This window comes from Trichosurus vulpecula, chromosome 3 (assembly GCF_011100635.1).
Source record: "Trichosurus vulpecula isolate mTriVul1 chromosome 3, mTriVul1.pri, whole genome shotgun sequence".
Classification (NCBI taxonomy): Eukaryota; Metazoa; Chordata; class Mammalia; order Diprotodontia; family Phalangeridae; genus Trichosurus; species Trichosurus vulpecula.
Genome location: NC_050575.1, coordinates 101,837,566 through 101,898,513, shown reverse-complemented (window position 1 = coordinate 101,898,513; position 60,948 = coordinate 101,837,566). Strand labels below are relative to the sequence as shown.

Genomic DNA, 60,948 nt, shown 5'->3' with positions numbered 1-60,948 from the left:
TAGAATCAGGTAGAGGCAAAAGGTCTAAGATTAGATAGTAATTAGTTACCTGGAATGAAGAATGAGGAGCGAGGAAAAGGTTGACGTTATGGGACACTGGAATATCTGGGATTAAGGGAAAGATAGTTTTGTTGGGGAAATATTGAGTTTGAGATATCTCTGTGACATCCAGTTTGCAATATCTAATTAGCAAAAGCTATTTTCCTTTCTTTTACACTGCAGAAACCTGAGTAACATTTCCAATATGGAGCTGGATTCCTTAGAACTGGAATAACGGAACGGGGTTGTTTACGATAAAAATGAGTACAAAACACTTTACCTTTACAAAAAGTCACCAGTCTTCCCCCAACACTGAATTTACATAAAATATTAACTTCGGTTAAACTCTTCTTACTGGGAGGCGGCGTTCTATTTTGAAGAGGGAAGCCAAATTTACTTTGCAACTAAAAATATAGAAAGTGCTCTTTTTTACATTTTCGCAGAGAGACTCAGAATTTAATTTAAGGCCAGCGGAAAAAATCTCTTGATGGGGGGGGGGCGGGGGAGGAGAAGGCGGGGCACAGGTGTAATACAACCGGCAAGGCCTTTCTTCCGGCAGAGTAATGTTTAAAGAGCTTAGGGGAGCTTCCTTCCTGGGCAGCAGCAAGGTTATGGCTGCACTGTGCGCCGCCGCCCGGCCCTAGGGGGCCCCTCGAAAGGAACCATAGCAACCACAATCTTCGCCAGCCCCAAGGAGCCGACTTGGACCGACGCCAGATGCCACAAACTAGTGACAAAGCTAAGCAGGGCAGAGGCTGCTCGTGCCACTCTTGGCTCTCGCGCGCCCCCTTCCCCCAGCCCCAGTTCTCGCGTGTGCTTCCTGAACCCACCCCCACCCCCCGACAGTTCTTCTTTCCAAGTAGTCTTTCTTCCTTGCTTTTCATCCTCCCGGGGATTTCACAGGCTAACGGGAACAAATGGTCATTTTAGCTTATGACCACACGGAGCTCTGGCCATTTAGCAAACTCACAGTTCATCTGGACCTGGATACTCCCCCCAACCCCCCTCCACTCCTCAAGCAGGGCGGAGCCCAGCGGCGGTAAAACGCCGTTCGCCGCGGGGGGGGGGGGGAGGGTCTCAAAAAAAGACTTGACTGCAGCCTAGCCAACAGACTTTCTACTAGTCGCGCCTTTCCGTTCTCGCGAGATTTTCACCCTTCCTAGGACCGGGTGGGTGGGAGGGAAGGTTTAGAGTCTGTCTTTCCTGGGGGAGGGGAAGAGGGAGGGGGAGTGGGCACGTCTCTGGCGCAACTCTTGCGCGAGACTGTGCAGCAGCTCCTTAGCCGCTGTAGATTCTCGCGATATTTCATTGGGTCAGCGCTGTGGCCGGAGAAGTTTCTCGCGAGAGCCCGTGCTGGGGGCGCTGTGTGGCCCCGTCTGTGTGTGTGTTTGCGTGTGTGTATATGTGTGTTCGTGAGTGTGTGTGACTGGGAAAGCAGCGGCCGCCATTTCAGGGAGTTGCAGTCACTGTCGCACGGTTGGATACCGATTTGCCGCAAGCCGCCGCCCTGCTTCACCCGCGCGGGCTCTTCTAATCCCATTATTCTCTTTTAGATCCGCTCCGGCCCTGCCGCCCTCGGCGCCCGAAACTCGGGCTGGGCGGGCGGGACGGACCGCGGCCTGGGCCCAGGCCGCAGCGGCTTAACAGTAGCCCCGGCGGCAGCCACAGCGGCAGCGCCTCTCCGAGACGCGAGCACCACACTTGCTCGAGAGCCCGCACAGGTAAGACGTCTCCACGATAGCCCTCTTAACTCTACGTTTCGCTACCCTTTTTTTCTCCCGTGCACTGGTCAGGCCCCGCCCGGAGCCCAAGGGGACTCGGATTCCCTCCGGCCGCGCCGAGCCGCACGGGTGGCCACGAAGGGGAAGAGGGAGGGGGAGGGGTGGTTCCGAAGGGGCTAGCCGAGCAGAAGGGAAGGCCTGGGTGCCTAAGGGGAAGTTGCCGCGCCCCTGGCCGCGGTCGGGCAGGTTGGCGAGTTTTAGGGTCTGCACGGTACCCTTGTGGCCGGGAAACCCCAGCACGGACGTCGACAAGTCGCCTCCGGGAACCCTAGGCCTCGGCTCTGTCGCCTGGGTGGCCGTGACCTCTCAACATGGCGCGGGGCGAGCGCGGCCCTGGAAGAGCCCCCCGCCCTCCCTGGGGGAGTTTTTCCTCAGTCCCTAATATGGCAAGCGGCAAGGGCTGGCCCCGGGTGCCCCACTTAAAACTGGTGAACCACTTGTGGGTGCCCACAGTTCCCCCTTCGGCCCTCGGCCTGTGTGAGGTAGGCCGGCTGGTGTGAGGTAGGCCACCCACCCAACCCCACCCCCACCCCAAGCATCTATGACATGCGAGGCAGTCAGTCCTCTCTGTGTTCTCGTCCCAGTCAGTTTGCTTCACCGAGGCACCCCAGTTGCCCGGCATTTAAAGTGCGTTATTAAGTAACTAGGTTACTAAACAACTTGAGGATACTTGTGTGTTGGGAAAGAACTGTTTCCAGAGTTTAAAAAACGAAACGAACTCAATCAAGTGAAATGCAGGCTTAATGAAATCGCCCTTGCTTTTTTTATAGGTGTTCTGAAAGAATGGCAGACGATATTGATATAGAAGCAATGCTTGAGGCTCCTTATAAGAAGGTGAGAAAAACATGTCGGTGAGGTTTTACATGTTCCTTAATTTAGCATTATTCATGAAACTACTGCTGAAATGTAAACTAACATCCCCGGAGCCCTCATGATTTATCTTATCAGAGATGCATTACATGTAACTTACAAAGTAAATATATGCTATTGATGTAATAATATTGTGCAGTAGTTTCACTTCAGCGTGATGAATAAATGCCCATCTATCTCTCTTTGTAGACTTGCCTAACGATATCTCACCTCTACTCCCATGAATTCACCTTTGATTCCAGTGTGAACTGTCAATCATAAGGTAGTAATTGAGTGACTTATCGCTGTACCGTGGTCCCCTAGGTAAAATGACTCGACTAAGAATTACCAGCTCCAGTTTGGTATAGCAAGAAGGTGAATGCAGTGGTTTGGGAAAATAGCAGGGGTCCAAGAATAATCTGATTACCAGTCTGTGGCAAGTAAATCTTTTAACAAGGAAAGTTTTCTCAACTCAAGTAATGAGTGAGATTTGTGTTTTTATCTTATTTTTTTGGTGTAGATGACTGGTGATAGTAAAATCTTAAAAACAGGTCAGGTTACAATCAGCTACTAAGTTAAAAGCACGTGATAAATTCTTGGATCCCTGAATAGAAATTTCTTAGCAAATTAAAGAGGCAGTATCACAGTGCAGTGTTATTTTAAAACTTGTACTGTCCTCACTTTTGTCATAACTTTTAATTAGGACCTGCTATAATATTTCACACAAAATCTTTTTTTAAAAAAACTGTTTTGGATGATGTAGAGTAGTTAATTGACCCATTTCTCTATGGCAGCAAAACTATACTGTCTTTTTCATTCTTTCACCAGATGGTGGTGAAAGTGTTAACTATATGCATGCATTGTCACTGGTTTCACAAACTGTAGACTTTATAAGTTAAAAGTTATACTCTTAGTACAACTGGTGTAAATAAAATTAAAATAAATCTGGTGTGATTTTTAAAAATAAAACCGCTGTTTGTTTTGGAGTGTGTAGCTCGACCATGTGGTACCAGTTGTGGATGAGTATTTATTAGCTGTAAACACTGTATACTTAGTTTTAAGTAATAACATAGAATCTTGAAAGAGCTACTTTCTTAATGTGTAATGTTAAGATTTTTGTGCTACTGGTAGTTTGACATGGATATTTTTCCATGTAAAACAGGTATGGAAATAGGGAATGTTTAGGCTGGACTGGTGGATTATTAATGACTTTCTTGGGTTCTTGGGAGTCAACATTACTAAAGCAGTGTGAATCCCTGTTTGCTTCAGGGCGAGATGTGTGACAGAGGTGGCATCAAGCTCTTACAGTCCCAACCCTCCAACGAAAATGGGCGAAGATCTCAGGAATGGCATCGGTCACAGGAAATCGATAGTGGCTGGCTGCTAGCATGGCCACTTGGGGCTTAGGCAGAAATGTAGCCGTGGTACTCATGAAAGGGACATAGTACATGGAATAAAACTTTAAACATGAGTCTTTATGTTTTATAGAAATTACATTTAACCACTTCAACACTATAAATCCATAGGATAACTTAAAATCTAAACTATGTAAAAGATACCTAAAGCTTAAATTGTTGTATATGGACAGCATAATTCTTGCATTTTATTGTATGCTTAAAATGTAAACAGCAAAGTGGTTAAACATACCCATCTAAATTTTTTTTATAGCTTTCCAAATTAAACTATAAATAAGTAATTAGTTTTTAAATTGTTTTGTATTTTTTTATTCCTGTTCCCTTTACCCTTTGACAACTTGAAATGTTTCCACTTCGTCCTCATGATGTTCTTCTATCAACCCTGCTTAGGATGAGAACAAGTTGAGCAGTGCTAACGGCCATGAAGAGCGTAGCAAGAAGTAAGTTTTTGGAAGGGATTCAGGGGGGATAAACTATGTTATTTAAAGCATGGAACCTAAAGATAAGTCAAGAACTTACTGATAGTGTGTCTTTTATCTGCTCGGAGCCTTAGCAAATTTTTCCTTCTGGAGCTTTTTTTTGGCCTATTTTAGAACTTGACCTACTTTGTGTTTTGTTGTTAGCCAAAATTTTTGAGATTTCACTACTTAGTGGTCTTTATAATTACTTTAAAAAATTTACTTCTCTTGTGTTATCTATCTTCACAACATCATCTTTTTGAGCCTTACGGGAACAGCAAAATGTGCTTTAAGAACTTAAAGGGGAGAAACTAGGGCACTGAAAGAACTTACTTTCCCCAAATCATACATATAATATTACTGTCAAAGCCAGAAATAGTTTAAAGCTGCTCAGCTCCCTTTTGTAATCACAACACAAGGTTTAATGTATTTTCTCCTTTCTTCAAGTTATGTCTCTTGGTCTGAGGCATCTTGTTTTCTGTGGGTATATGAAGAACCCAAAATAATACGTGTGCTTTGGACATACACTCTTCCATTTAGAAACTAGGTAGCCTGACCTGTTTAAAGGAGGTTGTAGCAAATAATTTCTTGAAGTTCCCTCAAGCTTTAATACCTGTAATCTTATTTAGGAGTCTTTTATCAGCATTAAATGTATGTTTCAGGTAGTGTTTGAAATGTGTCATATTGAAACATTTTTGTTGTATTCGTGACGCATATAGTACATATTGCAAAAATGATTATAAATACTTATTTGGTTCTTTTTTTTGGCTCTTTTCCTCCTAAGAGCTCAAAGTTCTTCACTATACACTACCTCATGCATCCTTACAACAACTCTGTTAGGTAGGTAGATATAATTTCCATAAAATAGATAAGCTGTATTAATTGGTTAATGAAATAGATTATTATTATCTGGATATACTACACCAGAAAATTTTATTTTTGTATAATGCTCAAAGATACCTATTACAGCCCTGTTGAATTGGAGAGATGAGTGTAATTTACAGAAAATATCCTGCCTTTACATAATTTCAGTTGGAGACTCTAGGAGGCAGTTGTCAAAAAGAGGCATTAGGAACAGACTTTCTTATTTGTGGGGTTTTATTACCTTTTGATTTATTGAATTGTGTACCCAGAAGCAAAAAGGTATTTCAGAGAGGGTTCCAATGTGCTTTGAAGGGTTTTATGCAGGGCCTTGTGATAATGGCAATTTCTGTAATAGCAAAAACATTTAGGAGTGTAATTGAATGGGAATAATTTATGTCCAAATATGTTTCAGTTAGAGAGGAAAAGCAGCCTACATCCTAAATGGGTATGAAGAAATAACTCTTTGGTTGTGGGCAGTAATTATTTAAAGGAGTAAATGTTTTTATATGTTCCCAGTGTCACCAAGTATTCCTTGTTACTGGCATTTCTTTGGATTTATATGTAAACTTTGTTTCATCTACCTTAGTCAAGCATTATGATATCCTGTTTTACACCCTGAGTTGAGTGAATAAATAAAAATGATAGAACTATTATTATTAAAGTGACTCCCCATATCTCAGAGAACAGAAAAGAGCCTTGCAGGCTTGTATAAAAGACAAGTAGACAATTTCCTTTATAGGGGTGGTTTTAAATGAGAAAGTGGGGTGGGATTATTTCTTTAAAGTTTATAAAATGTTTCTCTACTAAAATTATATGGTATCAAAGGTTTCTGATGCAGATAATCATTATGGATGACTAATCACGGGGATCCATTATTCTGACATTGCTACCCCTACTATAAAAGCTTGTAAATAAGAAACCAAGGAAGCTCACTTAAATTCTAGCTGAAAGACAACAGAAAGAAGATATTACTCTATTATTTGCTACTTGGGGTACATTTTGTTTAAAAGCAACTTGCCCATTATTCCAGATACTCTGTATATTCCAGTCATGTTCATATAATAATGAACACTAGGCCTTTTGAACAAATACATACTTGTTTCATTTCTCTCTCTCTGGGAAAGCAATTTGAACCACAAAAAGATATTTGGGATAATCAAGGCATTGAATTATTGATCGTAAGGCAATTAAATCTAACCTTTCTGACCAAGGTTGATGCCAGTAATGTCACTGGGAATAAAAACACATGCAAGTTTGGGGTTTTAAGTGAATATGATTTAAATTCACTCAGAAGAATAACTCTAAATTTAGCAAAATCAGTTTAGCAAAAATAAAACACCTAATATGTTCTATGCAAATAAAAAGATAAAAACCAACCAAGTCTCTACCCTCAAGGAGCTTACGTTCAAACAGATGCATCATTTAAAAAATATTAAAAGAGAAAAGGTTTTTAACTCTTAAAATGTTTAAGGTCATGTGAAGTGTAGAGTCAGAAACATAATATGTCAGTATATTCAGTTGATCTTAAGGAAAGCATGGTTAATGCATTTATAGCCAGTGGAGCCAACTTCATATAATATGCATATACAAATTTTTGATTAGATATTAAGGGGGGGGTACAAAGATGAAGATAACAAACATGGAATATTTTGGCTGACTTGGTATGGTTATTTTACAAAATTTAAACAAAACAAATGATTCTTCTTCCTTAGAATTGCTTCAAATACCAATGTGCTGTTACATTTAAAATTGAGATTTTCCGTATGTGGAGTAAGGCAAACTCAACAAGTACTAGTTTTAATACATTATGACATATTATTCAACAAAAACCTAATCCAGTAAGTGTCCCACTTGAAAAGACTGTACAGAATTAAAGTAAGAATTTAAGCATTGTCTTGGAATTACACTTATCAAGATCTGTCCTGTTAGATTTTCATTTCAATCTTTTATTTGATGTAGTTTTCTAAAGAAACACTTAAATACCTAAGTTTTTATTCAAATAATTCAGTTGACTAATTGGTATAGCATATTACTATTGTAATCATACATTCTTTTACCTGACTGGAGCTGCCATGAGGACAAGAACCTTTTGAAGCAGCTGTTGAAGGTGTAGCAACCCTTTGTTTGAATTGGTCTTGGAGCCAATGACAAGTAAATAAAGAGGGTGTCCACAGTTATGCTATTTAATGGCCTGATATCAATGAGCATATGCCTTCATCTAAACCTAAATAGTATTTTTGGGGCATGCCTATATTTACTTATTTTTACTTGACCGCCCTACCTGTTGAATAAAAATGAAGTTTTTGACTCCCGACTTTCAAAATCCTTCAGCAGCCTGTATGGTAACAGTGTCAGGTTTTCCAGACAGCAAAGTTGGAATGTTATCTGTTGCCATTTTGGGCATTACTATGATGACGTCTATATAAATAATGAGTGTAGCCTAATTTTCTGACATGTGCTACTAGCATATAAATTTCTGACAGTCAGGTGGATTATCTTGAAATTTTAGACAAAGTTTCTGCCTCCTTGGAAAGCTCTACATCTCCTTGTGATTGGAGTGTGGGTTTCAAGATTCCAGAAGGTGGGTGTCTTCGTTTTCTATTTTCAATGCATTGCCAGATGACCTGCTTCCAGGATCTCTGAGGCAGATTGTAATTGCTCCTATGCTATTTTTTGCATTTAAAATTCTTCATTTGGACTAAAATTGTTTACATTTCAAATAACACAAAGGCCTAGAATATATCAATAGTGGTGAATGCCTCAACTTTCAGCCACTGCAAATTGCCTTTCTTTGTAGAGGGAAAAATTTTTTTTTTCTTAATAAAATGAGGTTGAAAGGATATCTTATCTTTAGGCATTTAACTTGGGTGGGTTAGGGAGGAATATAAATGCTTAATTCTGTAAATTAATTGGGTTGTGCATATGGAGAGTTTATTGTAGGAAAGGGCAGTGTATGATAGGTTTGCAATTTTTAGTGATGTTAAAAGTATTACTGTATTTCACTGAGAATATACTTAAATTGGATCCTAAATTGCCTATCAGGCCGATTATTCAGTACACATTCTCTCATGTAACAACTAAGTCTAGAATATTGGGGATATCAGTTAAAATAATTTGATCGTGCGTTAGGATATTGGTGGAGTGCTTTGTAAGTTGCTTGTTATCCTCAAAGCAAAATAAAAATCAGTTTAATTATGGACCTTTTTTTTTTTTTTCATATCTTGAAGAGACATTTAAGTCCTAATATTGAGTGAGGGTAAATGTAGGGCAATATTTAGTTGGAGGTTTTGGGATATTATCTATTTAATGATGGTTAAACTGCATTCTCAACTCTTAATATTAGTTACTAATTTTGATAATGTATTTCTTGGTATACAGTAAGTCAAGCTGACTAGTTATATGTAAGTTGGTCTAAATTTGATGAGATAAATTCACTTTTGAACCTATTCGAGAATATGAGTTGACCATACCAACTAGATAGAGACTTGAATCAAAAACTTGATTTTCCCTGCTACTTAAAGTATTAGCCAGTGGAGGACCTCCATTCTTCTGCCATTGATCTAAGAAGTCTTGAAGTTCTTCTATCAACAGCTACTTTGAGTAGGAGTAAATGAGGTCATTTAATGGCAACTATTGATGCCACTGTTTTGTAGCAGCAGGTAGAAGTAGGGTTTGGAAAGAATGTTGATTCCATTTTGTAAGATTTTTTTTTAAGGTTTATACTTAAGTGTCTTGGTATGTAATAGTGATTTATTGCAAAGAAATTTTACAAAATGAAAGTGAAATAAGTGACACCAAAGAAAGGGAAATAAAGAGTTATTTTAAATTTGCAAAATAAATTAATCTTTTCGTTGCAGGAGAAAAAAAAGCAAGAGTAGAAGTCGAAGTCATGACCGAAAGAGGAGCAAAAGTAAGGAACGGAAACGAAGCAGAGACCGGGAAAGGAAAAAGAGCAAAAGCCGTGAACGGAAACGTAGCCGAAGCAAAGAACGAAGACGAAGTCGTTCTAGAAGTAGAGAACGCCGATTCAGAGGCCGCTATCGAAGTCCCTAGTATGTAATGCATGTCAATTTTATATTGGAATAATGGGCATGTTGCTTTTATACAAAATATACCCCAAGAAGCATGTGGCATCATGTTCTCGAATCATTCTTTTACTTGGTGTAATTCTTTGAAAATCAGATTATAAATAATCTGATAAATGACAGATATAGCTTTGAATTTGAGGGATCCTAACAAATATTTAAGGAAAAATAGGGTTAATGACATTCAAATGCCAAAAGTAATGAAATGAAAACCTAGAAACTTAGCCAGGTGCGGTAATTCACTTCATTTAGTCTGGGTGAGATTGGTGGATCATATGAACTTGAGAGTTCTGATTCACAGCAGAACTAAACTATGTGTCTGCACTAAGTCCAGCACCAATATTATGCACCTCCAGGGGTAGGAGAGCTCACTACCTAGGCTGCCTAAAAAGGGATGAACCAGCCCAAGTCAGAAATAAAGCAAATAGGTCAAAGGTCCTGTAAGATCCAGTAGTAAAAAAAGGGCCTATACCTGAGCAAGGTCAAATAGATCCAGTCTTTCCTATCCCCTTTAAAAAAAAAAAAACTCAAGCTTAGTAAAGGTAGTATTATTTAAACTATATTCTAGTTTACATAATGGACTACTAAGCTATTGACAGTGGACTCAAAGTGGTATTTATGATGTACCAAGTTAATAAATAGATGACATTATGGTCCAAACCAAGAAAGAAGAAATTGCAGGAATAGATGTAGCACATAACAAAGGACTTTTTCTAAGCAGTATTTACATTTTTTACATCTTTGAGAAGACTGAATATTAACTATTACAAATCTTTGACTTAGCAAAAACTCGCATTGCTTGATATTTCTTATATTCAAATATCAAGTCACACAAGAGAACATACAATGGAAATTACTTTTACTGTAAAGTTTTTTATTTAATCTGAAAGGATTTTAGGGTACCCTTTTTCTACACATAGCTTGAATAATGTGTTTTCCTACTGCATGGGTTACCTGATAATGATATAGCAATTTGAATATAGTGCCACATTTGGTGTTACAATGAGGATATGAATCAAAATTTTAAAGCCAAAGCATTTTTCTGGGAACAGAATGGTCAATGTAAAAACTGATTTGCTGATTAATTTTCAATGTTTACTGGAATAGAAATGTTCTGATCACATTGGGAAAATAAAAAGATATATTAAGGCAGTTAAAGTGTAGGTAAAAGCCAAATGGATACCTCTTAAGGAATTCCCTCCGTAATAACAACGTATATAACTCTTAAAACTAAAAATCAAGAACCCATAACATCTAGACCTGGCTCTATATTAATTAGCTCTGTGAATCTCCCTTATGAGACATATTACTTCTCTGGACTTACATTTTGGTCCTTGTAGAATTTAAGGATTGGTGTCTGTGGGCCCCAATAAATTCTATAAAAATAATAGATTTAAGCTAAAAAGTAATGATTTACTATGTAAACCACTCATGAAAGAGCAGTATCATTGCTATGAAAAAAACAAGGTTCTGCCAGTATATGCTTTTTTTAAACTTCATTTTATTTGGTGAATTTCCAAAGAGCATAAAACAGTTATAGTGATTAAATAAACTTTTGTGCAATGTGGTATTATTGCTGATATTTAATGGTATGTTTTAACAGATATTTTTACTTTGAATATATTGGTTTTTTATGTTCAAAAAATTATTTCTACCGTTTTTCTCATATAAGAAATCCATGTAAAATAGGATTTACTTAGAAGCTCACGTTAAAATAATTGGGCAGAGCCATTAAAATGAAAAATACCACTAATTTGCTTCATTTCGCTTTACATTTTAATGATTGAACATTGTAGAGGAATTGAAAATCTACAAAACAAGTCTATCTTCTGAGATTTGGCCATCTTGAATTGTATAACTTATTTTTCATAGATGGTATGTTATTAAAGTATAAAGGACAAATAATAGAACTTTATGGGTTTGATTCCACCATCACCAACTAGCTCTGAAAAACAGGTGGCTATTATCCCTTGACTAAAGGATATTTATAATCTCTTAAACATACAGCATTTATACCTGAGACATAGTGAATTAGGTGCTAAGATTTAAAAGATATTATAACTAAGCCATAGTAAATTCTGACACAGACCAGACTTTCTCATTTGTGTTTTTATTTTTATTTTTTTATTGGGGGAGGGGGGGCACAGGGCAATTGGGATTAAGTGACTTGCCCAAGGTCACACAGCTAGTACATGTGTCAAGTGTCTGAGGCCATATTTGAACTCAGGTCCTCCTAACTCCAGGGCTGATGCTCTACTCACTGTGCCACCTAGCTGCCCCTATTTATATATTTTTAAAGGAAAAGTAAATTACTTTAAGCTAGCAGCAGCTCAAACATACCACTTCATTTTTCTCTCAAGATAAAGGACTTTTTAAAAAAAAAATTTTTTTTCAATCCAAACTGCTGTTCTGAAAATAAAAGTGCGAAGTAGTTTCTATGAAAGTACCTCTTCTGGCTGTTGATGAAAATTTTCTCGAATAAACCTGGCATTAGGGGAGCAATACAAAACATTTTCTTCTTAAAAATTAGTGATCATTGTACAGTTCTGTAGCACAGAATACTAAAAGTTATCTCCTAAGAGCAAGGGTTCTTAACCTGGATCTGTGAAATTGTTTTTAATAACTATTTCAAGATAATTGGGTTCCTTTGTAATCTACTCTATTTTATGTACTTAAAAACATTCTGAAGAAGGGTCCACAGGTTTCATAACTGCCAAAGGGATCCTTTACACAAAAAAGATTAAGAACGCTGCCCTAGAGGTTGCAAAGATTTCTGGGCTGCTTATAGCTATGAATAGAGGGCAGCCTTCCTGGAAGAAAATTTCTATTTTTCCAAATAGAAAATTTTGTTTTTTCCAAAACTATTTTCATATTCCTTTTTCCCCTTTAGAATGGAGAGGGTGGAGGTGCATAAATTTGTGACTAAATGTTGTAATGTGTTATTAAATCTTTTCAGTAGTTCATGAAAACAAAGCAAGGCCATCAACCTCCAACTAGTGTAACTTTGTGTTTTTCTTTATAGCTCCGGACCAAAATTTAACAGTGCCATCCGTGGAAAGATTGGGTTACCTCATAGCATCAAATTAAGGTTTTTAAACATACTTACGAATTGTTAAAAAAAATTGTTTATCAAGTAACTAGTGTGGTGTTCTTGTTTGGGTAACTTCTGAAACTTTTAACTTTACAGCAGACGCCGCTCAAGAAGCAAAAGTCCATTCAGAAAAGACAAGAGCCCTGTGAGGTAGCTGTTGTCCCTATTTCTTATCTTCTCACAAGCTTTCAGCTTTACTAAAACTTAGGCAATTTATGCTACTGAAAAACTTAACTATGTTTAGTAATTTGGTATACACATAATACCTTGCTGTTTTTGCAAGTTTGCTCTTAGAGCCCCTATTTACTAAAGTCCCAACAAGTTGACAGCTTTCATTTTTCACTTTGTAAAAATAATTATGCAACTAAAAAGGGCCAAAATTATACTGTGCTAATGGTGTATTTTAAAAAGAACTTGTCCTTTTAATGAACTAAAAGTCCCCATAAACAATAGCACTGCTATTGGTATATGTTAATTCATTGTGAAAATTATTTAGGTTCAAATTATTATTGCATCTAGCTTAATGTGACACAGGAGATAGTCATACCACTCATTTGTTTTCCTAAACTTGATATTTTCCTAATTGATCCTTTGCTGCTGTAAAATAAGAAGTATCAGACTTCATCAGACCAACTGTCCATCCAACCTAGTGTTCTGTCCGTCCATGACATCCTCAGTAGGTTAAGGTTATATTCTCTTTCCCCATACCTTTCCACCCTGAAAAAAATAATCTACACAATTTTCTTTGCTTCACTGAGAAATCTGTTAGGCATTTATCATCCATGACTTTATCCATGCCCTTATTGAGATTTATATACACTATGACTTGTAATAACAAGTTGTAGAAGTTTTATTCATTATGTTAAGTAGTACTTTATTTTGAACTACTTCGTATAATTTGATTCAAATTTAAATGTATACGATATAATTCTGGATTTGCCAGAAAAGTTTTCATCTTATTATGTCCTTCATGGTCATATTTACTTTAGTTTTATTTACATAAAGAAATTACTCTAATCCCTGTATCCTATCCTGTTAGTTATTCTCTGTATCTTCTCCTGCTCTGCCAGTTCTTTGTCTTGGTTGAAGTGCAATCATCAGAATTATATTTATGCACTTAAAAATAGCATTTCAGGGGTAGATACTGGATATGGACTGATTTTATAAAAGGTCTGGCATTCATGTTTTCTGCTTTGTTTCCAGTATGATTCTTGATGCCTGGCACTTCGTTGGCCCTTTTAGTCGCCAGCGTACATTTAGTGGCTAACTTCAAGGAAACACATCACAAAGACTCTTGAGCCTTTTCATCCCTCTTCCATACTTTGAGTATATCACTTTTCTTCCTATTTGAGCAGCTTATGTGCTCTTTTCAGTTTAAGCTTTACGCTATGGTTTTTACAACCATCTGAAAAAAGAGTTCAGTGTAATTCTCAAACTTGGTATGATGACCTCTTAATGCTATAGTGTCCCTGAAAAGAGGTCTTCCTATCAGTATAGAAAAATGCCCAGTTATTCCTAAACATCACTTCCTTGTGTAAATGGCAATTGTTTAATCCATGACAGAATGTTCCTCTTAATTCTAGAGAGATACATTATTTTATTTTGCTTTGGATCTTTGGGGGCAGGAAGCAGGCTTTGAAATAGGACCTTGACAAGGTTTCTTTAAAGCCTAAATATACTACAGTGCTCTCCTGCCCCATCCTGTGTTTATTCTTCAAAGAACTTTAGTTATGAAAATGAAGAGCTTTCCCATTTTCAAAGGATGGCTATAATGTCAATTGAGTGAAGCGTATAGTAGAAGAAACCTTGAGCTTCTAATTACATAGGGTGAAACCTAAAGGTTTTCACTGGACACCTCAACCCCCAAATGTACTTGAATTGAATTGACAAGCTTGCCTCCCATATTGATAGTGTTTGGGACGGTGCACTGGGATGACTCTCCCCTAGGTGGTATTATAGGAATAAAAGCTGTGCTCCCTAAATGATAACAAAAAATTATCTAAGAAGGTCTTATTGTCATGGAATTTGATTTATGCAACTGGTATCTTTGTGGAGATACTTGCAGGCATAAAGAAATTTTAATTCCCACTTTATTCTGAAATAGGCATTGTGGTATAGTGGAAAGAGCCCTGGATTAGGGGCTTGAATTATAGTCCTGGCTTTGCTTCTAATTTGGATAGATTATTTCATCACTTTGGCCTCTTGTAAAGTGAATTAGGCTATTAAGAATTATCTTGAAGGTCCTTTCCTTCACATTCTAAAATTCTGTAAACTTTGTGATTAGAACTTAAGCGAGTATTAACTTAGTTTCTCTCTTCAGGGAACCTATTGACAACCTTACTCCAGAGGAGAGAGATGCTAGGACTGTGTTCTGCATGCAACTAGCAGCAAGAATTAGACCAAGAGATTTGGAGGAGTTTTTTTCTACTGTAGGAAAGGTAATTATCTTGTTTATTACAAATAGGTAATAGCAATAATAATAAAATAATAATTTTTTGATAAATTTCAGGTAAGCTTAGCAACATAATGTTCAGAATGTTGAAGTTATTTCATTGTAGTTAAAAATTGTATTTCCCTATCATAATCTATAGTAAAAGGAACACATGATTTGAAGTCAGAGCTTAGGTTCAGATCCTAACTGCCATTTTATTATTCCTTTATGATTTTTGGCAAGTAGCCTTACATTGCTGAGCTTGAGTTTTCTCCTATGTCAAATGTGAGGGGTTAGATCTATAACATGACCTCAGGATTAATGGCACCAAACTGACACACCAAAAATGTTCAGTTACTGAAAAATGGAAAGGGTTGGACACATGAGGCTTTTGTTGGAAATTTTTGAGATTATAAATGAATTTTGTGTTTGTGACTAAGAAGTTGGAGATTGGAAACAAGAATTGGGCATACACTTGATTCTTAAGATCCAAACTTTCTTTCCATATAAACAGTGCTTTAAAACTGGGGGTTCTCAACATTTTATTTGAAAATGTGTGAGAAGTGTTTCATAGGCTTTCCCAGCCTGCTGTGACACAAAAAAAATAGACCAAAAACCCCTACTTAAAAGGAAACTATTCTAGAATTATTTGTTGAAACCAAATTATCAAGGCATTGTTCATATGACCTCACAGTGAGGGCATGAAAATAGCCCTTTGTGATAAATCAAAAAGCATTTGGCTGGCACTGTGCACTGTATAATAGTATTAAGTGAGTAAGAACTGATAATCAGAGTTCAGTGAATGCAGAACGGCTTCTGTCCTAGGTCCCATTGCTACTGTCACCTTTATTCTCCCTCACCAGTTAACTACTGTTTTTTCATTCTAGCTAAAATAAACTGGGGATATTTGCATGTTAAACATAGTATTTCTTCTAAGATAGAAAATGGGATATGTTTCTTTTTTCAAATGCAAAGGTACGGAATTAATACTAACTCCATTGTTCTAGTTTAATAAAACTTATTTTTCCACCTGTTTGTTTTATAGGTCCGTGATGTAAGAATGATTTCTGATAGAAATTCCAGAAGATCCAAAGGAATTGCTTATGTAGAGTTTGTTGATGTTAGCTCAGTGCCTCTAGCAATAGGATTAACTGGCCAGCGTGTCTTAGGAGTGCCTATCATTGTACAGGCCTCACAGGTAATTTCATTTTCTCCTAGTTAGGGAATTTTTATTAGAGTTAATTCCATTTTTATCTTGATATGGTCCATTTACAGTTTTTCTCTGCCACACTACCCTTATTTACTGTGATTGTAAATTTAATGTCAGCGTTAGCTTAACTAATTAAAAAGTCATCCCAAAAAAAGGCATCCATCACCAAAACACAATATATAGTATTTTTTAAATCATCACATGCTTATGGGGTGGGCAATTTGTAGAAATTTTATTACTATTATATTTAACCTTTTGTGGGCAACTTATTTGACAGATAAGAACACTGGCATGTTCTATTGTCCATCTTGTATTTAGAAAGAATAATGTCAGTGAAATCAGGTCAAGTTGCTAATTTCTATTTTGCCTAAAAATCTGTTTTAATACAGTGAACTTAACCTATTCATTAAAACATGAATGTACTTTATAAATTTTACTGTCTGCTATTTCGGATTATATATGACAAAATAACTGGAAGTTGAAGGTTTTGTCTTAGAAGTTCCTTTTTCTATGATTTAGGGAAGAGACAGGGAAAGTAATAAACATTTATATAGTATCTCCTATGGATGAAGCACTGTGCTAAGTGCTTTACAAGTATTTCATTTGATTTAGATATATTTAACTCTTGGGGGTGTGTGTGTGTGTGTGTGTGTGTTCAACATTTTCTGCTTAGTAGTAGAAACTTGGTTATCAATGAGCAAATCAGGTCACATAAACTTGAAAAAATAATGTAGTTAACTTTGACACCCTTGCACATATAGTAGTTTCTTAACCAAATAAAATTTAGATAAATAGGGATTAATGTGATTGAGAAAATAACACTTTGAACATTTTTAGACTCTTCTGAACTTGAAATACATCAGAAAATGTTTGGTTTTGTTGTGTTCTGCCTATAATCTTTGTTAATGGTCAGTTTTCCTTTGTATGTTAGGCAGAAAAGAATAGAGCAGCAGCAATGGCAAATAACCTGCAGAAAGGAAGTGCGGGACCCATGAGGCTTTATGTAGGATCATTACACTTTAACATAACTGAAGATATGCTTCGTGGAATTTTTGAGCCTTTTGGCAGGGTGAGTTCTTTTTCAGATTCTCAGTCCTAATGTAAAGTGAATAACCTAATCTCAACCCTTTACCCCAAGGACCTGTTGTGTATTTCCTGACTTTAAGATTAGTAATATAGATTGAAATGTTAATGGTCTCACGGAACAGAAAAAAATAAGGCACTTTCCATGGAAATTCCTTTTAACTTTCTGTTTTTTGTGTTTGTTTGTTTGTTTGATTTGTTTTGGCAGGGCGATTGGGGTTAAGTGACTTGCCCAAGGTCACACAGCTAGTACATGGGTCACTTGTCTGAGGCCAGATTTGAATTCAGGTCCTCCTGACTCCAGGGCCAGTGCTCTACTCACTGCGCCACCTAGCTGTCCCCATTTTTTTATTTTGGGTTCCAAATTCTCTCCTTTTAGCTGCTTTGCACCCATTGAGAAAGCAAGCAATATGATACCCATTAATCATGCAAAGTCATGCAAAAGATACTTCCATATAAGTAGCTACATTTCAGAAGAGGCAGGGGGACAAGAAAAGTAAAATTCAAAAAACAATATGCTTCAGCCTGCACTCAGCATTCATCAGTTTTTCCCTGTATGTGGTTAGTGTCTTTTATCATCAGTTCTTTGGAATTGTCTTAATCATAATAGCTAAGTCTTTCACAACTGATCATCCTTAAAATATTGCTGTTATGTACAGTGTTCTCCTGGTTCTGCTCACTTCACTTTGCATCAGGTCATATAGGTCTTGCCATGTTTTTCTGAAGCCACCCCTTTGTTTTTTCTTACAACACAGTTTTAATTTAAATTTCTCTATTATTTAGAGCATTTTTATGTGACTTGTTAATAGCTTTGATTTTTTTTTCTTCTGAAAACTACCTCATCATATCCTTTGACCGCTTTTCAATTGGGGATGGTTCTTATTTTATAAATTTGGGTCTGCTCCCTATATATTTGAGAAATGAGGCCTTTATCAGAGAAACTTGATTTTTAAAATCTGATTAGTAGTAAGGTGATAGAAAACACGTGGCTCTGTATTAGAAATTTCTGAACTTTGGTGTAAACATGGATGCCTCTTTAAAAAAGTTTCTATTTAATATTAACCTCATTCTCTGTCTTAAATTTTTATTGAGCTCTTAACACTTGATTTTCATTATGTTAATTGTCTGATCTAATTTCAGATTGAAAGCATTCAGCTGATGATGGATAGTGAAACTGGTCGATCTAAGGGATATGGATTTATTACGGTAAGTTATGATTATTCTATCAGCCAATATCAGGGTCTAAAATTGATGTCTTAAAGCCTGGTTACTGATTGATTTACAGTAGGAGGAAATCCCATCTGAATATTTACTATTTTAATAATTTCTAGTGTTTTAAGTTGAAATTTTAGAAAATAGTTTTGCTTCTTCCCTAGAACACTTAAAGAAGTATAAACTGTTTTTGTCTTTGTGTTTTTAAGCAATTATCCCACTATCTACATGTGAGCAGATTTGTTGATAGTAGACTTTTAATTAATGCTTGTTGAATTGAATTGCTAGTTGGGAATATGTTGCTGCATTATAATAAATAGAAATGATTACGAAGAATACAAAAACTTAATGTGTGCAGAGTTCGTTCTAGGTATTTATAGACACAAAGTTTAGATCAGTTCTTCGCCTCTTAGAATTTAGTATATTGGTTCTCTTCAAAATATAAAGGTCTTTTATTCTATACAGTGGAAAAAGTGGTGAATTTGGAAACAGGATCTGGGCTTGAATCCTGGCTTTTCCCCTTCTAAGTGGGTGGCCTTGGACAAGTAATGTGACCTCCTTGGTCTTCATTTTCTTACCTGTAAAATGAGTGTGTTGAACAAATTGTCTGGTCCCTTTCCTAACTCTAAATCCATGATTCCTGATTTTAAACATTCTTCCTACAATTTTGATTGTTCTTTTCATTTACTTAGGAAACCCTATATTCATCAACCCTATCCAGTTTTCCTGGATTGAAATCTGATTTTGAGTGACATTTTATTTGCTTTATTCAGTCTCAATTACTTTTATATCTGGAGATAATTGCTCCATGGCCAGGGAAAAGATTTACTACATTGACTGCCTGCAAGATCCTTGAGTGAAAATAAAGTATTTAACTGAACAAGACTTGCATACATACATAATTTCATTATTATTAATTAGTGTGAAGAGAATTTTTCAAAATGCCTTAATCTATTTCTCTTGTCCCCCAGATAAAATATGTGAACTTGGATTTGATTGTCCTTTTGTAATCTTGGGGATTACGCAATTTTCATTGATAATTAGCTTAGAGACCTATTCTATGACAGTATTTCATTTATAAATGAAAAAAATTAAGCTCAAAAAGGTAAATTGGATTGCCTAAAATTAAATAGCTTTTTGATGTGTTTCAAGATTCATATAGAAGTGGGCTTTTAAATATGTAAGCTAAAGAACAACATTTTTGTTTAAATAGATTTGAGTGTTTTATATTCCCTGATTTTGTAAATACATTTCACTTACACTCCACCATCCTACAAATTTAGTCTATCCTTAACATTTTTGGCACCGATTGTTTTAGAGACAAGGAAATAGTCTTGAAGCTAATTGTCATTAATAGTACATATGTTCAATAGCGATTCTGCTTGTGACAATTTAATCTTATCTCAAATTCCTAAAATATAGGAAACAAAGATCTACGTAACGCATCCACTGATGAAAAAGATCTGCTAGGCAGAAGGAAAGAGTGGTTTTGTATGTGTGACAACGCTCCTCTTTCCCAGTTAAATTCCATTCTTACAATTGCAGTTTGCTTTTTTTTTTTTTTTTAAACCATTGAGATATACTGAGGCTGGGTGTCAACTCATTTTTTTTTTCTCTAGGTCCTGCAGGCTAGAAATGTGATTCAGTTCTAACAAAATTCCAATACGACAAAAGAATTTGGATGTTTTGTGGAGTTGAATATAAGGAGATTTTACTTGTATACTCTCATGGTGATCTCTACACGGTTTCCCTTGGTGGTCTCATCTGTCCCATGGGTTCAGTTATTTTGCTGTAGATGACTCCCAAATCTATATATCCAGTTCTACTATCTCATCAAAATCCTAGTTTCATTTTACCAACTGCCTGGTAGACATTTTTACTGGGATGTGTCATTGGTATCTTAAATTCAACATGCTCCAAATAGTATTTAGCATCATGTACACTCCTCCACTCCCTAGCACCTCTTCCAAACTTATGTTTTTATTGGTGGTTTCACTGTACTCCCCATCACCTGGATTCCTAACCTCAGTGTCATCCTTAACGCTTTCTTCTCTCCCAGTCCCTTAACACAAAATCTAATAAGTTGCCAAGTTCAATTGATTCTATTTCTGTAGCATTTCACAGCTTTCCCCTTTCTTTCCACTCCCATAGCTGCAGCCACTCTAGTCAGGTCCTCATCACCTCTCTTGGAACTATCATAATAGCCTCCTAATTTTTCCAACCAGCCTTTTAAGCCTGATTTCATATTACTCTGCTTCATGAACTGTATGTTCCAGCCTCAGTACAGTACCTCGCAAATAGTAAGCATTTAATATATATTTGTTAGATTGAATTTGACTGCTTGGAAAGCCACTTTAAAAAAAAAAACAGATTAAGGGGGAAATTTACCAAAAGATTCACTGTTAGGATTTCCTTTAATGAGTTGGCTTAATACATTAAAAGAGAATTATGAAATATTTGGTTGGCATACTTATCCCTCAAGCATGCCTATGAGATAAAGTGGGGCTCAGTAGGTTCCTTGTATGAGGCCTGATCCTGTGCCTCCACATGAGAAGAGGCTGTCATCTGTGGTGGAGAATTCTGGATTGGGCTATATATCCCTTTGCAGAGTTTTCTTTCTCTTTTCCAAAAGGATATGGTGCTCATAGTCTTCTTGGAGTTCAAAGAGAGTAAAAATTTGGGATCAGAGATCATTTAAAATACATTCCCTTGAGGCAAACCATAAATTTAAATGCTTTTCCAAAAAAAAAGTTAGCAATTTATAGTAGTGTTATGTATATATGCTTTGAACATCTTATTTACTTAAATACACAGATTAATTTACCAAACAATTTTAATTCCATAGTTTTCAGATTCAGAATGTGCCAAAAAGGCACTGGAACAACTGAATGGATTTGAATTAGCAGGCAGGCCTATGAAAGTTGGTCATGTAACTGAACGTACTGATGCTTCCAGTGCCAGTTCATTTTTGGATAGTGATGAGCTGGAACGGACTGGAATTGACTTGGGAACAACTGGTCGTCTCCAATTAATGGCAAGACTTGCAGAAGGTAAGTTTCCTGCAAGGATCTAAAAAAAGAGTATAGAGTTTTTTCTTAGTATGGATTCATCATCAGATATATCATCAGATATAATAGGGACATCACCTATCAGTGAGCAAGCATTTGCTGGTGCTTGTTGCTGTGTTCTAGACACTAATGTAGGAAACTAAAGCATGTAAAACCTGGCTCTTAAAGATAAACAGATAGCATATTGACGCTACCTTATGGTAAGGGAAAATGGCATAGATTGTTTCAGATAATTATATATTTAATTATAAATGAGCTAGACCATTAGACCATGAATTACTAACTAAATACCTTTATGGCTATAACTTAATGGAATAACACAGTGGAATCTATTGTTACCTGCCCTTGCTATATACTTTGGACTTTTCACTGAGAAGTGGTTGCTATAAAGGAAAGGACCTTCTAATTGTAGTCAAGACAGACCTTAGTTAAGTCACTAAAAACTTTGTATTCCTCATGAAGGAATAGCAGCTCCACTGCAGTTTTTGTTTTTTTTTTTTGTTTGTTTGTTTTTGTAAAAGACAACATTAACATAGATCCTGCCTACTGCTTCTTTTACAGGTACAGGTTTACAGATTCCTCCAGCAGCACAACAGGCCCTGCAGATGAGTGGATCTTTAGCATTTGGAGCTGTAGCAGGTACGAATTAAATCTCCAGTTTTTTAGTTCTTAAGTTTTTTAGTTCAACTGTAGAATTATTTGCCTAGTTGGGTTTTTTTTGTTGTTGTTGAATGCTTTCAAATCGTTAGCTTTCAATTTCCTTCTGATTTGTCTTTTTTCTGTGTTTTAACTACTTCTCAGAGCCATAAAGAAGTGCCAGTGTTATTAACATAAGGACGTAGAATGGACTTTTTTATTTTTTTTTGGAAAGTGTTTTGCCCAGGTTCACACAAACTAGCCTGAGGCTAGATTTGAAGTTGGGACCTCCTGATTCCATGGCAAGTGCTATATACCCTGCACCACCTTGCTCACCCAAACTTTAAAATAAATAGACTTGTATTTGGCAGTAATTAGTACAGGATCTTTTTAATAGTGGACTTAACTAAAACCATCTTTCATGAGAAGAATCTCTTTGTCTTTCTCTCTCATTGATTAAATCAAGTTTGAATGGGAATTAGCCAAGGATAAAGCCTAGTGCCAAAGAAGCAGAAGTTCTTATAGGTGACATCCATTAATCGGTTCTATATAAGTTTAGTTATACTAGTTACAAATACACTCTGAAATCTCTTATCAGCCCACATTTTGCCAAGCTGTCATGATGAGAGCTGGAATGGGAACTTGGAACACATCTAGTTGGCTGTGTTTCTCTCCCCCCCACCCCCCACCCTTTTATTTTTTAAGCATTTGAGGAAACTTGATTCCTCCCACTCCCGTTTGAACAAGTCTTTCAACTCCAGATATCATTAATGTTCTTTACTATACCATACAAGTTCCCCACACTGGAAATGCTTGTGTAGCATATACCACCTTATTTTAAAAATCATTTTCTTCCTCCATTTCAATTCATTTAAAGTGGTTTCTTATCTTTTAGCTAGAATTCCTTTACATTTTTTAATTCAAGAATGTGTTTAAATACATTCACTATGTGTACTAAGAAATAATAGCTTAAATGTTGAACTATTATCTACATATATTAAGGCTAAAATTCAGCTAATCTTGAGGATGTGTGTAAAGGCAAAGATAAGAATCAGTCACCAGTCACATAATATGGTTGGGCTGTGATCTGCACTTGGTGTGGGGAAGGGAGGGTTGATGATGATACCAGATCCCTTGAGGGCATGAGCCCTGTAAAGCCAGATTATATACTGTATATTTTTCCATCCTACTTGAAAACATTTTCAGTATACAATAGTTACCAATGGAGTTTAAAGATAAAATATACTTAACTCCAAGATGCTTGAATTTCTTTTCTGAAGAATATTTTCCTTGGTAGAGAGAAGGGCAGCAAACAATTGTTTATTTAGTAGCCAATTTTAAGTTAGGCAGGCAACTTAAAAAAATGTTTTTTAACTTATTTTTTGTGACTGGTTTCTAGTGTCTGATGTTTTAGTCTTTTACCAAACCCATACCTTTTTCATAACGTAAGATGTGTATTCCTGGGGTTACACAAGCCTACCTCTATGAATTCCCTCTGCCCTCCCTTGAATGAGTAATTTGGGGACAACCATTTACTATCCGGTAGAAAACTACAGAGTAGATTGAGAAAATTCTTCTTCTCATTCGACAACATTCAGATGTCTACTTTTTGTGGCACTTTCTAGATGCTGAGCAAAGTACCTAGTCATAATCTCTGCTTTCTACTAATTTATGATTACTCAGGATACAGCAACCATCTCTTTAGTGACTGTCACCACCTGGGCTAAGAATACCTGTAAGTGCCATGGCAAGCATAATTAGGGATAGGCTGGGTAAAGGTAAAAAAAAGAAAGGTCCCTCTGAGAGTCACCAATGCTACTACTTGAAGACACTGTGTTTAAAAGGCACCAGTATTATTTAACAAATACTAGGGTCTGTTTTAAAGTTTTGGGAGGGAGGGTATTGTTAAAGATGAAGTAGTAGTCAATTATTATGTTAAATTACTTAATTTTCTCCACTTACCTAGCTTTTGTTTCATTCTTTTGGTACCCTTTCCATTTACCCCCCAAAAACTGGGATTTCCTTGTTGAGGTGGGTGTCTACTATGTGTGGATTTGTGTATGGGTATTTTAGGAGAGCACTGAGAATAAGGAGAAAGATTGGATAAGAGGCTCACAGTAGTGTAGTGACCCTAAACCATTAATTGCAAATGGTAGTATCCACTTAGATATATAAAGACCTCAATGTTTAACTTGGAATAGACAACAAAAAGAGGTTTTGCTACTGGCCTCCTCTTAAAGGATTTTTATATACCTTGCTTTTGGGTATCTGTTCCTATTTTCTTCATTTCATCCTATTACTTTATGAGGTTCTCATTCTTACATTGAGCCAATATTATCTTTTTTTCTTTTTTAGATTTACAAACCAGACTTTCCCAACAGAGTGAGGGTAAGTTTTCAACTTTTTTTTTTAATCTGTTTGCCTTGTAAAATAGTTGGACACAAAATTTTACTGTTATTAAATAATTTGGAACTTTAAATATCATCTGACTGGCAACCTGGGTACCATGGCTTTGGGTGAATAATGGTCCTTTTTTTGATGGTGGTCCTTCTACCCTCTCTCCTACAGGAACCTTTTTCCAAGTGTCTAAAGGCCTGGTGGGTGAAAGGCCCTATGACTTCAGGATAGGCTCTGCTCTGACTCCAGTGAGCCTCCAAGTAGTGTACAACTGAGATGAGGTATACCTCATCTTTGAGGCTAAACATAGTGAATTGCATAGGAATTCCTGGGTCGAACAGAAGATACAGCCCAGTCAGCTTTTTCTTCAGTCTGCTTTTTGCCAATACTGTGAAGTTCAGTTACTCTCCTGAATTTTATTGTGATATCAAGTAAAATAGACTGTTTTTTACTTGTTTCTTTGACAGAAGCCATAGTTTTCATGATTCTGTTTTTCCAAGACATGTAAAGAAAAATGTCAACTACCACTCCATCGTCTTAAGTTAGAAATAATTTTTTATTCTGGTTTCTTGGTGCCTAATGTGCGATAAGCACTATTATCATATAGTAAGCCAGTTATCTTAAGATCCAGTCCACAATCTTAATGAATTAACAGTTTATACTAGCTGGGTTGAGTAACATAAAGCTCTCTAATACATCAGTGACATAAGAGAAAAACAATATATGAACTGGGGAAGGGAATCCTCACTGATTGGGTAAAATAAGGCGGTCTTATGCAGGGGTGTTAAGAAAGGTAAAATTTCAGGCACCAGAGGCATTTTGTTTCAGGCCTAAGAGAAAGTGAGCTGAGGAACATGGAAAGCCAAATAGATAGTTTGAGATGACTATTTATTCTGGTGGAACTCAAAATAGTTGGAATAAAGGGTAGTGTGTGATATTACCTAGAGCAGGGATTCTTAACATGGTACTGTGAACTTGTTTGTTTAATATTTTATCAACTTTCATTAGTTTCATAGTTTCCTTTGTATCTCTATGTGGTTTTAATTGTATATATTTGAAAACATTGTGATTCCTAAATTTCGAAAGACTGACCCAGGAATCCATGATACATAAAAAGTTAACTGATCTAGAGATTCCAGTGTGCTAGATCTAAGTCTGGTGTTCAAGGCCAAAATAGAGTTGGACTTGATTCAATCAGCAGTACAAGAAATATTGAAAGGGTTTTGAACCCAGAAAAGTGGCCAAGAGCATTATCTTCATTGCTGGCAGTATGAAACCATGCATTGAGGTGGGGAGGGAGGTATAATTAATTCAGGAAGAGCAGAAACAATTAGACTGCTATTATTGGTTTCAGGCAAGTGGTTATGTCAGAGTTAAAATGGCACAAATAGGAAGAAATGTTGCCAGAAGTAAAGGATGTCCATTATCTTTCATAGTAAACCTTTTTTTTAACTGAGCATTTACTTGATAAAGGTCTAGGTTAGGAGCATTCAATATAGTCCCTAGCTTAACCCATCACATTTTCCACCTTTCCCTTAGGGAGTGCTTCCCAATTTCTTCTCCATATTTTCCTTTACCTTTTCTAGCTGGTTGATCTAGGATTTTTGTTTCAAACATTCTGAAAATGAGCTTCATTGAAAGTAGTAGTACTTTCTGGGCAAAAGATGTCTTTCAGAAATTAAATCACTTTTCTCCGAAATAACTATAAATTGGGTTAAAACGAGTCAGAAAGTAGGTTGTAAAATTGGTGGGGATGATCAGGACTAGCTTACTGGATTTTAAAGCAAAGTCTTTTATCTTCTTTTTGTCCATAGTTACAGCTCTAGCTGCAGCCGCTTCTGTGCAACCTCTTGCGACACAGTGTTTCCAGCTTTCCAATATGTTTAACCCTCAAACGTAAGCAATGAATTTTTGTAAAATACACATAAATCTAAAATCCTTGCTTTAAGTGTATTTTTGTTTCTGTTAGGGCACATCTTTTATGAATTTCAAACCATGAAATGAGTATATTCTATGAAAAAGATTTGTCATAGGCCCATGTAGCAGTGAACCAGTGTTTGAATTTTGAAATTACTTTTCTCTTTCCTTGTGGTCAATCTTAATATTATGAAATTACTGTGAGAACTTTTGACTATTTACAATTGTGAGAAAAAACTTAGGAAGAATGTCGATTTTGGACTTTATACTGGTTACTGTTAAATGGCTTTCATCATATTTCTTGAGAATGAGAGGGGGAGGGGGGTTTGTTGGGATTAAATTGATTTGTCCTAGATATGTTTATCTTCAGAAATTTTATCCTTTATTCATACAAATCATAATTTTGACCTTTGTCTTTTACAGGGAAGATGAACTTGGCTGGGATACAGAGATTAAAGATGATGTAATTGAAGAATGTAACAAACATGGAGGAGTCATCCATATTTATGTTGACAAAAATTCCGCTCAGGTATGTTCTGCTCTGAATAGAAGTAAACAATAGTAATAACTTGTATTGTTATTGTTGTGTTGTATTGCATTCTAGTTAACCATAGAGTATTCCAAGAGACATTTTCAATGGCTGACTCCTACTCCCATTTTCTCTCGTTCCTGCCTTCAAGTCCTAGCGTAAATCCCACTTACAGGAAGGCCTTTCCCAGACCCTTGATTCTAGTGCCTTCCCTCTGCTGATTATTCCAATTTATCCTGTGTATGGCATATAGTTTATATATAGTTAGTATTTGCATGTTGTATCTTGACCCCCATCAGATTGTGAGCTCAAGAGAGCAAAGACTGTTTGCATTTTTATCTCCCAAAACTCAGTACTGAGTCCCTAACACATAGTAGGTACTTAATAAATAACTTAACGGAGAACATACTTGTTGGTGATTGTTAGGATCCCTGGTTTCTCCTGAATGTTTTAACTCTCAAATGTTGTCGTCATTATATAGAGAGATGGACTTTACATACAAAAGTGCTTTCTTTTCCTTTCTACTGTTGAAGTATTTGAAGCTTATTTAGATTTGCAACTTAAAAGCAAGTTCATTCAAAAGTTATGAACCACCAGAAAATAAGTTGATGTTGTAAAAGCAACTTTTGCAAATTACAGACAAATTGAAAAAGTTGGATTTATAAGGTATCATAAACGCAGTGGAAAAGCAAAGTTATCTACTGTGGTGGAGCAAGACCCCATCTTGAACATAATGAAATGCTTAATGGCTTTAAAAATGAATGGAATGAGCTTTACTTTGTTGTCTCTGGGGCTGTTTCCCCTTCCCTTAAATAGACTGACAGCAGCACTGCCTATCATAAAGTATAAGAATTTAGGTGAAAAGTTACTTTCTCATGTTTATTACATCTTCCTAATGAAATAAGTAAAAAGCAAATATGCAGTTATAGAATACAATTGGTTTCAGACTTAATCTAGAAGAAGCCTATAGAGGGCCTGCACTCAATCAAAAGTAATAACAATTGGCTCTCTTGGATTTTAGGGCAATGTGTATGTGAAGTGCCCCTCAATTGCTGCAGCCATTGCCGCAGTAAATGCATTGCATGGAAGATGGTTTGCTGGTAAGTCCTATCCAAATTATTATTTCTTACAACCAAAATGTTGAAGGGAAATGGAAATATTAAAGATTCTTTTCTTCAACAGGTAAAATGATTACAGCTGCATATGTACCTCTTCCAACTTATCACAACCTCTTCCCTGATTCCATGACAGCAACACAACTACTGGTTCCCGTTCGACGATGAAGGAGGATTTAGTTCCTTATGTACATAGCTTTTTTTTTTTTTTAAAGAGGATTCAAACCTGAGTTATCTTTTATTTAGGTAAAACAAAAAGGAAGGGTCTACTGTCATTTGTATGCAATTCCTGTTACCTTGCCAGAAGGAGAGAAAGCTGTTATATAGCAGGAATGCAGTGTGCTCATTCTCCCTAACTAGCGATTTCCACCGTATACAAAGCTGTTTTCTTGTTCTGCCTTGTAAATGTACATTTAGAACATTGACTAAGGTGATCTGTAGGAATTGAGAAATAGCTTAGACAAATGTACTTTCTGTAAAAGGCAGACAAGGATGTAATAATGACGTTTTTAATGTTTCAGAAGCCTAACTTTTTATGCAGCAGTTACATTTTACATTTCACTAAATGAATTTTGACACTTGGCTAATGGTTTAACAGAAATATGGTTTCTGGAATACATATTTAGTGTTCTGTATATGGGAAATTCACAGACAACTAAATGAGTCCTGACTTTAGTCAGTAATTCACCTTGCATTATGATAAACAATTGGGCAAGAAAGGGAGATTCAAAAATTCAATTTCTTGATGGTAACTTTTCAATTAATGTATCTGTAAAAGTTTCTTTGTAAATACTGTGTGTTCTGGTGTGTCTAAGGTTCCAAACAAAATGATCCCTGCATTTCCTCAAATGTACAGATATAGTGTGGTAAGCAACACAGTCTGAGCAGGAAACAGGAAATGCAGAAATAGGTTTTGTCTGGTTGCATATAATCTTTGCTCTTTTTAAGCTCTGTGAGCTCTGAAATATATTTTTGGGTTACTTCAGTGTGTTTGACAAGACAGCTTGATATTTCTATCAAACAAATGACTTTCATATTGCAACAATCTTTGTAAGAACCACTCGAAATAAAATTCTCTTTAAAAGGCCATGAGCAATTTTAATTTATATTTTCTAATGGTCAAAAACACAAGTAAGGCATTGTGGGGGGTTAAGTTTCTTTTACCAAATCAATGGGCTACAGTGGGGAAAATACTAGATTTGGAGACAGAGGACCTGGCCTCAAAAACCAGTTTTCATTTTGGAGCTTCAATTTCCTCATCTGTAAAATAAGAGGACTGGAATAGATGACCCTCTCGATTCAATTTTCAGTTTCTGAAATCTGGAAATATTCAAGTCTCAGTTCTATAGAGGGCCTTCATCTGTTAGGTATAATTTGCTATGTGGCCCATTTTAAAGGCAGTTTTTTCCCACCCTAATTGGATTTTCCTCTGTACAAATTTAACACTGGAATTTAAATCCCTATCTCCTCGCTGTAGTCTAGAACTCTTACACCTTACCACACTGCCCCATCCTCTATTAGTCTTGGCCAGGGGTGGGGGGGCGGGGTGTCTCTGTTTTAGTCAAGAACTCTACAACCTGTTCACAAAATACACATGGATACCAAAGCAGCTTTTATGGGAGTGTAATTAGGTATAAGCTATTGGTGAAGTTGTAAATAGACATTCACACAGCCTTGGGAACTTGAGATGTCATCGTCAATGTATTCCATTTGTTGATTCTTCAAGTATAAAACTAATCCTTGTTTTTATTAAATTACCAAGGGGGAAATAGTTTTGACCCTCTGGTTTGAATGAAGCTGAGTGCCTACTACCTAATAGTGCCAAAGTTCAAAAGAAGGAACTTTTCTTTAGAAAGGAAATTGTGTTTATTATGGCATATTCATTAAAAAACGAAAGGCAACTTGGCACCTTTTGCCCTCCAAGGAGCTACCTTTACCAATGAATGACTTCTGTGCCTATAAACTTTAGTGTAAGAACCTTACAATGAGACTACAGAAGTCTCTTTTTCCCAGTGCTTATCAAATGGCCTATCAGCAAAGTTTGGTCTGAACAGAGCTAAGAGAACTAGAGCTAGTTTCAGCTCAGTTCAAAAGTTTCCCAGGTGGGCATGTATTTAACTGGTAATTTCATGGCATCGATGCTGATCACTTCTTTTTGGAGAACTTAAAAATCTGGCTTCAAAGCAAGACTTCTCTCTTGAACTCCAGTCATACATACATGTCCAAAATGCCTAAGCAATCATCTCCACCTAGATATCCTGCCATCATCACTTTTGGCATTTCTCTGTGTCACCTCAACTTCTTTAAAAACTTAAGTTTTCTCCTTGGAATTTACCTTTCTGCCACCCAGACTTCACATCTTTAAATCATCCTTGACTGGCACCTCTCTCTTTGCCCCCATCACATCCAGTCACCAAAATGAAACTTCTAATGTTTTCATCATATAAGAACTATAACAGAAATGGCTAAGCAATCAAGCAGGTTCAGAAATCTAAGTCTTGATGAAAAATGCTGAGTTTAGATATATACACTTACTAGTTCAGAAGCTTGATCCAAGTGTTCAAATCGTATCACTGCAGTATCACACTAATTTTTCCTTTGTCCTACACTATTCATCTCTTCTGTAAATCAGTATTATTCATTTTCCATCCTTTGTCACACCCTTAGCCCATTTCAAGTTCTTGAGTGAATAACATTTTTATTTTGCCCATCACTAAAACATTAAAGCTTTCACATATACAACAGAACATCAGATAGCTTGCTGTTATATCGGATCCTGGCAAATTTTCCTCATTTTTTGTACAGTGATTACAACAAACTAGTAACAGGAGTGGACTTGCTGATAGGCACTCTCAATAAACAGGTTGGGAGTGCCCTAGTAGCATCAGCCAATAACTGTAAATTAACTAAATTTAGAGTCAAGATTCTATCTCCTGTTACTCTTTGGCTATACTCGGTCCCTTGTAAGTAAAGGATTCACTTCTGACAAATGATTAACTGAAGCGCAAGCAAATGAAATGATTTGCCTAAGATAACAGCTAAGCAAGCAGGAGGTCCTCTAATCACAAAGCCACTGCTTTACTTACTATACCACAAATCTTTGCCCAACTTGTCTGAGCTTCCACTTGGAACCGTGAAACGGGCGGAGGGAGTGGGGGGAAGATAATGCGTTGCTCTGTCTTACAAGCAGAGAGCGGCCACAGATGATGGACGTATGTCCGGGGACAAGGCCAACAAGAAAGCCCCGTTTCTGAAACAGTCTAGCCCCAAATCCCGAAAGTAAAGACCCGCACGTACTCAAAGCCTTTTATTATATTACACAAGGAGGTGTGAGGGGGTGTTGGGAGAGGTGGAGCCGCCGCGGTCAGCAGCGGATGCCCATTCCGATAGCCATAAACGTTCCGAAGGTACCCCCGCTCTGCATCATGGTTTTGCCAATTCCGCCCATCAGCTCCCGGCCCCGCATACCGATCCTGGAGGAGTAAGCCTGAATGGAGCTAAACGGGTAGAGGCTCAAGGGCACCAGACCTATCGGGGTCCCCCTCCCCCTCCCATTCCTGGCCCCAAGTACCTCCTCCCTGGGGAATACAGCCTGCCACTTGCGCCAAAGCTACGGCCACGCCATGACCCAACACTCCCTCCCAGCGCTGGCCGGCCCCGCGCCTCCTCCCCTAGCTCTGGTCGCCTCCAGTGTGCCTAGAAACCCTCGCATGCGATCTGCTGGCCTGTGCATGCCGAGGGCCAGAAACGAAGGCCGAAGGCCGCCCCCACCTGAGGCACGAGAAGGTGCCGAACAGCGCCCCGGCCGCCATGCCCACGGCGCAGCCCATCACGAAACCCATCTTCACTCGGTCGAAGCAGGTGGGCTGGGACTGTCCGTAGGGACCCACGGCTACTGGCATCTGTGCAGGGAGAGACGGGCAAAGCCGGACCTGAGGAGGAGCCGTGGCCTTCCGCAAGGCCAGGATCACAGCCGCCGTCCACACACCCCCGAGGAAGGGAAGGCTCGGCCGGAGAGCGGCGGCGAAGGCGGCGGACGCCGGGTACCGCCCTGTGGTCCCCCTCCCCAGCCCTTGGCAGCGCCCCCAACCCAGCCCCAACAGCAACTCACCTCGCTTTTGGCCTCAGTCGCTCCGCTTTACGTTTCGGGAGGCGGGAGGTTAGTGTCGTTTCCGGGGCGGTGTGGAATAACTTCCGGGTAGTACGAAACGGAAGTAAGAGGCCACTTCCGGCCCGGGAAGCAGCGGAGAAGATGCTGTGGCGTGCTGTGTGGAGAGCGGCGACCCGGGTCCCCGGCCCCTCCCCTCCGCGTCGGGGACTGCGCCTGCGTGGTATTGGCTGTTGCCTTTCTCCCTTCACCTCCCCACTTTCCCTCCCCTATCTTCCCATTCTTCCCCTAACCCCCTCCTCCGTCCTGGCAATGCTTCTAGCTCCACGCCGGATTCTAAATAACCGACCTCGACTTTGATCTACTCAGCCCAGACCCCCCTGCCTCCAGTTTCGGCCAAAAGCCAGACCCCACTCGCTCTGACCGACCCCAGACCCCATCCCACAACACCACCACGCACACCCTACTCACTGGTCACCCCACAACCAAATCCTTCTACTTTCCTGAGACCACCCGTCCTGCAGGCCTTCCCACCTCCAATCTCGGGCGGACCACGTGCCCCTCCCCCAGCCATACCCTCAGACCCACCCCAGCCCCCCCATCTCCTTAGGCCCTCCAACTAATGAAAACTCGGACTCAGCCTCAAACCAGCCTCCTAACCCCGTGAAGGCTTCTGTACCGGATTGATTTTCCGCTCCCCCATTTCCTGCGCCGAAGATGCCCTGTGGTCACAGCCCCCGCACTCGTCCTTCAGCATTCCGCTTTCTGCTTTCACCCCTCTCCTTTCCCCGTAGATTTCTCTTCTCTCCCCAACAGCGTTCAGACGAGGCACTCTTCTCCCTCTCTTTTTTCCAGGAATAGACCGGTCACCTCACCCCTCCGGCTTCCCAGATGCGGCCCCTCCCACGGAGGAGAGGGTGCTTCGGCCTCTCTACATGGATGTGCAAGCCACTACTCCCCTGGTGGGCAGCGGCTTGGGTGTAGCTTTGAAGAAGCGCTCCTTGGGTGCCCGTGGGGCTGGGAGCGGGCTGGGAGGGATAACAATACTAGAGTGTTAGTTAGCTCTTGGAAGGCCGGGTCACGTTTCTGGGTGCCCCGCACCTAAAATTGTGTCCTTTACTTAGGAAGGTCTTAATAAGTATTGAGTTTCACGAAACTGAATAGGAGCAAAAGTAACGTGGAAAGTCTGAGAGGCAAACGAAAGGTATATGATGTAGTAGAAATACCTGCCAGGACCCAAATGGGCAATGCACTTCTCTACTTAGATCTTTTCTCTTTCTTAAAATGGGGGTGATAACACTTGCCACGTATACTGCTTAGGATTGTTTTAGGAACCAAATGACTGGATGTGCTCTGTAAGTCGAATTGTTGACATGGTTTAAAGGCGATTCTGGCAGGGGAAGGAATGTTTCCCTGCCCCTCCTTCCCATGCTTTTCCCAAGAGTCAGATCTCTGCTAAACCATCTTGGCACACTAGGAGAACAAGCAGCGGGCAGAAAGGGGCGCCGTTGGGGTGACTCATTTGGACTATGTTGTATCTAGGATCCTCGAGTGTTGGATGCCATGCTCCCCTATTTGATCAACTACTATGGGAACCCACACTCCCGGACTCATTCATATGGCTGGGAAAGTGAGGCCGCGGTGGAGCATGCACGCCAGGCAAGAATAAAGAGAATCAAGGGGGATGGGACTGAGAACCTGGGTGGATTAACTTATAGTAATTTGGATCTGGGGATTGGAAGTGAATTTGGACTTTTTTAATGATTGGAAGGAAAATATTTCTATCTTCTTGAAGTGAAAATGGTTACAGGAGCCCAAAAAGATTCCTAAAACATACCCTGTACTTCTTCCTGACCCTTTTAAGGACAAAATTTATAACCATGCCAGGAAGTATAGAAATAGTGGTTACGGCGTGATGAGGGATCTTTTCTGCTTGTACCGTCCTTTTCCTTTCCAGGAGCTAGATTTTGCCAGCTCCGTCTGGTGTGGTCACTTTTTGTCATTGATGTCAAGTGTTAAGTGACTGCTCCTTCCATTACAGCAAGTGGCATCATTGATTGGATCTGACCCCCGTGAGATTATCTTCACTAGTGGAGCCACCGAATCCAACAATTTAGCAATTAAGGTAAGATGGAGAAATGGAGGGAAGGAAAAAACAGTACAAAAGTGAATCTCAGACCAAGAGCTGAGGTCAGGGATGTTAAGCATGCCAGTTCCTTTCTGACCTGAGATGACTTCTCTGTAACAGCTCAGCTTTGAGAAGTTCCCATCCCAACCACCTCCATTCCTGGTACCCAAATATGGCCTTTGCCTCCATTTTGTAACTTTCTGTAACACTTCCCCATACCACTTCACATCTTGGAACTTCACACTGAGAGAACATAATGTTCAATGAGGTGTTTTGGGAAGTTGCTAGTGTAGGTACAAGACTTTTCTGTCTGAAGAGAGAAGATATTTTCTCTGTAGCCTTTGAATTTTAATACAGGAAGTATGCAATGGACATTTGATTGGGTTACCACCTGTTTGTTCTAGTAGCTGCAGTGAGCCTCTCCAGTCCCATCTGGCCTACATTATAATAACCTGTTTGCCTGGCATGCTGCAGTAAAGGAGTGTGCATGCTTTCTTTTTCTAGTTTTTCAGTTCAGTGTTCATTCATTTCTCTGCCACTTGTTACTCCAGCTCCATTCTGGTGTATTTGAATGCAAAGCTTACTTCTTCTTGCCTCTCCCCATTGCCTTTATTGCTTCTGGCCAGGATAGAATCCTGCAAGTCTTTTTACATCTTCCTTAAGTGTCTGCCCCCATATGAAGTGCAGGTTGCAGTCCAGTGGTCTTATCCTATGGGGCTGTTTGCACAAGCCTAAGACTTCCTCTTCAACCCCTTTTACCTCTTTCCATTTCAATCATAATCAGGCTCTATTATTTTTAGTGTGATCTTTTCTGTGGTTTCTTTGACCTAAGGACAGGTTTCTGTGAATACAATCATAATCCAAGCAAAATTCCCCTTTCACTTGGTGAGCTGTGTAAACTCCCTTTGGCTCTGCAGAATAACAGATTGGGTGACCTCTGTCATTTCAAGGGAACAAAAATAAATTACAGATTCCTATCAGATCCTCCCACCTCATACATGCACTTGCTTTGCTGCCAATGTCAATCTCTTTTGACCTTGGCCTGGACAGGAAGTCTGGAATAGGTTTTAAAGAAGCTGGAGTCCTGTCTTTATCCTCCCTTTAGTACCTTAAAATAACAGCACCAAAGTGAAGATTTGGAAACAACATACTTTCTTCTCTAAATGAAAATTACTTCTTCCCATTTGGGCAAGGAGTACAAAAATTCCTTTAGCACTTAGGAAAGGTTTACCCTGGGAAGTCTGAAAATAACATAATTCCAAATGCCACTGTCTTAGTTGCAGTACGTAAAGAAACTGTCCTGTGTGTTCTTAGGAACTGCCACACGATGAATGAGAAGCCTCTGTGAAAACCTGTCTTCTCTTGCCCCCTTCACTAGTCCTGAAAGGAATAAGAGACATTGTTTTCTGCCTAAGTAGCTTCTCCCTTTCTCACCAACTTCTAGGGGGTGGCCAGATTCTACAAGTTACGGAAAAAGCACGTGATCACCACACAAACAGAGCATAAATGTGTGCTGGACTCATGTCGTTCTCTGGAAGCGGAGGGCTTTCAGGTCACTTATCTCCCAGTGCAGAAGAGCGGAATCATTGATCTGAAGGTGAGAAGGCCGCTCAATAAAGCACATAGTCTGAAGAGGGAATAGAATGGGACTGCAGCTGACTCCCAAAATTATCTCCCACTGTTCCTCTACAACAAGACCCATTCACCGAGGCCAGGCTGGTCTGCTACGTGTATTGCCAACGTTCCATGCCCCTCTTCCTCTGAAGCTGAGGGTGCATTTTCCCCTCGCCTTCACTTACTTGAGTCCAGTATAGGTCCTACCCCTTCCATGAAGCCCTCTCTCTCCCCCTCTGCCCAGTGAACTCTTCCTTTAATGATGTATTTCCAACTGCTCACATATTTGCCAGTTTTCATTGTTTTCCATTTACATATAAAGAGCATGTTAGATACTGAAATGTAACAACTCCTAAGGCAGTTGGTTCCTCTTCAGTATCACTCTTAAAGGGAAGACCTGATGACTGCGTGGGGATGTTGTTGAGGAGAATTCTATGTAGATTTCTGGCATGTGCAAGAGACGCAGAATGGAGTAATGGAGCAAGCAGGATCAGAAGGATCTGGGTTTAAATCCCACCTCAGACATGTACTGACCGTGTGGCCCTGAGCAAGTGTCTTTACCTTTCAGTGGCTCAAGCATTTTTCTAAGAAAATAATGCAAAATAGTTGCTGATCCAAATGTGTAGAAGGAGCTTTCTCACCAGGAGTTATCTACATCATGGATTCCAGTTGCAAACCCCAACTCCTAACCTCCTGAAAATGGGTTGCACTATATGGCCTGTGCTGTCCTTGTCATCTGTGAGATTCTCCATAGTTCTTTTATCCCAACTGATCTGTCAGATTCTTCAAGGCAAGGAATATATCTTAGACTTCTTGGTATACCTCCCCAGCACCTAGTCTTACGACGTACACATATCAGATACTTAATTATTGCTGGTGAACTGATAGATGTTGACATTCATATTATTTGGTTTAGATATAGTGTCCAACTCTGTGGAGTTTATAGTCCTGCTCTCCATCAGTGCTCACCCAGCCAGCTTGCATCCCATGAAAATTAGAGGAAATTAATTTCCCAAGGCTGGGAATGCTAGTATGCCGAGAAGGGAAAAATACAATGAAGGAAGACCTCCCCCTCACTCTACCCCATTTTTTATCTCTTTAGGACCTGGAGGCAGCAATCCGGCCAGATACAAGCCTTGTCTCTATCATGACTGTGAACAATGAGATTGGAGTGAGGCAACCTATTGAAGACATTGGTGAGTATTTCAAGTTCTGCTTCCTACCAAGGTCAACAGCACTGGAGCGGTAGTCAGCCCCCTGGCACAAAAGGAAGAAAAGTCTGAATTAAGCTATTTAGTATCCTGTCGTGGAGTGCAGGCACTTCTTGCTACGGTCTGGTATGGATTTCTAAAGGTAAGGTCGAATTCTTCTATCCTAAGGCATTGGGGAAGCCCAGCCACTCCATTGAACTATGCAGTAGATTAGGATTGCTTAGACATTAGCTGTGGGTAGATGGTAGGCATCTTTTGTGTTCGGCACCAAAAATACTCATTGTTCCCCTGCATTTCCAGATCGTTTTACCTTTAAGGCACTTCTTTTTAAAAAAATTTTTTTATTTTGACCTTAAGTATCTCCCCAAAATGATCATTTCCCACATAAACAGTCTCTGAACACAGAGTGTTGTGTATAAAGCCACGAGTTTCCATTTCATGCTGTTTGTTAAAAAAGATACTATAAATTGAACATGGTACTTTCAGAATTGTCTTGCTTGTCTGTGCTTCCCCCCACACTTCCCTGTGCTCACTTCTATGCAATCTTTAAATGTTTCAGTGGTCCTCTTTTTTTGGCATCGCTATTGCTAGCCCTCACTACTACCCAGCCCCTATTCCAAATTAAAAACAGAGTGGGGAGAGGAAATCCTTGTAACAGATAGCATAGTCAAGCAAAACATTTACACAGTGACTATCTCTAAATAAATGTGTCTGTGTTTCTTATTGTACCTTGAATCTATCGCTTCCCTGTCAGGAACTGGGTAACACATTTCGTCACATATCCTCCAGAGACACGGTCATTGCTTTGATCTCAAAGTTGTTTTTGTTATGTTGTCTTGTATAAATTATCCTCTGGGCTTTGCTCACTTCAGTGTGGATCATTCTGTAAAGCCATTTCTTTCTTCATTTCTTACATTGTTAATTATATTCCATTACATTCATATGCTACAGCTTGTTCAGCTCTTCCTTGATTGAGAAGCACCCTTTTGTTTTCCAGGACTTTACTTTGCTTTTCTTTTTAATTCCACCTTCAGGATCAGGCAGTTTGCTTTAAGATTTCTTAAATACAGTATGTAGGCCTTTTTTGTGGTCCTGGCTTTCAGGTAGTGCAGTGACACTCCTAGATCTCCTAAATCTATTTTCAAACTAAATTGTTTTTTGCTGAGATATATTACATTTTCTTCAGTTTTTTCCCCTCTTTTGATGTTGTTGTCATTAGCTTCTATTTGTTCTATTCTAATTTTCAGGGAGTTTTTTTTTTTTCCTAGGTTAAGGTTTTGTACCTCTTGTTCCAGGCTGTTAATCTTCTTTTCAGATCTTTCTCCCATAGCTTTTATTTCATTTTCCACTGGCTCCCTGTCACCTCTAAGATTAAATACATAATACTTTACTTGGGTTCAGAGCCCATCACGACCTAGCCCTCTCCTATCTTTCCAGTCTTATCCCTTACTCTCTGCCACACACTCTTCAGTCCATTGACACTGGCCTCCTGGCTGTTTCAAAAATAAAGACGCTCTGTCTTTCGGCTCCAGATATTTCTCTGGCCGTCCTCTCCCACCTCCCACCTGGAATGTTCTCTATCCTTATCCCTAGCTGCTCCTTCCTTGGCTTTTTTTAATTCCCATCTAGAATCCCATCTGCTACAGGAAGCCTTTCCCAACCCCTCTTAATTTTAATGCCTTTGCTATGTTAATTATTTCCTATTTATCCTGTATGTAACTTGTTTGTACATATTTGCTTGCCTGTTGTCTCTTCTATTAGATTGTGAGCTCCTTGGGGGCAGGGACTGTCTTTTGCCTCATTTTGAATCACCAGTTCTTAGCACAGTGTACTTTGTAGGCACTTAATGTATGTATATTGATTAATAGGTTGATTTTTAAAATCTCTTCCTTCATTTCTTCTAGACATTCATGTGGTCCTTTGTGAAAAATCCATTTTTTTCCTTTGAAGTTTTGCTTGCAGTTGTTTAAGAGTTACTCTGTTCTTATAGGTTGAATTTTTTGACTATCTTTGAATTGCAATAATTCTTTATCATTGTTATCATCATCTTCTTTGGTTTACTTATTTCTTCAGGCTAAGTTCCTGAATCAGGGCTTTGTACCAGGGCCTGGTTCTTCCCCCTGCTGCAATTTTGGATGGGACAGTCAGTGCTCCTTGTTCTTGCTTTGTGTTCCTGCACTGACTTCCACCTCCTAGGGTGAGGCCTCTAGATTTTTGAGGTTCAAAATATTGAATTTTTAGGTCTCTTTATGGTGTCTCAGGACAGTGTTAGGAACTGCAGAACCCTTGAGTGTCCAAATCTGAGCACTTCAAGGACCGTAGTGGTAATTACTTACTTCCAGTCACTTCAAAGTGACCACCCTGGACTTTCCCAAGGGAGACTCCGTTCTTTTTTTTTCTTTTTTAAAAATAATTTATTTAGCTTTCAACATTCACTTCCCTAAGGTTTTGAGTTTTAAATTTCCTCACCCTCCCTCTACTCCCTCCTCCCCAAGATGGCATGCAATCTGATATAGGACTTTACTTATACAGTCATATTAAACATATTTTCACATTAGTCATGATGTAAAAAAGAATTAGAACTAATGGAAGGAACCACGAGAAAGAAGAAACAAAACAAAACAACAAAAGAAAAGGAGAGCAAATAGTCTGCTTCCATCTGCATTCAGACTCCAAAGTTCTTTCTGTGGATGTGGATGGCATTTTCCATCATGAGTCTTTTGGAGTTCTCTTAGGCCCTGGCATTGCTGAGGAGAGCTAAGTCTGTCAAAGTCAGTCGTCATACAATGTGGCTGTTACTGTGTACAGTGTTCTCTTGGTTCTCTGCTCACTTCACTCAGCATCAGTTCATATAAGTCTTCCCAGGTTTTTCTGAAGTCTGCTCTGCTCATCATTTCTTATAGCACAATAGTCTTCTGCAGGGTGTTCTTAAAGTCTGGACACAAAGGCAAAAATGCGTATTTTCAAGAAATGAATGAAATTTTCAGCAACATTTTATTTAATTGGAATATTAACAAATAACATCTTCAATATGATTTCCATCATTTGTGATGCAAAGGTTGATGCGCTTTGCAAGATTCAACTTGAACTCAATACAATAACTCCACATTGCCGTCAATTTTAGCACATTCACTCTTTATGTGTTTGTGTTCAATCAAGTGTGTTGCATCTGTGATTTTCATTGAGTACACCTTCTCTTTTAGCATCCCCCAGAAAAAGAAGTCACTGAACAACACAGAGTCTTTGGTGAAACAATTAATGAGATGTTAATAACATTTCCTATGTGTCTAGACTTTAGGGACACCCTGTATTACATTCATATACCACAACTTTTTCAGCCATTCCTCAATTGATGGACACCCCTTCAATTTCCAGTTCTTTGCCACCACAAAAAGAACTGCTATAAATATTTTTATGCATGTGGGTCCTTTTCCCGTTTTTATGATCTCTGGGATACAGATGTAGAAGTGGTATTGCTGGATCAAAGGGTATGCATGATTTTATAGCCCTTTGGACAGCAGCCTCCATTCTTGCTGCCTCAGGATACAGAGCCTTGCAAGCTCCACATGTCTCTTTTCAGGCTAAATGGCTACCACCTTGTTTGCCTAGGCTAGGCTGGTGCTGTTTTGCTGGTGACCTCCTTTCCTATTTTCTTTGGCCTTATGGCTGAATTTTTGTATAGTTCTGGAGTGGAAAAGGTGATGTACTCTTTTTTTCTCATTGGATTTATTGATCATTATTCAGCCTGGCATGGTTTTTAGATTTTTCTGGGGTAGATATGTGGGATCTGGGCAGCCGACCTCCCTTTAGGCAGGCATCTTGGCTGGTAGACCATTTCTTCTTGAAGCCCTTTTATGGACACCATTTGACTTTAAGCCCTGCTGTACTATGGGGTCATTGATCATTGCTTCCCTGTATCTTCTAGGAATCGAAAAATGCAAAGAAAATGGTATATGTTCAGGGGGTGTTTTCCATAAGAAAATGAGGTAATCATTGGCTAAGTGGTTCTTTGGTTTTTTTTTTTTCCCTTATTCTTTCTCATTCCTGTTCAAAAAAATTAAAAGCCAAGAAAGCAAAGGCTTTGAGTGGCAGAATATTGGTGGTCAGTCATTCAGCAGCAGAGCTGTTGGCCTAGAAACTGTTACTGTGCTTCCTGCTTTTCTGTGGAATCCAAAGTGCCAGGGTACTACTGCCATAGGGCATGTGAACAACCCACCATGTATCCTATTACTGTCTCCTTAGGACGGATTTGCAGTTCCCGAAAAGTGTATTTCCATACGGATGCAGCCCAGGCAGTTGGAAAAATCCCACTCAATGTGAATGATATGAAAATTGATCTCATGAGCATCAGTGGTCATAAGCTTTATGGCCCAAAAGGTACAGAAAATCCTGAAGTCTCTCCTTACATGAACCTCACAGTGGGGGTCTGTTTGAAGCGTGGCATTTTATTGACATTTGTCTCTAGAAGAAATGACTGTAGGGTGGTATTATGTCATCTCTCGGCTGGGACTTGGAACATTCTGCAGTCTTCCTTTCTCTTCTTGCTCCCAGATGGGGCTCAGGTTACCTGGGATACCCCTAGTTTCTATTTCTAAAACATCCAAAAGCCAGCATGTCTCTGGGATTAATTCCTACAATAGAGCTTTCTGCACTCTTGTCCTGTGCGGATATCTGGTAGACCTGCCTGCATGAGGCTCCTGGTGACTTGACGTTCTGGAATGGTCTGCCTCTTAGTTTGGTCTTAGACCCCAGACAGCGTCACTGATAGAATATTCAGCACGTACAAAAGCACTTTCCGCTGTGTGCTAGGTTTAGAAAAAGAAAACCAGGAATGGCCGCTATTTCAGGGAGCCTGCAGTCTAACTGGCCACGTAAATTATATGTTTAAACACAGGGTGTTGTGGGCGGAGCAGACTGAGTAAAGAAGCAGTCCCAGCAGGGCGCTTTTCCCCATCTTTGAGGTCAGCGTTTGTTTCCACCCAACCTCCCTCTCTCCTCTTGTTCTTCAGGAGTCGGTGCGATCTATATCCGCCGCCGGCCCCGAGTGCGCGTGGAGGCGATGCAGAGCGGCGGAGGCCAGGAGAGGGGCATGCGCTCTGGGACGGTGCCCACCCCCCTGGTGGTCGGTCTGGGGGCTGCCTGTGAGCTGTCGCAGGAAGAGATGGAGGTACGGGGAAAGGAACCTCCTCTCACCGCTGTCACTTTGTGGTCATTCAGTTGTATTTGAGTCGTGTCCAGCTCTTCATGACCCAGACATGACAGAGATATTGGAGGGGTTTGCCATGTCCTCCTCCAGCTCGTTTTACAGATGAGGAAACTGAGGCAAAGAGGGTAAAATGACTTGCCAGGGTCACACCGCTAGGAAGTGTCTGAGGCTTCTTTGAACTCAGGAAGATGAGTCTCCCTGATTGCGGGCCTGACACTCTATCCACTAAGCCATTGAGCTGCCTCTCCCCCTCATTTTGCGCCTCCCTATCCAAAAGCTCCTCTGCCTGAGTCAGCCACCGTTAGTGAGAGCGCAGATAAAGATGACTGAAGCATAGTGGGGCTCCAGTCAGTCTTGCTGTCGTGCCCCCTCCTCCCCCTCGGACCTTCAGACGTTCGTGCTGGACTTTTGTCGAGTAAAGAGTTTCTTTAGTCTCCTGCAGTCCATCCTTTAGGAAGAAGAAATGGATTGTTGTTCCAGCTTTGTCACTGATAGTAGGTAGCCTTGGACAACTCGCTGAACTTCTCTGGGCTTCAAAGGGAGGGCGCTGGGACCGTCTAATCTGATCTCCGAGGTCTCTCCGAGCTTTGGCATTTTGTAATTCTGAATCATTTTCTTCATTTTGGGTCTTTTTGAACTATTTTTCAAACATCATGGACTGAGCAGGGGCCCGATATTTTTGAATACCCTATTTAAAGCCAGACGGTGATGTTCTCCACTAACTTTCTTTGCGTATCTCATACGAATTCCTGAATTGAGACCTGACAACTTAAGTCCCTGTCGCATTCTCTTTTGTTTTTCAGAATGACCATAAGAGAATCTCCCTGCTAGCAGAAAGGTTGGTAAACAAGATAATGAGCAACCTTCCTGATGTGGTGATGAATGGGGACCCAGAGCAACGTTATCCAGGTCTGGCTCCCTCCCTTTGCAGCCTATTTCTTCCTTTTCTAGTCCAGGGAAAAGTTAAGAGATTACTAACCAGAGATTCTTTTCCTCAGGCTGCATCAACTTGTCCTTTGCCTATGTAGAAGGGGAGAGTCTGCTGATGGCACTCAAGGACGTGGCTTTGTCTTCAGGCAGGTGAGTAAGGCCGTAGTGAGGTTAAGAGATGTAGTAAAGCCCTAATCAGATGGGTGCTCTTAGTACTCACTGAACCTTCTCGCATGTGGAGAACATACGGGAAAGTGCTGTGAAAGAAGCGCAGAGTAATATACGGGAGCTACTTATCTGCAACACACTGGGGAGGCACGAAGCATCTGCCAGGTATCACGTTACGCCAAAGTGGACCTCAGGGACCGATGCTGACCACAGGCAATGCCAGGGGTTCTCAGACAACCAGAAGCTTGCAGATTTCAAGGAACAGCTCCAGACTTCCCTGAGATATTAGTTCCAGGAGAGGCACTTCTGGGCTTGAAGAAAGGTGCTCCTCTGCAGCAGCTTTCTTACTAACCTGCCTTTCTTGTTAGACAATCTTGTAAGGTATCATCTTGCTTTAAGCCTGTCATAGTTTAGCAGTTTCATCATTTGAGGTCTTGCTTAGACTAGGAGGTTGAAGATCTCACCAAAGAACTAGAAGTTAGCTCTGAGCTTTGGACATCTACAGACCAGTGATTAAAATTCCTTGGCTCTCATGAGGCTGTAGGATTGAGTGAGCAGAGGGCTGGTCAGAAAGGTGGTGGTGGTGCTGATGCAGGTCGGTCAAGAGCTTAATTATCAGGAGTCAATAAATGTGTGCTAGGTGCTGTGATCAGTACTAGCACGTGGTATGATGGAAAAGTCAAAGAAATCAAGGTGTCCAGCCAATGGGAAATGAGGAAATGCCTGAGGAGATGTTTCTCTGGTCTCCCTTCTTTAAATGGAGGTTGAGGAGTTTATGGCTCCACCCTCCTCAGACAGCAGAGAGGACTAAGGAGGTGTGAGCACCAAGGCTGACTGGAATTTATGGGTTCATTTCCCAATGAAGGTGGAGAAGTTAAATCCAAAATGAGTGTAGCTGGGTTGGAAATGAGATGTTGCCTGAGGAGCTGGGTTTATATTTGTGTTTTGTCTTCCTAGCGCCTGTACCTCTGCATCCCTGGAACCATCCTATGTGCTTAGAGCCATTGGCACAGATGAAGACCTGGCCCACTCCTCTATCAGGTCAGTGGATGGGGCTGTGGCTCTCCTTCCCTTTCCTTCCTTTCTCTCCTCCCAAACTTCCCTCTCTTTCCTCCTTGTCTACCTCCTCTCTCTGCTCTCTTCCCTTCTTTCTCTCTCTTCCCCCATTCCTCTCCTCTCTCCCTCTTTCCTTAGTCTCCCACCTCCCTCTGTCTCCCTTCTACCTTCTCTTCCTTCTCCTCCTTCCCTTTCTCCCTCCCTCTCCCCGCCTCTCTCTTCCCCACTTCCCTTTTCCTTCTCTCTCCCTGTTCCCTCCGTCTCCCTTTTTCCCCCTCTTCTTTTTCATTCAGTTCAAATATTTCCTTAATGAAAAAGTCCTTCAACATCTGTCCTTGCCTTCTGACCTTATGTGATGCATTTCAGATTTGGCATTGGTCGTTTTACCACAGAGGAAGAGGTGGACTACACAGCTGAAAAGTGCATATATCATGTTAAAAGGCTTCGGGAAATGAGGTATGAAGCCTCCCCTGAGTAGTATGGCATAGTTGAAAAGAGTGTTGAATTTGAACTCAAATAACCTGTGTTTGAATCCCATCTCTGCTACTCACTGTCTCTGTGACTTTGAGCAAGTATCTTTGTCCTTCTGGTCCTCTAGAGAGGTTCTCCATCTCTATAATTAGGACACTGGACTAGATAATTTCTAAAATCCTTTCCAACCCTAAATCTTATGCTCTTGCCCTAGGGTTCAAACTAAAATGGTAGCTCATCTCTGGGTACCTAAAGTCTTCAGTCCTGGGTGCATGGTCATACTGACATTCTGAGTACTCCTGAGTTCCTGTATTTAGGCATCCTTGTGACTTGAGATGGGAGAACATAGACACCCCAAAGAGAGATTGCACCATGCGGAGCAGAGTAGAGTTTCTCATGGGTACACAGGCCGGAGCAGAGGAGCCTCCTTCTGGTCTCTGTTACTAAAGGCTCAAAGTCCCTGGCCACTGACTGCTAACCATAGAGCTTCCCTTGGTAACATCGGAGCTCAGAGTCTTCCCTTCAAGCTTCAGAAAAGGTGGACACTGCCATGCAAACAGTGCACAGCTTGAATCTTCTCATCAGATGTCTAGTCTGTCCTCCTCCTGAGGCTGTGCAGGCAGTTCCCTTCTTCTTTTGTGTTTGGGATGACCAAGATCTCAGCTATGGCTCTGATGAGTAAGGACATTACTGAGACTCTTCCTGCAGTCTAGATTTTCATTTATAATTGTTTGGGCCAGTAAGATATGAGCTCCTAATGGTCAGAGACTGTTTTATTTTTGCCTTCATATCCCCAATACCTGACATAGGTTTGGGCTTCAAGGCCGCATGGCTTCCCCATTAGAACTAGTGAGCGAGAACTGCCTCTGTTCTGGCCCTGAGGCTGCCTTTTTGGTCTTCTCTAGCATGGCAGTGAAATATCAATACTGCCCTCATGATATATCGCCTTCTTTTAGACCATGCCAACGTATCTCTTCTGCTCATGCCCTCTCAGAAACAAATCTGTCTGGCTCTCTTAATGTGCCATGCTTGATGTCTGAGCCATAGCTACCAGCTAAAGCCTTAGATGGTGACATCAGCGAACTTCCCAGGCCAAAAGGAAATGACTAACTACTTGTTTTCAGGAAGAAAAGAAGGGAAGGAGGGAAAGAATAAGCATTTACTGTGTGCCAGGCACTGTACAAATACAAGCAGAGGGAATATGTCTGTCCTTGAGGAGCTTACATTCTAAAGGGGGAAAGCTTGCACACACAAGGGATTTGGGGGGAGGGGGCCTTGAAGATACCCAGAGGCCTGGTTTTTGAAGTCTCTCCAGTGGGAGAAGGGGGCCAGGACTTGAGTTGGAGATGAGCAGGCTGCCAGGGTGAGGAGATTGCATGCAGGCATTGAGGAAAGTTCCAGGATGAGAAGTACAGCAGTAAAGTCCTGGTTTTGAAGTAGAGAATATTGGGAACAAGGCCAGGAAGGAATGAGGTGAGGCTAAGGTAGCTTTGCACACAGAAGTGGCAGTTATATATAGTGGGTATTTAGCAGGGGCCCTCATTTAGTGAATGCTCTGCCATTGCCCTCACTCATCAGATGTCCGTCTCTCTCCCTCTCTCATTGGCAGCCCACTGTGGGAAATGGTACAAGATGGAATTGACCTGAAAACCATCAAGTGGACACAGCACTAGACTGGGCATCTGACTATATTTTCCCTCCTTCTTCCCACCTCATTGGCCTAAGAACCACCAGGCAGCTGGGTCTCTTCTGTTACAAAACCACCACAGACCAAGTGAAGATTCTACCTTTCCTGCTACATTCACCACAATCTAGTGTACCTCAATATCACACTGTTTCTAGGACATGGACAAAACAGAGCTCTCTGCTCCTGGGTTCAGCTCCTTCATACTGTCCAGAAAGCCTCTTTTTCCTCAGGACTTCAGAAGGTGGGCCTCCACATCCTAAACCAGGGTGGGGGAACCTGCAGCCTTGAGGCCCCATATGGCCACCCAGGTACTCAGTGCAACCCTTTGACTGAGTCTAAACTTCACAGAAAAAATCCAACTTGGACTCAGTCAAAAGGCCGCACTTGAGGACCTAGGGGGCCACATGGGGCCTCAAGGCCACAGGTTCCCCACCCCTGTCCTAAACTAACAAGAACACTTGGACAGGAGTAATAATGCTGCTACTCTCTGTGTCGGGATAGACCTGGAGAAGGGAAGGAAGAGCTCCTATCTCCATGACCCTTGTGATCTGCACTGAGTTACACCATATTTATGTCAGTCCTGCTGCTTACTTGTTCTGGCTTCTTCACAAGCTGATGTGGTCAAGTTAAATTTCTGTGTGTGGCAACCAAAGGCAACCCCCCTGTGTTGGCTGTAGACTTGGTTTCTTCACCCGGTATGCCTGTTCCTGCCTTTTTTCCTTTGTTCTTTACACATAGCTGTAAATATATCTATTACCCAGTATTATTCTAATTTGTGTAGCCTTTTATGAAACCTGTTAACTTGAAAATTAAAGAAATTAAACCCTCCTATTCTGGTTTCTCAGTGTTGGGTTTAGGGAAAGGTGAAAGTATAAAAGTAATGGTTTTAGGTGTGACCTGTGGGACAATTCATAGCAGCTATCCATCATTCCCAAGGCCATTGTGCCTGTATGTCCTGTTATGGAGTGGTGCTTCTACTCTATGTGCTTTGCCTATACTAACCCTTAAATGCTTTTTCTTTCATTCATTCATACATACATACATACACACACACACACACATATATACATAAAGTTATCTTAGAGCTAGCCAAGCTCTGCATCATAAAAACTACTCAGAAAGTCCATATGAGCTTTCAGAATATAAGCTCGGTCCTTGCTTATCGACCTAGTCACTATAAATTTTGAGTCCATGAAAACCTTTTGAGGGTGACACCTTGACATTTTGGAACGCCTCTTACAGAGATGATCGTTTTAAATACAGAAGGAGCATAAAAGGCCATCAAGTCCAACCCTCTCGCTTTATGGACAAGGAAACCAAGGCCTAGAGCAGTGAAATGACTTGTCATACCTTGATTCAAAGAACTTAACCGAAGTCTTTTGCCTCCAAATGTTTTCATGTAGATTATTTCACACGTTTTTCCTGTGTAAGGGTCCCTCCTTTAGCACAGATGATACCAATTCACCGCCATTACTGCTGAGTATAAATCACCAGTGCCGTTTTGGTAGACTGCTTACTTAACGGTTTTTGTTTGAACAAGTGGACCACAAGTCAATGGGGCAACTTGCCAGAAAAGCTTATGTGTTTTTAGGAAGCATTGAGAGAACAGTTTCCAGAACAAGAGAAGGGATAACCCCACCGTCTTGTGCCCTGGTAAGTTTACATCTATGGTATTTTATGTGTTTCTGGGAGTCTCTCCTTGGGAAGAAAAATGAGTGTACCCAGAAGAGGATGGTAACGGGGCTGACCGCCATGCTACACATAAATTGTTTGAAGCCAGTGAGGATCTTTATCCAGGAGAGAAGAAGACGTGAAGAAAGATGATTGCTGACTTCACTTATATGAAGGGCCCTCAACGCAAGTGACATTGTACTTGTTTTGCTTGACCCCAGAGAACAGAACATGAGCAGTGGTTTTCAGCTTGGTAGGAAAACTTGCTACTTAGGACTGTCCCAAAGTAGAGTGGGCTGATTTATGAGAGAGTGGGATTCTTGGAGGTCTTGTTTAGATATGGGTTGGACTACATGATTTCTGGGGTTCTGTCCATCTCAGAGAATCTGTGATTTGGGGAAGTAAACAGTCTCTGAAGTGTTTCAGTGGCCCTGTGACCTCCATGTGCATATTCCTTCACTGGAACGGATCACAATGCATTCACATCTCCCCTCATCCTCTACAACTCTTGTCCATTTTTTCCCCAGAGGGCCTCCATAAAAGGTCTACACCAGTGGTGTCACACCTAGAAATGTGGACCTCTAAGCTCTACATAAGGAACCCTGCAGGCTGCATATTGATCTAGAAAACCATATATTAATATTGTCTATGTTCCATTGTATTTTTATTTTGTTAACTATTTCACAGTTATATTTTAATCTTATTCAGGTAAACTGAGGAATATTGCAGGCTGGCTGTGGGTTTGACACCTCAGGTCTTTATAACACGCAGGCCATCTACTATCCACCATTCTCACTGCAGAAACATCCAGTTGGGGGGAACCTGTGGTCTCCAAGGCCCCATGTGGCTTTCTAGGTCCTTGGGTGTGGCCTTTTGATTAAGTCCAAGTTTCACAGAACAAATCCTTTTATGAAGGGTATTTGTTCTGTGAAGTTTGGATTCAGTCAAAGAGCAATACTTGAGGACCTGGAGAGCCACATATGGCCTTGAGGCTGCAGGTTCCCCACCCCTTCCTCACACTCTTAGGGTATTTTTCTTCAATAATATCTCTTATACCACTTCTTAAGTATACTGTCATCATTGGGGAATATATTGCAACCTATGCCCACTATACAACTTCCCACGGTCCATTGAGTCACCTACAACTTTTATTTCTTGAAGACTGGTATGTCAAGAGTCACAACCATTCAGTACCACCAGAAGAACACTTGTATTAAAAAGATGAGTTTTTGACCATGGGGCAACTTGAGATCACTGAAAGTGTTGCTCTTTTTTCTTTTGTTGTTTGCTATATACTTTATGTTGCATATTTCTTAGTATTTTGAGATGATGGATTATCAGCTGGGCTTAGAACCAGTTTCTTAGCCATCTTGTCAGAAATCTGTGCAATTATCCACATATAATCCAGCCAGCTCTCTTCTTACTCAATTCTAGACCCTGCTCATAATCCATCTTTAGTGCTTTTATATGGGTACTGATATACTGACTCAATAGACAGGGTATCCAAATTCATGTTATAGTCCTGAGTGGAATGGCTGAAAGTCTCTCATTTAAGAAAAAGGATACTTAATATTTTAGCCTCCATAAAGCCTAAGCTATAATCATAAAGTTTAAAACTTAACCCCACCCCCCCCTTTAAACTTGCACATATACCACATATATCCACATCCTGCATACACATAGTGTGAGCATGCCTGTAACTGCTGTCTTTTAGTTTGAGGTTAAAGTATTAGATTAAGAATCTTTCCTTGTTTCAAGAATGTGAAGCCAATTATCCCCACCAATGGTGGATAGAGGTCCAGTTTTGGGAGGGTTTTCTTAGAATTGTTTTGTAAGGGGGTCTTGGGGGGGTTTTCTTAGAATTGTCTTCGAGGGGTATATAAATTGCCTGTCTGTTCTCTGTAACTAGGCTCCCTACCCAGTCTCTGCTGAAGTAGGTGATGCCCAATTCTTGTGCAAGACTTGAAAATAAAGTCTCTGTCTTTACCTTGAGAGACCTTTGATTGTTATTTCATTTTGGGAGAATTATTGTCCCACACAGTCCTGACAGGCATTTTTCATATATTTCATTTTTCCTGTGTGAATTATTAAAAGGTCAATCTTTTTAAATGACCATGGATATAACTGAAAAGAATCCACGATGTTCTAGGGCTTAATGAAATCAGAACAATATCATCCACAAACAGAAATACCCAGAGTACCATTTATAGTCAATCAATCCCTCTTCCATGTAGACATAATGTAAGACAGACTTGAAGACAGTGGCCAATCTTTGGCAAATATCTTTTTCCCCATTTTATTTCCCACTTAATAATCAGAGGATTGTGCAAAGTTATCACCATAGCTACATGTATTAAGGAGTCTTTTATGGTCACAATGTATGCCTTAGACATCTTTTTTGGAAGAGAAATTAAGCCTGCATTTTTCTCTATCAAGTTAAGTGCTTGTTTTTAATCAACGAACAAATGAAACATCTTCTATTCTCTGTACTTTTCAGTAATGTGTGACTGTAAAGTGTTGTCTGCTATAGAGAATCCTTTGCAAAGCCTTCTCTGTTTTTATATTTTCATCAAAATACAGATATTGATCATTATCATGAAGATTTTAGAAAGATGAAAAAGTAAGCATGTCCTTTTGGTGATTTGAAACTTTCCATTGATATTATCGTATCACCATTTCTAAACATACCCTAACAGCCATCCCTTGTAACAAAAAAAAATGAAAAAAGGGGAAAAAAGCAGTTCAGCAAAACTAACCAAAATTTATCGAGCAAGTCTGACAATACATACAGTGTTCCATATATCACCCCACCTCTGCAAAGAAGAGAGGAGGTATATTTTCTTATTTTTTCTACTAAGCTTCATCATTATAAGTATATAACACTTAGTGTTTTTTGTCCATCTACATTGTTGTTTTATATACTGTTTTCCTGGTTCTATTATTTTATTTCATATAAGTTCATATAAGTCTTCCCATGAGTCTTTAAATTCCTCATTTCTTATGGCCCAGTAGTATTCCATTACAATGATGTGCAATTTGTGTAGCCCAGGGGTGAGGAATGTGTGGCCACAAGGCCACATGTGACCTTCTAGGTGCTTGAATGCGTTGAGAGAGAAATGAAATCCAGGGACGTAGGATTCCCAAACCAAAGTTCCCAGGTTGCCTGGAATGAATTCACAGACCCAAGCATTCTTTAAGTCAAGGAGGCAAAGATTTATTACACTTTTCAGCTGGCAAGAGTTCTTAGGGAACCTGCAACCTTACAGGGATACAGGGAAAGTTTAAGTACAAGATTTAGGGGTGAAACCTGTCAATTAGGTGTTTTGGGGTGGGATTAGGGAGTGCTTAAGGCATGATTAAGGAGTGGTCAGTTTTTAAAGGAACATGCACTTTTTGTATCTACTGTGTAGGTATCTTACCCGGGTTCACTGGGAAATAGCCCAGGGGATAGGAGGGGGTGTGGTTTTGACTGTGAAAGTCACTAAGTCACCAAAAGTTCATGACTGACTGGGAATATCCAAGTGGACTCCATCACGTGTCTTGTCAGACAAGATTAATGTAAGGAAGTATACATTTGACTATGTCTAGGATGTGTGTTAAATGCAGTGTATCATCCGGAAATCAATCTATAATTGGGCATAGCTGCTTACTGAGGAAGAAGCAGAGATAACTTTGGGGCATGCTGCCCTTTAGCTAGAGAGAGACTGCCTGGGCCAATGCTTTGAAGCTAGGGAGAGATGTGATTTTAGAACTGGAGTTCAGGCACAGGCACCCAAGCAGAGGAAATATGATGTTAGAATTAGGGTCCAAGCACAAGCACCCCATCAAACGCAGCCTTTTGACTGAGTCTTGAGTTTCACAGAACAAGTCCCTTTATGAAGAGGATTTGTTCTGTGAAGTTTGGATTCTTCAAAGGGCCACACATGAGGACCCAGAGGGCCATATGTAGCCTCAAGGCCGCAGGTTCCCCACCCCTGCCATTCTCCCTTCTACTTTGCTTCCAGTCCTTTACTACCACAAAAAAAGTGCTGCAAGTAATGTTTTGGTGTACATAGGACCATTCTGTCTTTAACTTCTTTATGGTATTTGTCTAGCAGTAGGATCCCTGGCTAAAGCACTTACTATTTTAGCATACTGTAGTTTCAAATTGCTTTCTAAAAAAACTGGACCAATTTACAATTCCATCAAATATATTTATAAAACCTTTTGAACAGAGACTAATCTCATCTTTTTGTTATCTGCCAGTTGTAGGGTGTGAGGTGAAACTTCAGTTATTTTGATTTGCATTTGTCTTATTGTAAATGATTTGGAGCAATCTTTCCTATGATTATTACTAATTTGCAATTATTTTCAGAACTTTGACCACTTATTCAATGGGGAATGGGTCTTAAAGGTTTGGGTTAGTAGCCTATATATGTCTTGTATAGTTGACTCTTGTAAGCATCTTTTTGACTGCCTGTGGGGGATTGTCATTTTGGGTTCCCTATTTTTTACATTATTTTGGATCTTTCTCTGAGGTATTTTGTAAAATGTTCCCTCATTGCATGGAGGGAAGGAAGGAGAGAGTTTGGGCAGGAGACCTGATCTGTCTGAAATAAATCAGAGCAAAATATTCATGTGTCCTTATAATTTCCTTTTCATCTCTGAATCATCCAAGAGTTCCCATTATTTGAAAAGTAGGCTTCCTTTCTCTGGTGGACTTCTTTTTGTTAGTGGCTTTGGAGTCCCTTGTAAAATGTCTCCAGTCACTTAATTTCTACTTTGTACCTAATCTTCTCCTCTTTATGGGTTCTTACTTGAACATTTTTTTTTAATTGAAAAGTCTTTTTCCATACCAAAACAACTTCTTCCTTGACTTTGCCAATTAACCACTCACTGAATTTCAGAGTTGGATGGGACCTTTAATTTAGTCTAACCCATAGCTGAACAAAAATTCCCTACACAAAATTCCAATAAGAAGCCTTTAGATGTCTATTTAAAGGTGTCCAATGATAAGGTACTCCCTACCTCTTACTTTAAAGCCCATTCCTCTTTGGGACAGTTCTTGATAGGAAGGTATTCTTCACATGAAGCTCAAATGTGCCTTTTTACAACTTCCCTTTGCCTGTAGTGTCCTTTAGTCCAAGACTGTCAGGGGCTTGAGGTTCTTCACATCAAATAAAGGTCCATGCTGTACTGTCTAAGAGACACATTAGCTTTATCAGCATTCAAGCATTGGGAAAGAAGCAAAAACAGGGATCATGGGACTCAGTTGAATCCTTCCTAGGTGCATCTATTCCTCAGGGTTCCAATACTGCCAATGGCATCTCAAGTAGAATACAGATACACCATCAAGAGAAAGGCTTTTCATTTATACCTTGGATTAACTACCCTCCATATAAGGTTACAGAAAAGAACCTGGGATCACTATTGGCCAGCCTCCTTTTTTTTCAACTGCAAGCATTGCTAAACTTTTGTTACTATATTTTTGATACATTTTTCATTATCTAACAGGCACAATAGTTAACCAGTCCCTACCAGGCAAGGTTCTATGAGTCACGAGATAGACAGGGAACCCCTAAACTACCTTCATTAGGCCCTTCCTACCATTCATTCTCTCCCTGTGCCTACCCCCACCCCCCAGGTCTTCTCAAACCTAAATTTCTCCAGTTCCTCCAACTAATCCTCATATGGTAGGCATAGGTTCCCAAATTGGGTGATATCGCCCCCTGGGAGACACTATAATGATCCAACAGGGGCAGTAGTAGCCTCAGGTGCAATTGGGGGGGCGTTGAATAAAAATAGGGGGGCTGTGGAAGCATAAGGAAGGAAAAGAAGAAAATTTTAAAAAACCTTTCTTACACATTTCATCCATCATATAACAGAGTTAAAGTCATAGTGATTATGTTATTTTCCAAATAAACACACAAAATGCAAGTTATAATTGATCGGTGGTCAAGTCTGCCAACGCGTCTTAACAAGCAAGGGTTAGGAAGGTGAGCGTGTCACACATTATCAGGAAGTTCAGCATGCATCACCAGGAGTATGGGCCTATGATGACTTGTTTACATGATGCATCATCAAAATTTCAATGCCGAGGCAAGGTTCTAAGACAGCTCCAAAAGACTCATGATGGAAAATGCCATCCACATCCAGAGAAAGAACTATGGAGTCTGAATGCAGACTGAAGCAAACTATTTGCTCTCTCTTTTTTGTTTTGTTTCTTTTTTCCCATGGTTCCTCCTTTTGGTTATAATTCTTCTTTGTGACATGACTAATATGAAAATAGATTTAATGTGAATGTATATGTAGAGCTTATATCGGATTACATGCTGTCTCGGGGAGGAGGCAGTGGGAGGAGAGGGAGAGGGAGAAAATTTGGAACTCAAAAGCTTGTGAAACTGAATGTTGTAAACTAAAAATAAATTAATTAATTTAAAAGAAAAAAACAAAAACATTTCAATGCAGGAAAAAACCACAAATTTACAATAAATTATTAAATTTAAGATGCATCATTTTAAAAAATTTATATTTTTTGAAATTACTTAAATTTCAAAAAGGTCACTAAAGGGTTAAAGAAAGTAGATTTCCAGGAGGGCCCTGAGTAATTTTTTTAAAGGAGGCAGTAGGCCAAATAAGTTTGGGAACCTCTGTAGTAAAGTCACCAGTCCCTTCACAATCTAGACTCTGTTCTGCTTCATCAATATCTACCTAAAACATGGTGCTCAGAACTGAACACTACTCCACGTGTGGTTGGACCACAGCAAGTATGCAGCAGAACTATTACTTCCCTTGTACTAGGCATTACTGCTTTATTAAAGCAGACTGCATTTGCTTTTTTTTTATGGGAGAAGAGTGTCTGTGAGTATTGACTCACAGGAAACCATAATTTGTGACCCCTAAGACCATTGAATCTTTTTCACAGATACTTATTTAGTGGCTCCTATGTGAATTCACAGAGAACGAAGAGGAAATAAAGATAATTATCAGAATTTTATATACATATATATGTGTATATATATATAAAGTTACATAAATTACTGTGTGGGACGAGTGAAGACCTCTCATAAAAGGGAACAAATTAAATAAATAGAAATAAGTAGGATAGTGAGTCCCATTTCTCTACTTAGATATTTTCCTTTCTGTAAAGCCATTTCTCTACTTAGATGTTTTCCCCTCCACAAGCTTAGCTAGTGACCGTAAGGCCCCCGAGGTTAAGAACAGGACACAGGATGCTCGCATCCTGTGTATTTACCTAATGGCGAGAGGCCTGAAAGAAAGAAGGGTTGAGGTGAATAAGTCAGCAACCATAAAATCCTCTGAAAGTAAGGATAGGACACAGGATGCTCACCCCCTGTGCATTGACCCCAGGATAAGGGACCCTCAGCTCAGCAGAAAAATGAATGAAAAGCCGGAAAGCCAGGTGCAATGTAGACGTGCAAGACCAGTTAGGTATGAATGATGGGAGACAAGGTGTAAGGGTGCTGGGGATATCCGTCACAGATGTATGGGTGATGGGAAAGGCTAGTTTGCCACAGATGTGAAGATGAGGTAACCAACAACTGACTTCTGCCTGTCACAGATAACCAAACTATTTGTTCATTGTTATTGTCATTAAGATAGATTTATCACTTCAGATTGATTGGAGAATGGGATAAGAATAGTGGGAAGGTTATGTTCGTCACCTGCTTGTCAAAAATAACCATACTGTTTGTTCCTTGCCATTGTCCCTGGGATAGATTTATCGCATCCCGATTGTACCCTCAAAGCTTACGTCTGCAAGCTGAGAGGAAGGAGGTTGGGAGGGGGAATTGCGGTTAGGGACCTATATAAACACCCCAATTTTCTGTGTCCAGTGCTCTCTGACACTGAGAGGACCCCCAGTCCTTTCGATGTCCGGGTGGCCCTTTCCCGCGGGATCGTAATAAATTTTCCTTTCTACTTTCACCTTGAGATGCCTCTGTTTTTAATTCTTGGATTCGTAAAATCCATCCCACACATTACTAAACATAAGAAAAACTGAGAATTTAAAAGAAATGGAGGATTACCCACGAAAACCATGAAATACCCACAAACAATAGCTGTAGGCAGGTAGGTGGCGCCATAGTGCACAGGGTGTTAGGTCTGGGGTTAGGAAGACCCATATTCAAATCCAATCTCAGACACTTACGTAACTTTATGTATAGTAATTCTGATAATTCTCTTTATTCTTCTTTGTTCTCTGTGAATTCACATAGGAAGAGAAGAAGATCAGAAGAAGGTCTTGAGGGCAGGTCACTCAACCTCTGTGTGCCTTAATTTCTTCAATTATAAAATAGGATAATAATAGCACCTACCTCCAAGTATTGTTGGGAGGATTTGTGAAGCGTTTTGCAAACCTTAAAACAGTACATAAATTCACGCTATTATTATTATTATTAAATTAATAAAATAAAAATATATGCCTTTACCTAAGCTTAGAAAATGGAATTGAGTAGACCATAATTGAATTAAGTACCAAAGGCAGAAAAAACCCTAGTCCTGAGACAGATTTACAAGTGAATGCTATGAAATGTTTAAAGTGCATTTAATCTCTAGGCCACAAAAATTATTCCTGATAATTGAAAAAGAAAACACTCTCTTGAAATCATTTTATGAGAAAAAATATTGTCTTGATACCTAAACCAAGCAGAGAAATAGATCTATGTAGACTAATACCACCAATGAATATTGATACAAAAATGTTAAATCCCAGTAAGAATAAGTATAGCAGTATACCCAAAGTTATTCACTGTGACAAAGTTGAATTTATGCCTGGGATATAAGGATGGTTTGATATTACAAAAACATTTAGGATAAATAACCACACAAAAAATGAAAACAATTGTAGCAGATGTTTCTCCCATAGAGTTTCTCTCTGGGGATCCTACGAATTTCCACATTGGGAAACAGATGGTGAAACACTGGGTGGTGATTAGAGCCACCAAATAGGTAAGCATCAGTTGACACTGAAAACCAGATACCTTCATTGCTTTGTAAGAAAGTGAACAGGAAGCTGACGAGATGCAGAGTTGTGCTAGAATCAGCTCTAACTAGTTGTTAAGTATTTACGCCTCAGAAATTGGCAAATCTACAAATCAAATTGATGTATTCTTTTGTTGAGCATCTAGACCTAAGGAAATGATGTAGAAAATGCAGATTACTCTGTGTATTTTTTTTTAATTTAAACCCCTTCCCCCACTGAGACCTGATTGTTAAACATGTATCAGCATGCTGTTGCCACTTTGGATTTGAGGACTGCAAGGTTGTTTGGGGCGACCACAGCTCCAGCTTGAGAGCTGGACCCGGGTTGGAAAAGCTAAGACCAGGGCCATGGAGGTGACCTAGACTCAGGAGGAGAAGCACAGACCAGAACAAGGAGGTCTTGAGTACTAGAGACTGTTATCCATCAGAAATAACGGGTAATTGGTGAACTACAGTGGGGAGACAGATTTCCATTCCCACCCTTTCAGATACTTCATTTACTTATACTCTGTGGCCAAGAATGGGGTCTTAGACAATTACTCCTTCAATCTTATTCCCAGTCCATGATTATGGGTGTCTGTGGTTCAGGAATCCCCTGGCTGCCCTAAAAGGAAGGGGAGGGTAATTGCGAGGAGCTTCAGGAAACAAGTAGAACATAGGCATTGAGCATTTTTTTGTGTGTGTTTGCTACATTCAGTAAACTTATGTGGTTACCTTATTGCCTATGAATTGTGAATGTGGGATCATTCAACAGAATATTCCAGGTTTAGGGTACCGGTGGAACAATAGCTATCCAGTTTTTAATATTTTTGAACAATAGTTCTTCTTATGCCCTAGATAAATTCAGGAGCCAGCCAACATGGGTTTTAAGTTGCATGGGAGCCATACCGTAGAGCAATGTGGAAGGCTCCCTTGCAAATATGCCAGAGAGATTTGGATAGGTTACTGGGTTGGTGTCTTGAGTAGACCATCACCTAAAGAATCACTAGAATATTACACTCCCTTGCTGGGTAATTGATATAATAACACATTGCCTTTCTCTAGGCTTAAGGAAGGTGACCCATGAGTTGTTAAGAGTTGTTAGAGTACTTATATTTGCTCCAAGTATCACATAATGCACATAAACAATGAAATGCTTTTTTCATTGATTCTTACTATTATCTGGCATGGTTATAGAATTGCTAGTAATAACAATAAGGCAAGAGAAATAAATTAAAGGCATAAACTTTGGGAAAGAAGAGACAAAATTCTCATTTGCATAAGACTTATATCTATCTTTCCATCTATGCAAAATCTTTTTGAGACTCATCTCACAAAAGAAGGAATTCCTTGATGAGGATATTTGTAGGGAACAAGAAGCCTTTCATTTAATTTATATATTTTTAAATTTTTCTAATATACATTTGTTTTCTTTTCCTCTACCCACCCCCCCATTGGAAAAGAAAAAGAAAATCCTTACAACAAATATGCATAATCAAGCAAAACAAATTCCCACATTGTCCGTGACCAAAAATATATGCTTGATTCTGCATCTTGACTATCTCACTTCTCTGTTTGTAGGAGTTAATGTCAGGCAGTGGGTAGCATACTTCATCATCTCTTCTGGATTCATAGTTGGTCAGTCATTGCATTGATTAGAGATCTTAAGTCTTTCGAAGTTGTTTGTCTTTAAATTTTTATAATATAATATAATAATATAATTTATAATATAAATTGATCTCCTGATTCTGCATTTCTCATTTCACTCAACATCAGTTCTTCCCAGGTTCTCTGAAATCATCCCTTTCATTATTTCTTATAGCATAACGATATTCCATTACATTCACATACCATAGTTTGTTTAGCCATTCTCTAGCTGACAGATACCCCCTTATTTGCCAGTTCTTTGTCACTACAAAAAATACTTCTATAAATATTTTTGTATGTATGAATCCTTTTTTCCTCTCTCTTTAGGGTATAGACTTAGATGTGGTATCACAGTGGGGCTTAGTGATGGTAAAGCATGCTTGTAATCCCAGCCACTGGGGAAGCTGAACCTGAAAGATCTATTGAACTCTGGAGTTCTGAGCTGCAGTGGGCTAAACTGATTACATGTCCCCATTAAGTTCAACATTAATGGTTACTGCCAGGGTTAGAGGATCGCTCTGCTAAAATAGAGTCAGGTCAGAATCAGAAAATCAGAAATCAGATCAGAAAAAGGGTAGGTCAAACCAATCAGAGTGAGACCTGGCCCCTGAGTACCCTCTGTACTTCTAGCACAAGTGTGTGGGTCAGAGACCACTACTCACATTAAAAATATACAGAGACCATTCTTGAGAAAAGGCAAAAAGGAATTTATTACTTTCTCATGAGAAAGGACACATCCCAACATGGCCCAAGATGATGTCAGCGCGTGCGAGCACATGTGTATGTGGGAGTGTGTGTGGCATACAGCTCAAATCAAGTTATATAGACCCTAACGCAGAGTTCCTCTACTGCCTACTGGCTCCTCTTCCCATTGACTGGGTTGGGATATGAGGAATCTTTTCCCAGCAACAGAGAACAAAAAACAAAAAGACAGGCGTTAGACCAGAGACTGGTATTCAGCAAAAAGGGAGTAAAAGCTAGATAAAACAGGACCTTGCAGGTGTCTGAGCTACTGATGTAACAATTTCTTATCGCTACTTTCTCAGCAGAGCAGTTTCTAAAAATACAGAAGTGGTGCAGGGTGGGGGGGGAGTGGATGGTAAGAGAGACAAGGTCTTTTCCCATGCTGAGGGGGGCTTCACTATTTCAGTATTCTATTCAACACCATACTGAGGGGGCTTCACTATTTCAGCATTCCACTCAGAAGCAAGAGGGACACCCACTCTTAATTTTTTTTTAAGTTATCATTAAGTCAAATGCTATGCATAGTTTAATGACTTTTGGGGCAAAACTCCAAATTGCTTTCCAGAACAGCTGTACTAATTCTTAGCTCCACCAAAATAGTTCATTAGTTGGGGGCAGCTAGGTGGTGCAGTGAGTAGAGAACCCTCCCTGGAGTCAGGAGGACCTGAGTTTAAATCCAGCCTCAGTCACTTGACATGCTTACTATCTGTGTGACCTTGGGCAAGTCACCTAACCTCAATTGCCCTGCCCTCACCCCTCCAAAAAAACAAACAAAATAGTTCATTAGTATACCTATTTTCCCACAGCTCCACCAAAAAAAAAGCCAGAAGAATACAGTAGTTATCATCAATATTAAATAACATCAGGTCTCCTCTTAAACTGGTAACGCCACTCCCAATGTTCATTTAATCCCTATATTTCATCTTGAGCCCCAGATGTCTCAAGTAGTCACCTGGTCCTGGAAACATCTTCCTTTGGACATTGTGGAATAGCGCTTTTCTCCAGGCAGCTCTGAAGGGGGCTTCTCCTAGAAGATCTGCTTCTTTGGTTCCAAGTCACTCGAAGAAATTCCTAAGTTTGTTTTTGTTCAGTTGTGTCCAACTCTTTGTGACCCCATGAACCATAGCATACCAGGCTCTCCTATCCTCCATTACCTTCCAAAGTCT

General features: G+C 39.7%; 3 protein-coding genes across 9 annotated transcripts; 2 read left to right on the top strand and 1 right to left on the bottom strand.

Moving 5' to 3' along the window:
• Positions 1-1,396: 1,396 nt before the first annotated feature.
• Positions 1,397-29,269, top strand: RBM39 (RNA binding motif protein 39). 6 transcript variants are annotated; one of them, XM_036751505.1, is made up of 19 exons: positions 1,404-1,760; positions 2,591-2,654; positions 2,880-2,952; positions 4,475-4,524; positions 7,916-7,987; positions 9,264-9,458; positions 12,514-12,579; positions 12,682-12,732; positions 14,903-15,020; positions 16,059-16,211; positions 17,155-17,292; positions 18,447-18,512; positions 21,364-21,568; positions 22,148-22,225; positions 24,578-24,610; positions 26,434-26,515; positions 26,960-27,065; positions 28,087-28,165; positions 28,248-29,269. In XM_036751505.1, exons 9-19 carry the CDS (start codon positions 14,958-14,960, stop codon positions 28,346-28,348), a joined length of 1,104 nt encoding a protein of 367 aa, XP_036607400.1. In that variant the 5' UTR covers positions 1,404-1,760; positions 2,591-2,654; positions 2,880-2,952; positions 4,475-4,524; positions 7,916-7,987; positions 9,264-9,458; positions 12,514-12,579; positions 12,682-12,732; positions 14,903-14,957; the 3' UTR covers positions 28,349-29,269. The 6 variants fall into 6 exon arrangements, 5 of the variants coding, with proteins under 5 accessions (XP_036607398.1, XP_036607400.1, XP_036607399.1 ...); XM_036751504.1 differs by having other exon boundaries at positions 3,939-4,524; XM_036751503.1 differs by lacking the exon at positions 7,916-7,987 and having other exon boundaries at positions 1,397-1,760; positions 12,679-12,732.
• Positions 29,270-31,474: 2,205 nt separating this feature from the next.
• ROMO1 (reactive oxygen species modulator 1) lies at positions 31,475-32,382 on the bottom strand. Of its 2 annotated transcripts, XM_036752127.1 has the most exons (3): positions 32,292-32,382; positions 31,952-32,082; positions 31,545-31,653 (listed from the first exon to the last, which is right to left on the bottom strand). In XM_036752127.1, exons 2-3 carry the CDS (start codon positions 32,080-32,082, stop codon positions 31,545-31,547), a joined length of 240 nt encoding a protein of 79 aa, XP_036608022.1. In that variant the 5' UTR covers positions 32,292-32,382. The 2 variants fall into 2 exon arrangements, with proteins under 2 accessions (XP_036608023.1, XP_036608022.1); XM_036752128.1 differs by lacking the exon at positions 32,292-32,382 and having other exon boundaries at positions 31,475-31,653.
• Positions 32,383-47,587, top strand: NFS1 (NFS1 cysteine desulfurase). The gene is made up of 13 exons (XM_036752126.1): positions 32,383-32,511; positions 33,144-33,250; positions 33,831-33,947; positions 34,330-34,413; positions 35,861-36,013; positions 37,133-37,226; positions 41,484-41,618; positions 42,251-42,408; positions 43,251-43,356; positions 43,446-43,527; positions 44,503-44,586; positions 44,968-45,057; positions 46,682-47,587. The coding sequence occupies exons 1-13, from the start codon at positions 32,433-32,435 to the stop codon at positions 46,743-46,745; spliced, it is 1,353 nt and encodes a 450-aa protein (XP_036608021.1). The 5' UTR covers positions 32,383-32,432; the 3' UTR covers positions 46,746-47,587.
• The last annotated feature ends 13,361 nt before the right edge of the window (positions 47,588-60,948 follow it).

Excerpts from the sequence above, each read along its gene's own strand:
- RBM39 (XM_036751501.1), top strand. The coding sequence starts at position 2,604 with ATGGCAGACGATATTGATATAGAAGCAATGCTTGAGGCTCCTTATAAG. Across the intron at positions 2,655-4,474 it reads TTGAGGCTCCTTATAAGAAG|GATGAGAACAAGTTGAGCAG; the intron begins GTGAGAAAAACA and ends AACCCTGCTTAG. Across the intron at positions 27,066-28,086 it reads TTGACAAAAATTCCGCTCAG|GGCAATGTGTATGTGAAGTG; the intron begins GTATGTTCTGCT and ends CTTGGATTTTAG.
- ROMO1 (XM_036752127.1), bottom strand. The coding sequence starts at position 32,082 with ATGCCAGTAGCCGTGGGTCCCTACGGACAGTCCCAGCCCACCTGCTTC. Across the intron at positions 31,654-31,951 it reads GGCACCTTCTCGTGCCTCAG|GATCGGTATGCGGGGCCGGG; the intron begins GTGGGGGCGGCC and ends TTACTCCTCCAG.
- NFS1 (XM_036752126.1), top strand. The coding sequence starts at position 32,433 with ATGCTGTGGCGTGCTGTGTGGAGAGCGGCGACCCGGGTCCCCGGCCCC. Across the intron at positions 33,251-33,830 it reads TGCAAGCCACTACTCCCCTG|GATCCTCGAGTGTTGGATGC; the intron begins GTGGGCAGCGGC and ends TGTTGTATCTAG. Across the intron at positions 43,528-44,502 it reads GTGGCTTTGTCTTCAGGCAG|CGCCTGTACCTCTGCATCCC; the intron begins GTGAGTAAGGCC and ends TTGTCTTCCTAG.